The 72,089-nt window shown below is 33.7% G+C and overlaps 6 protein-coding genes and 1 pseudogene across 6 annotated transcripts in view; 3 read left to right on the top strand and 4 right to left on the bottom strand.

The window, feature by feature from the left end:
• Nucleotides 1–550: 550 nt before the first annotated feature.
• On the bottom strand, nt 551–1,570 carry LOC127541662 (olfactory receptor 14I1-like). Its single transcript, XM_051966880.1, has one exon. It carries the CDS (start codon nt 1,568–1,570, stop codon nt 551–553), a length of 1,020 nt encoding a protein of 339 aa, XP_051822840.1.
• Nucleotides 1,571–16,735: 15,165 nt separating this feature from the next.
• Nucleotides 16,736–17,701, bottom strand: LOC127541661 (olfactory receptor 14I1-like). Its single transcript, XM_051966879.1, has one exon. It carries the CDS (start codon nt 17,699–17,701, stop codon nt 16,736–16,738), a length of 966 nt encoding a protein of 321 aa, XP_051822839.1.
• Nucleotides 17,702–27,709: 10,008 nt separating this feature from the next.
• On the top strand, nt 27,710–29,394 carry LOC127540115 (olfactory receptor 14I1-like; annotated as a pseudogene).
• A 7,763-nt stretch (nt 29,395–37,157) lies between these two features.
• Nucleotides 37,158–38,165, top strand: LOC127541660 (olfactory receptor 14I1-like). The gene has a single exon (XM_051966878.1). It carries the CDS (start codon nt 37,176–37,178, stop codon nt 38,163–38,165), a length of 990 nt encoding a protein of 329 aa, XP_051822838.1. The 5' UTR covers nt 37,158–37,175.
• Nucleotides 38,166–44,422: 6,257 nt separating this feature from the next.
• On the top strand, nt 44,423–45,403 carry LOC127541659 (olfactory receptor 14I1-like). The gene has a single exon (XM_051966877.1). It carries the CDS (start codon nt 44,423–44,425, stop codon nt 45,401–45,403), a length of 981 nt encoding a protein of 326 aa, XP_051822837.1.
• An 11,231-nt stretch (nt 45,404–56,634) lies between these two features.
• Nucleotides 56,635–57,600, bottom strand: LOC127541658 (olfactory receptor 14I1-like). The gene has a single exon (XM_051966876.1). The coding sequence runs from the start codon at nt 57,598–57,600 to the stop codon at nt 56,635–56,637; it is 966 nt and encodes a 321-aa protein (XP_051822836.1).
• A 14,252-nt stretch (nt 57,601–71,852) lies between these two features.
• LOC127541657 (olfactory receptor 14I1-like) overlaps nt 71,853–72,089 on the bottom strand; it is a 973-nt gene continuing 736 nt past the window's right edge. The window contains exon 1 of the mRNA XM_051966875.1: nt 71,853–72,089. This exon is cut by the window's right edge and continues 736 nt beyond it. Coding sequence (XP_051822835.1) covers nt 71,853–72,089 — 237 coding nt within the window.

Below are 72,089 nucleotides of genomic sequence, written 5' to 3'. Positions count from 1 at the left end.
ATATTTGAATGATGAATAGATGAATAGGAGAAAGTTATGACCATCATAAAAATGGGTGGAAGAAAAATAATGACAGTGAGAAAGCAAGTAATATGCTAAAGGAAGGGGGCAGAAACCATTCTGATTTTGGTTAACTTTATCTACTATTGGCCAGAGCCAACCATTCCTCTGAGGACATTGTTGCCCAAAGACAATAGGCTGATGTCATGATAATTCCACTATAGACAACAACCACTTGCAGGTTGGGTTTTCAGGGGTCCTCAAACTACGGCTGTGGGCCAGATGCAGCAGCTAAGGACGATTCTCCCCCTCACCCAGGGCTATGAAGTTTCTTTATTTAAAGGCCCACAAAACAAAGTTTTTGTTTTTACTATAGTCTGGCCCTCCAACAGTCTGAGGGACAGTGAACTAGCCCCCAATTAAAAAGTTTGAGGACCCCTGGATCTTTTATGTTATATGAAAATGATATCTTCACACCATCCCATGTAACATTTCAGCTAAGAGGATGTTTTCCTTGGTGCTATTATTTTTGTTGCCATCTCTTCCTATTTTAAGCTACCTCATGTGTCACCTTACACATTTGACATGCCAGATACATATTCTTCAGTGTTTTTAAGTTTTCAAGGATGAACGTTTCTTTCTTGAGAAAAAACATCCTCTTGATCATCTTGCCCATGGCAGCTGTGACCTTTTGGTTCCTCAGGCTATAGATGAGAGGGTTCAACAGTGAAGGCAATGTTGTGTAGGCCATTGCAATTAAAAGGTTTTGGATAGGTGATGTGTCTGATGTGTTCCTGAAGACAGCAATCATTGAAGAAGAGAGAAATAACATGATGATCATCAACTGAGGGGAGCAGGTTGAAATGGCCTTGTAGCGCCCTTCCACAGAAGGAATCTTGAGCACACTGGAGAAGATGCGGGCATAGGATGCAATTAAAAAGACAAAGCAGAATAACAATAAGCATGAACTAGCTGCAATTAATATAAACTCGGTGTTAAACACATCAAAGGTTGAGACTTTCAAGACATGAGGAACATCACAGAAAAACTGGTGGATCACATTGGATCCTGAGAAGGGCAGGCGGAACATGTTCCCTGTGTGGACAGCTGAATAAAAAAGCCCACTGAGCCACGAGCCAGCTGCTGCCCAGAGACAACGTGGTGGAGTCATGATGATACCATAGTGGAGGGGCTGACAGATGGCCACGAAGCGGTCGTAGGACATGGCCACGAGCAAAGCAAACTCTGTGGCTGCAAAAAAGAGAAAGAAAAAGACTTGAGCAGCACATCCCAGGAGGGACAGGGACTGAACGCCACATAAGGAATTCACGATGAATTTAGGAAGTGTGACGGAGATGTTGCCAATATCCAGCAGGGATAAGTTACTCAGGAAAAAGTACATAGGACAGTGAAGGTGTGGGTCAGTGATAATTGCAGCACAGGTGAGAAGATTCCCCAGGAGGGCTGCCAGGTAAATCAGCAGGAACAGCACAGCATGTAAGACCTGCAGCTCCCGTGTGCTGGAAAACTCCATGAGGAGGAATTCTGTGATGATTGAGAAGTTGCCCATCCTGCTGCTGTGCTGTAATTTAACTGAAAATAAATGCAAATTTAAGTATCAGGGAGACCCAAAATGTTGAAAAGAAGAAAGAATTAAAATACTTATTCTGATAGAACTTGGAAACTAGTTTGTCCCATTAAACCTGAACAACAGCAAAATTACATTAAATTTTAAGGTCAACTGAAGGCAGAACTTACAGTAGCAACAATGAGACTAATACTAATAGTTCTAGAATGGAGTTTTAAATAATTAGCCCTGCAGAATTACCAGAAGAAGTTATACATGATAAACATTAGGAAAGTGAACTCCTACAAAGATAATAGAGAGAATATCATCCCCAAAGATAGAAATGGATTTTGTACTTGTGCACATATACACATGTATGTGTGAGCACATACATATATACATTTATACATATATAAATACATGCAATTGTGTACATACATTTATGTATATGGCTTTCTCTATATATACACATAGATACTCTTATATATACACAGTTATCTATGTATCTATATCTATTCATAAATTTTAATTTGAGAAAGAGAAATATAGAGACAGAGATAGAGATAGAGAAAGATAGAGACAAAAGTAAGAGAGAGAAAGAAAAGAGTGAGGAAGAAAGAGAATGAAGAAGAGAGGAAGACAGAGAGACAGAGAGAGAGAAAGAAAGGAAGTTGAGGGAATGATTATCATTTTAACTTCATATTCCATAAAGTTGTGATCACAAAATTTGTTTCAAAGCACTCAGACTTATTATATAATGAAGAGAATTTTATTGGCAATATTGTCTTATAGGATGGTAAAACAAGCCCCAAATTGATTCTGTTTTTTCTACAAAGTAACTAAGACCATTAGTTGTAAAGTCAGAACCTGAAACCAATATTATGATTCTAAATGCAGAGTCCTTCATAAAGGAAAAAAAAACATAAATACAAATAACTATGTCGATGTCATTTTTCAGTTGTGTCCAACTCTCCATGATCCCATTTAGGTTTTTGTAGGCAAAAATACTGAAGTGGTTTGTCATTTCCTTCTTTAACTCATTTAATAGATAAGAAAATAAGGCAAATGATTAAGTGATTTGCCCAGGATCACACAACTAGTAAGTACTTGAGGTCTAATTTAAACTCATGAAATTGAGTCTTCCTGATTTCAGACCCAGCACTCTTTATACTGCTCTCTAACTGCTCAATTACAATGTCCCCTAATTCAAATGGTCAACATATATTGTTTAAGAGTTATGTCATAGGCTTAAACTAAAGAGAACTTCATATTGTAGAAATGTCATCTCTTCCAAAATGTGCCTCCTATTTGTTTGTTTCGTTCCTTTGCTAATCTCATCTCTCTAGTCCAGCCTTTCATGTACTTGACAGGCATTTCAAGAGCTCTAATTCTGAGTTTACAGGTAAGCAACTTGTCACCCTATTATTGCTCAGATGTTCTTCTTCATTTTTGTTAAGATTGTCCACATTATGGGCTTGGTTTTCAGAAAAAAAAAAAACCAAAAAACAACAACAAAAAAACCACACAGATGTCCCATTTCTGCTCCCAAACTTGAATGGCCATCTTCACCAGGCTTTTGGTTCATCAGGTGAAAAATACCCACCTGAATAAATTCCTCTTTTATTCTCACTTCAAATATTTTCTGTAAATAAGATGGGTAAGGTTTCTCCTTTTTCTTCCGAGGGCATCTCTCCCCCTAGTTAGAGAAAACTTAGGCAGAAGCTAGCACATGTCTCTTGTCTGGTTCGATGATCAGAAGATAGATCTGGGAATACAAGAAATATGATTTTCACAGTTAATTTCATCCTTTCCTAAGAATTTCATTGTTATTCTTTCATTTTTCCCTCTTAGCACCAAACCAAGCATCTAGAAAATTAGCAGTCTTGACAATATAATCTGCACTGTCCTACCAAGAGCCAACATTTATGATTACTATAATCTCTGCATGATATTTCTTATTGTGTAAAAGGAATCTATTTCCCCAGATCAGCACTATGAAGATGAACTAATTTACTTTGAAAAGGAATCAGTAGTGGATTTGTGATTTTATTTCTATAGGCACTTGATGGAGAGAATCTATGTTTACCAATGCAGATGGACAAGATGTGAGAAGACAATGGAGAGGATAGAGATTGAGAGAAATAGACAATAGGACTAGATATATGGATATAGGAAAAAAACAGATAGAGAGATAGATGACAGAAATAAATGGATATGTATATAAATAGTTCCTATAGACAGCACCAGAGATATTGCTGGAAAGATATAGAAACATACATATGTATATGAATGTATTTATATAAACATAAATGTTTTTTACAAACATAAATACATGTGACATGTATAAATTAAGATACAGAAAGTAATGTTTATATATTCATATATATATGTTTATATGTATAGAAATAGAGACAGAGGTGATCAGTGTATTAAATATATTCGATAGATGGATAAATATATTAGCTAGAGAGAGAGAGATGGCTGGATAGACAGATGAGAGACAGATGATAATGATAGTTAGATACTTAGATACATAGATAAGTAGATAGATCAACCTGTATTACCATTCCAGTTAACAAACATACTTTCTAGACCTCATCAACTTTCCTAATGTTTTCCCTAAATCTTAACTCCCAAGTCAACATTAAAATCATTTCTCTAACCTTCCAAATATCTCTTCATTTACTCTCACAGTTCAACCATTTAAACAGCATTGCCAAATTTCAGTGCCCCTCAATTCAATGACCAGACATAATTTTACCTCCTGCCCTATAGATATAACTATATGCAGTCACCTATAGCAGACATACACTTGCCCGCGAGCGCGCACACACTCATACACACACACACACACACACACACTCATCGCTACATAAACAAAATACATGTTGTGCTCCAGGCATCTCTTTTCCTCACTATAACTAAAATTGAGACAAAACAAATAGCCCTAGAACATGATAAAGCAAAAGTATAGAGGGTTCCAGGTCATATTAGCACTCTACAGATTTTAATTTTCATTGAGAAATGAGTGACATTTATTTTTTGCTGTACATTTAATTGCCCATTTTCCAGTCAGAAAAAGTTAGGAAATCTAGTGTCTACATCAAGCCATTTAAAATTGGTTTTTACCTGAAGAAGTTACTGAAGGTCATATATTTTGAAAATACTTGGGGAATTCTTGAGACCTTCAGTGAAGTCCATCATCTCTATTTGAATGTCTCCTTCAAATATAATCATAAAAGCAGAAACTCAAAACTGGAAGAAAACTTACAGCTCAATTATCCAAGTGATTTATTTACAAAGAGACATTGAGTGATTGGGATTTACAAATTGGGGAACAGAGTCTGTTCCCCAATTTGTAAATCCCAAAGCCAGGGTTAAAAATTGTATTCTGCTTCCAAATTCAGCACTCCTTCTAGTGAATTTATTCAGAAGTACAACCTATCTTTTCTGCAATAAAAAATTATGTTAAAGATTAGGGGAGAGAGGAAATACAGAGGAAGTCAGAACTGACACATACCTCCTATGCCCTTCAATAATTTTTGAAGTGCTCCTTCATAAAGGTTAAGCCACAGATAAACAAAGTGCAGCAAGGGATTGTCTCTCTTGCCCAGCATTCCTTGTGATCAGCATTAAACTTTACAATTAATGAAAGGTAGAACTGGGATCTATCATCACAGGGAAAAAACACAGTTATGACTCACGGTTCCATAGCATTTTTGACATTCACAAGGTATGTTACATATATTATCTCTGATGAGCCTCAACATGACTCTATGAGCTACAAAGTTGCACATGTTACAGCTATGTTAAGGGGGCTCAGAGAGGCTGAGGCTTATGCATAGTCAAGTTACAGTAAATTAATAAATACTTATTAAGTGCCTACTCTATCCCAGACCATGTGGTTAACACTGGGATTACAAAGAAAAGAAAAAAACAGTCCTGACCTCCCAAAACTTACAGTCAATTGGGAGTGGAAAAAAGAATGTACAGATGATATAGACAGGAACAATTGGACATAATCTCAGAAGAAAGCCAAACTTGCAAAAATGCCAGTAGCAGAAGTCAGATTAAGGTTTTATTTAATTTCAACCTATCATACTACCCACATGGTGATGTCAAATTACCTCTCAGAATAAAAAGAATTACTGAGAAATCATTTCCATGATTTTGACTACACACATTAAGTATTTGAACAAACTGACTAGCCAAAAAGAAAAATAATCATAACCATCATAAAAACACAATATCAAGTTGTTTGTTATGATATGAATATTTTTTGCATATGATGTCATTGTCCATTGCATTCTCTACACACTAAACATTTCTAAACATAATCTGGAGACTATCTTTTTCCTCACCAATTGATTCCATTTTTCTTGGCAGACTCAAAAGTATGTCAAGGTACTCAAAATCTAAATCTCTGAACTTGCAGACATTGTGAACATTTTGGAGGATTCTTATAGAACTATGAAATATATTGCCCAGTGTCTTTGGAAAAAAAGTGTTATGAAATCACCAGATGTTTAAGGTAAACATCATCATGCCCTTGGTTTCTATGGATTCTCTGATCCATCCCTTGAGTATAATTAGATGTGACATAATCTTTTTTCATAAACAACAAAGTGAAAACTGTTCTCCCTTAATCTCATTAAATATCAGGCAACAATAATTTTTTTTTTAGCAATTCTTTTTGTGTTGACAAGGAAATGGAAAATGAGTGGGTGGCCATCATTGGGGAATGGCTGAATAAGTATATGAATGTGATGGAATTTTTTTTAATTTTAAAGCTTTATATTTTCAAAATATATGCATAGTTTTCAACATTCATCCTTATAAAACCTTGTGTTCCAATTTTTTTCCTCCATCCTTGTGCCTACTCCCTTTTCTAGATAGCAAATGTTAAACATGGGCAATTCTTCTATACATATTTCTACAATTATCATGATGTACAAGAAAAATCAGATTAAAAAGGGAAAAAATGAGAACAAAAACAAAATGCAAGCAAGTCACAACAAAAAAATGAAAATTATGGTATGATCCACACTCAGAGCCCGCCACAGTTTTCTGTCTGGTTACAGATGGCTCTCTCCATCATAAGGCCATTGGAACTGACTTGAATCACCTCACTGTTGAAAAGAGCCATGTCCATAGGAATTGATCATTGTATAATCTTATTGTTACTGTGTACAGTGATGTCCTGGTTCTGCTCATTTCATTTAGTATCAGTTTGTATAAGTCTCTCCAGGCCTTTCTGAAATCATCCTGCTGATCATTTCTTATATAACAATAATATTCTGTAACACATTCCCCTTCCATAATTTATTCAGTCATTTTCTAGCTGATGTGCATCCACTGTTTCCAGTTCTTTACCACTACAAAAAGGGCTGCTCCAATCATTTTTGCACATAGTCGTCCTTTTCCTTCTTTTATGATATCTTTAGGATACAGGCTCTGTAGAGACACTGCTAGATCAAAGGGTATGCAAAGTTCGCTAGTCTTTTGGGCACAGTTCCATATTGCTCTCTAGAATGGTTGGATCAGTTCACAGTGTATTAGTGTTCCAGTTTTCCCACATTCCCTCCTGTCATTTTAGCCAATCTGAGAGTTGTGTAGCTACACCTTAGAGTTGTGTTAATTTGCATTTCTCTGATCAATAGTGATTTAAAGTATTTTTCATATTATTAAAAATGCTTTTAATTTCTTCACCTGAAAATTCATATCCTTTGACCATTTATCAATTGGAGAATGGCTTGTCTAATAAAATTGAATCAATTCTCTATATACTTTAAAAATGAGGCCTTTATAAGAACCCTTGGATTTAAAATCCCCCCCCCCCCCCCAATTCACTGCTTCCCTTCTAAACTTGTCTGCATTGGTTTTATTTTGACAAAAACTTTTTCGCTTAATGTAATCAGCATTTTCATTTTGCACTCCATAATGTATTCTATTTTTTTGGCCACAAATTCCTTCCTTCTTCACAGATCTGAAAAGTGTACTATCTTTTGTTCTTCTAATTTGCTTATAGTATCACTCTTTATGTCTAAATAATGAACCTTATCTTAGTATAGATTGTTAGGTGTGGGAAAATACTTAGTTTCTGCCATACTATGTTAAAAATTTGCCAGCATTTTTTGTAAAATAGTGAGTTCTTATCCCAGAAGCTGGTGTCTTTGGGTTTACCAAAAACTATATTATTATAGTCATTAATTATTGTGTATTGTGAACCTAAGCTATTCCACTAATGGACTACTCTGTTTCTTAGCCAGTACCAAAGGAGTGGGAAGACCACTTTTTATAAGGGCACCAAAGGATAATAGTTGAGTGTTTTCTAATTCCATTAAGCTTATCTGAAGCACTCATCTTTATCAAGGTCAGTATCATAAGTAACCAACTTTATATTTTGTGTAGAACTTGAAGAATACTAATTGCTACTCTCTGGTTCTTAAATAGTATCAACTTATATAGGGGGAATCAATTCATTAGGGATTCCTTGAACAACTTTCATCCTTTATTGAGAAACATAAAACTGAAAAGCAAATAAAGTGTTAGTAAATGCACCAATAAAGATTATTTTCAATGGGAGATTGTTGGAGAGTGAAGATAGTGACAATTGAACTCAATTTTGAAATCAAAGTACATTTTAAACAGCTGGCACACAGAAAAGTAGCCATAAAGAAATCAAGGCAAGAAGTCAAAGGTTATTGTTGGAAGAGAATCCTTCTATTATAATTCAGGATTAGGTAATGAAATTTTGTTACCCATGTGAAAAATCAATCATCCTTTAATTTGTTTACTGACTTCAATCCTTTGTATCAAGTCCATAGTGAAATGATTTATTAAACAGCCATAGAATCTATTTAATATAGGGTCCCCTAGGACATATATAATTAATAATTTTTGAAATGAATGATTCGGCTAATTGTTTTCTGATCTTGGGCATGCAATCTCATTCATACGTTCCCTTATTTTTTAATTGTATCAAAGATGGACGTTCCCTTCTTGGATTATCCTTCTCAGAGCAACCTTGATTTCCATGTTCCTCAGACTATAAATAATAGGATTCATAAATGGAGGCAAAATTGCATAAGTCATTGAAGTCAAAAGATTCTGGAATGATGAAGTATCTAATAAAGAACCCAAGACTGTGATGATGCCAGCCAGAATGAATAAAAGAAAGATAATTAGTCTAGATGAACAGGTAGACAAAGCTTTGTAGTGTCTTTCCACAGAGGGCATTTTAAATACATTGGAGAAGATATAAGTATAGGATATAATTTAAAAAACACAGTAGAACAAAACTAAAGTAGAACTGGTGGCAAGGAGTACACATACTCAGTATCACAAACCTCACGTGATGAGACCTTCAAAACATGAGGGATGTCACAAAAATAAAACAAAACAAAAATCTGATGGATCATATTGGATCCTGAGAAAGGCAAATGAACATGTTTCCTGTCTGTAGAGCTGAATACATGAACGGACTAACTGATGAACCAGTTGCTGCCCAAAGACAGCGTAATGGTGTCATGGTGACCCCATAGTGCAAGGGGTGGCAAATGGCCACAAAATGGTCATAGGACATCGCCATTAGCAAAGCAACTTCTGTTGCAACAAATAAGATAAAGAAGAAAATCTGGCCACAACAGCCTAGGAGAGAAGGATTGATTGACTGTCAGGGAATTCACAATGAATTTGGGAAGAGTGACTGAGATGTAGCCAAGATCTAACAGGGAGAGATTGCTCAGAAAAAAAAAATACATTGGAGAGTTAAGTTGTGGGTCAGTGACAATGGCAGTGACAGTGAGGACATTCCCTTTCAGGGGTGCAATATACACCAACAAGAAAAGAATGGTGAGCAACACCTACAGCTCTCAAATGCTGGAAAACTCCATAAGGAAAAATTCCATGATAATGGTACAATGCTCATGGCTTCCCGGGTCCTGTAATTCATCTTGTAACATGGGTAGAGTGTCTTAAATTCTAGAAAGAGAACATAGAAGCACTTTTTTACATAGAAAAACCATGAACTTCAATCTAGTCTTACTCACCATATTAGAGAGGCAATTTAGATCATTTTAAAAGCCCACAATATGATCATTCTACTGGAACTACATTTAATCCATAAAGTGAAAATATATATATATCTCACTATACCAACTGAACCTTCTTGCTTTTACTCACTCAATAGGACCTCTACTCCTGATCTGCCATATGTACACATCTCTACAATCCCACTGCGATCCTTACACTAAGTCCCTTTTGAAAGATGACCAACATATACCAATGCAAAATATGTATATGTATGAATATATACAGAAAGAACATAGATGCCAGGCATACTATTTATTGAATACTTTGCATTAGTAGATACTGTGCATTTACTAAAGCTGCTTTTCAGTGAGACTTTAAGACTCATTTGGTCTATTCCATACATGTATATCTTTCCAATCTGTAGGTTATCAAAGCTTTGCCTTTGAAGTAAACTTCTGTTTCCAGTAGATATACAATCTTGCTACCTCAAATCTATGTTCCTCCACCTGACTTCATTAATTTAATTATGTTTTAACTTTGATGTATTCATTCCTCTACTTAACCCTAATCCCTACACACATGCACAAACACACTCAGATATACTGCTAAGTAGTCTTTTTCCTATCTAAGCTTAACAAATTGGGTTTAGTTTATTTTTTCTCTATTTTTAGAATATGTAAATTTTGGTGACAGGATACACAATTTGAAAGACTAAAGTCCAAAGCATTAAAAGGAATCGCCATATCTGATTGAGTTGTCATTTCTGCTGGAAATCATTATTTGCTCATAATCTACATTTGGTATATTACATGCATTCTCTTATATGTAATAATATGTAATAATGTAATAATAATGATTTTATCAAAATATAAATGTAGCAAGAGAGAAACTATTTCTTGCATCTTCAATGTTATCAACAAATAATAGTCTTTATAGTCTCAGGCTCTGCAAAGTTAAGTGATTTGGGAAGAGGCCCAACAAATAATTTCTGTCACAATCTGCATTTGAATCCAGTTCTTTCTTCCAACATTCCAACATAATGTGAGCGGAAATATACTGCTCAGTATCCTTTAAAGAAATACTTTCTGAAGTCCCCAAGGGATCCAAGTTACACTCTCATTCTTATTAACCACAGATTTTCCAGTCTTTCCCTCCATTATATTTAGTTGAGGTAGAGGTCCTTTTATTAATAAAACCTTTGAATTGTCCTTTATATATATGTATCCCATTAGGACTTCTGTATGTAAGATATCTTATTCTATTCCAGTTTATTCTTCACTCATCTATCATCTTATTCTTATCAAAGCACAAATCTCACCATGTTATTCCCTATTTAACAAACTTGACAAAAGGAGCCCTTATATGTACCTCTTTCATATGGCCAAAAAATTATGGTACTTTCCCTTCCCTGATTCCAAATTCCTAATTTCAGTCCACAAATACTTGCATTTATAGAAATATACACACTTACATATACTTTGTCCAAAATCCTACATACATTTCTTTTTTTTTTTTTTAATAGCTTTTTATTTACAAGTTATATGCACGGGTAATTTTTCAGCACTGACAATTGCAAAACCTTTTGTTCCAACTTTTCCTCTCCTTTCCCCCACCCCTTTCCCCAGATGGCAGGTTGACCAATATGTGTTAAATATGTTAAAATATAAATTAAATACAATATATATATAATATATATATATATATATATATATATATATATATATATACATATCCAAACAGTTATTTTGCTGTACAAAAAGAATTGGACTCTGAAATAGTGTACAATTAACCTATGAAGGAAATCAAAAATGTAGGCTGACAAAAATAGAGGGATTGGGAATTCTATGTAGTGGTTCATATATACGATTATTTCTTTAGTGTGTTTGTGTGTACATATGTAAATGAATACACACATACATACACACATACAGATATTAATGAAATGATATTAAACATTTGCTCCCCCGAAAAAATTTGCACATTTTTATTTGTACAAAATAAATGTAGTGTGTATACACAGTTATGTATATCTATATAAATACATAATATCATGATAAATATATAAATATAAAAGAGATGATTATGAGTGAAGCATCTTTTCTTCCCTTACATCCCGTTGATTTTTACCACCTCTTACTACTGACTTACATTAAATCAAACCATTGGACCAAAAAAAATTGAAGATGATTTTTATTCTTGAAAAGAAAGCCCAGAGAATTACAAGGGCAGAGCCAAGATGGTAGAATAGACAAAGTATTCAGCTGAGCTCTCCCAACATTTGCCTGCAATCAATTTAAAAATAATTTCTCTAATAAATTCTAGCATGGCAGAGTCAACAAGAGGTCAGAGTAACAAATCTTCCTTCCAAGTCAAAACATCTGTGTAGTTTGGGTAAAGATACCTGTGATATAGGGGTGGAGGTTGACCCCGAGACCACCTGGATAAAATATCAGGCTTTTTCCCTTTTTAAAATCCAGGATATCAAGAAATCTTTCCAGGTAACAAAATCTAGCTCACAGAACACAAATGACTACAGACATTCTGTACAGAGACATACACAGATAAAAATGATACAGAAAAAACTGTTCCAGCTTTGTCAAAAACCATAAACTTAAAAAATAAAAACTACTCAGTTATTAATATTGTGCAAACATAAAGGATTCTTTTAAACAATAGAAACAATTACTGTTAAAGGAATTTCATTTAACCAGCAGGGGGTCCAGGCCTGGTGCTGTTTCTGTATTATAAGTTAAGCACATAGACAGCATATTTGCTATCTGAAAAATTATTAAGAGGTTCTTGAACAGTATATAGTACAGTAATAATTGCATATAACTCATTCTGCTGTGCAGATTCAAGTAGGGTGTTAAAAACACATTTAGGTAGAATATATAAAGAGGTTAGTTGTTTATTAGTAGCATCTGTAAATATCATCTCCTCCTTAAACCTGATTCTCAGACTTTAATTTTTGAATTAGAATCTTTTTGATTCTAGAATTTTTGAATTAGAATCTCCTCTTAAAATTTTGAATAATTTTATCAATTCATATGTTCCCAAATTCAATTTTTTTATCCAATGAATAAATTTCCAACAATTTTTGTTAATTATTTAGAGTAACTAAATTATCCCTTATAATTGCTATTTTAAAATTGGCCTAGAATCAGTGATAGATTGCATTTAGAATGCTTTTTGTCCTATACTCCCCAACCTTCACCACCCCAAATTTTTAATATTCTTTCCCTACTTTTTTTGTAAACTATTATTAGTAACTGTGTTTCCTCTCCCCCTTTAAATTATAGATGTAGATGTAGACGGAGACGGAGACGGAGACGCAGAGAATGACATAGCAAAGAATAGAATCAGAATCTACCCCTCCAGGTACAACTGTAAACCCTAGCAATGACTGTGAACTATGTCCTAAAATGAGACCTAGCCTACCAGAAGGAAGAGGACCCAAGACTCCAGTAGGGGGAGAACATATTCCCACATTGTCAGTAATTCGGTTTGACTCCGAGGGATCAAATCAAGAGCAGGACTTCCTAGGGTAGCATGCATTAAATCTTGTACTGTCAAGAAGTCTGATTTAAAGTGTTGTTTATAGGCACCTCTTGAGAAGGAATAAGGAAAAGTGCAGCTCCCATTGTTTGACTGGACAATAGCTGGCCCTGGAAATGGATTCCCAATAGCAGATTACCTTCCCTATCATTCTGAGAGTGACATTCACAAGTCCAACGTCGGCCCTTCCTGAATTTTGGACTTCAAGTAAAAGGTTTATCTGCTGAATTGCAATGAAGTGCAAGCTTTTGGGTAGTACAATTTTCCCTCAGATGACCCAATTGTCCACAATCATAGCATCTACGAGAATTTGAAACATTCTGAGATTGAGATTTGTCCTGATTTAGTTCAGCAACCATTACTTCAGCTTGAAAAATAGTCCCAGCATTCTGATATATTTGAATCATTTCTAATAAAGACATTTTTGGTTTTCCCTCAACTAATGCTTTCTTACGATTGGCATTAGCGTTTTCATTTTCAAAGGCAAGTTGTTTCAATAAAATTTAAGCTGCCTCTTCATGCTGATTGAAAGCTGAATTGCCATCATCCTCAATGGGTCCTTGCATGACTTTTTTAAAGGATGACCCTCTGTCCCTTCCACCTGATTGATTTTGCCCTATTCCAATTCAATATGTATACTATATTGATATCAACTGGACAAAAATCAATCATATATTTTATATTTTCTTATATTTTATATCTGATATCTTAATCTTCATGTTAGTTTGGTAATAAACTACTTTCAACTCTTGCTTACCTTTTTTTCCCCTTTAACCAGTGAGCTCACCAAGAGATCACTCTTCTGCTGGTTCATTCAAATCCCTGCTCTAGGGTCCAACTTTTGAAGTCCAACTCCAGTGAAAACTGAGAGTATGAATCTGAATTTAATATCCATGAGGACAGGTGGAAAGATTTGCTTTGCAATTTTCATTTATTTATCTGAGGCCAGAGTTTATATGTTCTTTAAGCTAGTATTGCATTTACACCCACTATCTCCAGCAGATGCTATATAAATCCCAGGGTTAATGTATACACCATACTTTGACATTTCGGTTTGAACTTAACAAGATATCTATCATAACAGGGTCATAAATAGCAGTATTTGTCAAAACAGAGTTGTAAATAGCACAGTTGTGCTGCCTTGTTCCTGTCACATATATTCTCCATCAAGATTATCCTAAATTTATCTCGAGCCTGTCTTTCATTCATTGTTAAGGGAAATGGTAAGCCAATGTTTGAATTATTTGCCCTTATAGAACACAAATATCAAGTAACAGTTGAACTGGACTCTTCCTGTACATGGACTTATTCAATACTGGCCCTCTATAACTTAAAATGAATACAGCAAAGGTCTTGGAGTCAGAAACTTGAGTTCAGATAGTTATAAGCTGTGTGACCCTGAACAAATCATTTAACCTGTTTGCCTCAATTGTAAAATGGGGATAATAACAGCATCTACCACCCTTTCAAAGTTGGTGTGAGGGTCAAATGACATAATATTTGTACTTAACATGGTGCCTGGCATATAATATGTTTTATAAAAAATCCTAGCTTCAATGATGATGATGATGATAATTATGTTCAATGTGAAATTGGTTTTCAAAGCAGACAAAACTAATAAGAGGTTACATATTTCTTGAAAATAATTTTAATTAGAATTATCCAGTTCATTAGATAGTGGGAGCTGAGGGCAATAGAAGAGTCATGTTTATAAGTCAGAGAGACTTCACAGAAATGGGAACATGAAAAGGAGATAAGGATTAGAAAGAGAATATATTCTGATGATGAGAACAGCATTACAAAAGAAGACTGTCTAGAAAAGATAAGTCCTAATGATCCTAAGAATAGCCTCAACCCCCTCTCCTGAAGGGTCCCTTTTAATTTCATGTGTCTCCATCTTTAATTCTCATTTATATTGTAGCATATTTCTCTTGTGACCAACTTCAATTGTTATTTCATAATATCCAACAAAATAATGTCAAAAATTGCATTATCTGGTAGATATTTATGCAAAATTGAGAGTTAGCCCAAATTGATGATAGGTAGAACTATGGACATGGATGGAATCACTAAGGGAAAAAAAGGTAAAGGGAACATGGTGCTGAGGACAGATTTCAACACATCTGTTATACCCTCCTCTTTTTTGGATAGCATTCCCCTTTACATTTAGGAAGAAGGAAGGGATGCTAGTAAATGATACATATAAGGAGAATTTAAAGAGTTAGGAGGGTTGAAATAATAAATTGTGACTAAAATCAGGTGAGATTTTTTTCTTTTTTTGTGAACTTTGTTTCTCTTCTTTTTAATACAGTATTTGTGCTTCTTCTTCTTCTTTTTTTTTTTTTTTTGTTGTTGTTAATTGTGTAAGGAATTCAATGCTTAGCATAGTTCCTGACACAAAGTAGGTACCTAATTAGTATCTATTGATTAATAGATTGGTTGAATTTGGGTTCTCTCTGTTCATGTCCTTTGAGATGGATTCCATATTTCTTGTAATAATATTTTTTCATCTTTATGTCAATAGATATTTGGTCCAGCACCTCATGAATAACCTCTTTCTGTATGCTTGCACATGCATGTTTTTTTGTTGTTGTTTTTTTTTTGTTTTTTAGAAATTTGTTGAAAGATTTTTTTAATGGAATGATAACATACCTTATTGTTAGATAGGAATAAAGTATACTTCTCCTTACTCCTCTCGAGTACTACCAGTGTAATTAAATTACAAAAAGAAATAAATTAAAGCATACTAAGGTTCTAAAGTGTATATAATTAAATATGTACTTAACTCATGGCACAAGGTCCCCTAAGATTATGGATTCACCAAATCAATTTATTAAGAGAACTCAAAAGTTCAATATCTTTCCTTGGATCATGCTTACACACCAGAGTTTTTCTATAGAGCAATATCCAAAACAATACTTTGTATTAGTTCATATCCATAACTCACACTCAAACATTCCAGGAGTACCCCAAATACAGGATATAGAGAGTACTTTATTTTCATCATCGCAGAAAATTTATGTTTCAAAAGATTCAGATGGGCCAATGAAATGCAAAAGCAAATATTGTCCAAATGGCAAATGATATTATGCTGGGCTCATCACGAATCATGTGCTTCTCTCATTTGCTCTTAAAGGGAAAGACATTGGAAAACAATTCAACCTTCTTCTGTTTATATCAAACCTACATGAGTAGAACAATTCATGTTGCTACTAAGATTGGCAAAATCTAGATTTCTTGATCACTCTTTCCACTAGCACAGATTGTTTTTTACTGCTGAGTTTTAATGATTAGTGATCATCAGATTTCTCTCTTTCAAAACCCTTTAAAGTACACCCTGAAGAACTCAAACAGCCTTATCCCAAACTTATTGGTCTATAGAGAGAGGGCAAAGGTATATGCTAAGTCCTCACTCAGAGAATCTGGGTCACTAGCAATTAAATAGAAAAATCATCCATGCTTTATATTAATTATATTTTGGTGTATTTTTTTTTATTTGTAGGCAAAACACAATATTAATTTCCCTTTAAGCTAGTTGTTTTGTTATCTTGGGCATGCAATATCTCATGCATACATCTCTTACTTTTTAATTGTTTCAAAGATGGACATGTACTTCTTGGGGAAAAAGATAGTTTTAATTATCCTGGCCAGTGCAAGCTTGATTTTCATGTTCCTCAGACTATAAATAATAGGATTCATAAATGGAGGCAATATTGCATAAGTCATTGAAGTCAAAAGATTCCGGATTGGGGAAGTGTCTGATAAAGGACTCAAGAATGTGACCATGCCAGACAGAATGAATAACAGGAAGATAATAAGTTGAGGTGAACAAGTAGACAAAGCTTTGTATCGCCCTTCCTCAGAGGGCATTTTAAATACAGTGGAGAAGATATAAGTATAGGATATAACTAAAAAGCCAAAGCAGAATAAAACTAACGTGGAACTGGTGGCAAGGAGTATATATTCAGTATCACGAACCTCAGAAGATGAGACCTTCAAGACATGAGGGATGTCACAAAAAAACTGATGGATCATATTGGATCCTGAGAAAGGCAGGCGGAACATGTTCCCTGTGTGGAGAGCTGAATAGAGGAGCCCACTGAGCCATGAACTAATTGCCACCCAAAGGCAACGGAATGGTGTCATGATGACCCCATAGTGCAAGGGATGGCAAATGGCCACAAAGCGATCATAGGACATCGCCACAAGCAAAGCAATTTCTGTTGCAGCAAAGAAGATAGCAAAGAAAATCTGAGCAGCACAGCCCAGGAGAGATATGGATTGATTGCCTGTCAGGGAATTCACAATGAATTTGGGAAGAGTGACTGAGATGTAGCCAATATCCAACAGGGAAAGATTGCTTAGGAAAAAATACATTGGAGAGTGAAGGTGTGGGTCAGTGACAATGGCAGTGACAGTGAGGAGATTCCCCATCAGGGCTGCAATGTATATCAGCAAGAAAAGAACGGCGTGCAAGACCTGCAGCTCTCGGATGCTGGAATACTCCATAAGGAAGAATTCCATGATGATGGTACAATTGCTCATGTCTTCTGGGGTCCCGTAATTCATATTGTAACAATATTGGTAGAGGATATTAAATTCTAAAAGAAGAACAAAGAAACACTTTATTACATAGAAAAGTCATTCTTATTTACCATGTTAGTGAGGCAAACAGACTATTTAAAAAAGATGATAATTTGATTATTCTCCTTCCATCTCATTCAATCTATAAAGTAAAAATATATACCTCACTTCGCAAACTCTGCTATCTTGAATTGACTTTCTTAATAGAATCTATTCTTCTGACCTGCCTTATGCATGTGTGTGCATGTGCACACACACACACACACACACACACACACACCTCCCACTTCAATCCACAGATTTATTTGTTTTTGCAAGATACTAGCACATCCTGATACAAAACATATCTCAGTATACATAAATATAGATAGACTATAGATGATTAGATAGATGACAGACAATTTATTGATTATTTTGTATTGCCAAACACACCATGCTTAATACTTTAGCTTTAAATGAGATTTCAGGTATCTTGACACTATTCCTTGCAGTATGCCTTTCCATTCTCTAGGATGTGAAAGCTCTGGTGTGTTTCAGTTTCTTATAAAGGTGGGCCCTAGTGATTGGAAAGAAGCTCCTGAAGAATTGCTGAAGTCCTGGAAGAAGTGATTCAGAGGGAACTTTTAAATTGAATCACAGGTTTTTTTGGATTTTTGAGGTCTCTTAATTTAATGGTAGCATAGAAAGGTACAGAATTAACTTGGGTTGGTACAGGTAATGTGTTGCAAAGCCATTTTAGTCTCAGATGTTCAGAATTAAAAGTTCTTTTTCCTTTTGAACTACTCAAAGATACAGCCATAGTTATTTGCTTTAAATCCTTTAACTTTTCTCTTGAGAATAATTAGGGTAGGTGACACTGCCTCCAGGAAAAGAAATTAAAATCTTTGCATATCTTAAGGAGTTATATTCTTGTGAATTCGTATAAGTATGTGTTATTGTAGTAACAAAAAAATTCATCATTGATTAATATAGTTTTGATAGTATATTCCATTTTCTCTTGTGATCCACTAGTAATCTCCAAAGATTTGCTGTAAAGAGTTTTATTCATCACCCTGACCGTATTCATTTAATCAATCAATTTTAATGTATTAATTCCTCTAAGTAACATTAATTATTGCATCATTACTGGGATAGATTTTTTCCTATGTTACCTTAACAACTTGTAATATTTAGTTTATTTTCCCCTATTTTTAGAATATGTCAATTTTTTTGTCACAGGAGTCATATGTTCAAATCAAAGATTCAAAAGTATAATGCAGTAAAAAAAGGAAAGAATATTTGTTTGTCTCATCACTTACATTGGCAATCATTGTCTTATTCCTTCGATAGATAGATAATAGATCGATGAATAGATAGTTGATATGGTACATGTATTCTGTAATAATAATAATATTCAATGAGATCTGTGATTTTATTAAGGTAGAAAGACACTAGGAAAGAAAATCACTCCTGTAACTTAAGTGATATCAACTAATAATAATTTCCTCAAGTTCTGCCAAAAAAAAAAAATTGGAAAGAGACATAAAAATTAGTTTCTGTCAAAGTCTAAATTTGAATCAAAGTCTTTCTTCAAATAGAGTCATTTTTAAAGCTAATTTCATAATTCCTGTTAAATAAAAACAATAGTGATAATATTAATTATAATATAAAATACTATATATATATATACACACACAAAATACGTTTTGTTTTTCAATTTATTTTTTTCAAATTTTTATTTTTCATAATATTTTCTCCAAAGAAATTCACTCACTGTGTACTTAACCAAAGAGTAAGAACAGATCTTATCCCACTTTAATAAAAATTTGTATAGCTTATTCCAACTTTTACATCTGAAGTTATCTGAAATGGTTTGTTTATGTAGGATAGAACAAAAATAATAACTAATAATTACCTGGTATTTCCAAATGAATGTAAACTATTTGCATTTTGGTTTTTCTTCCCGGATTATTTTTACCTTCTAAATCCAATTCTCCCTGTGCAACAAGAGAACTGTTTGGCTCTGCAAACATATATTGTATCTAGGATATACTGTAACATAACATATTTAACATATATAGGACTGCTTGCCATCTAGGAGAGGGGGTGGAGGGAGGGAGGGGAAAAATCAGAACAGAAGCGAGTGCAAGGGATAATGTTGTAAAAAAATACACTGGCATGGGTTCTGTCAATAAAAAGTTATTATAAAATTAAAAAAAAAAGAAATGTTTTTCCAAAAATTGTATTGTCACCTCAATCTCTGTGAGATGATGCAAATATTACACTCATATTATGGATGAGAAATTAGAGTGCAGAGCAGTTAAATGATATCTTCAGCATCTACTATGCAGTAGTTCTCAAACTTTTGTTCTCAATATTCCATTATACCATTAAAATTTGTTAAGAATCTGTCCAAAAAGTTTTGTTTATGTGGATTATGTTTATGAACATTTATCATATTAAAAACAAAAAGTAATTTTGAAGTTGTGCCCTCTGAAAGACTTTCTAAGACCCCCAGGATTCTTTGTATTACACTTTGAGAACCACTAGAGGAAGGATTTAAGCTACAGTTTTCCTTAAATCAAGTCTGCTATTCCAAAAAGACTCTCTAAATGGTAATTTCTTAAGCAGACTTCAATCCCAAGACTTCTAAAACCCACCTAATTAATTAAACAGATTGGTCATTCCGAAAAGAAATATTAAACAAAACAATACCTGAGCAAAGAGTTGTGGCATTTCTCCTTTCTGTAGTTTATATTTATTGCTTTTCTTTACCAAATAACAAGTGTTTGGTAAAGATTACCTCCATCTTCACTGAATTGGTGTTCTCATTTGGAGCTTCCAAAAATAAAGGGAGCTGATATTTTCCCATTTGAGCTTACCCGATTTGCTGAAATTTTGATGAACATAATGTGAGTGGAAATATACTGCCCAATGTCTTTTGAGAAATACTTCCTGAATTGCCAGCAGAGTCAAGGTTATAATCTCATCCTTATTAGCCACAGCTATTTTAGCCTTTCCCTTGAGTGTAATTAGTTGAGGTAGAAGTCCTTCTAGTAATAACATGGAGGAAAGAGTTTATCTTTAATTTTGTAGAGTCCATTAAGACCTCTGTAGTCTATGAGGATCTTTCATTCAATATGGTCCAAAATTTAAGACCATTTAACTTGGTTTCTATTATGTTACTTAAGAGGAACAATTTTGATCACCTTGAGCAAAAAATATTGAGTAGATTAAAACATACAAGTCTGTCCATCTACTTATCATAGATTAATCTTTTTACATATATACATGCACAAATATATATCAATATGTAATATATTCCATAAATTTATTTTATGTACATAAAATGTATGGACTTTTAGGGGCAAGCCGAATCACTTCCATTTGGATTGTTTTAAGAAAATTCTGAAGATCACCTGACAGGATAAGATACCAGACATTGAGGTCATTTTTCAAATAAAACTGCCTAACACTCTAACTCTATTGTAGAGAATATAACTCTATTGGACTGAGCACATTGTTTGATTAACCAAATATATGATTTCTACAAAGAGTAATATATGGAGAACTCCTACAGGGCAAACACTCACAGAGTGGTCAGAAAATCAATATAACTACACTCTCAAGGTTTCTTTTAAGAAATTTTGAAGTTATTGTATGACATAGAAGACACTGGCCCAGTATTGCCCAGCTTGGTGCTGTGCTCTATGAGCAAAGCAGAATTGAATTAGCTCAGAAGAAACTCAAGATGTGCAAAGTTAGACAATTTCCTCCAAATGTTCATAAGATCTATTTTTATATGAGCTGGGGATGAGCATTTCAATCTCATATTGGACTGTTCAGCCAAAATCAGACAAACTATAATTTGAATCTAACATAGTAAGGTTATTTTGGTCCTCTTTGAGAATGAAGGAAAACAACCAACCATTCAACATCTTTAATGCATTAAACATCTCTTTTTTTAGTCAATATCAAGCCTAGATTTCTCTATCCTAATAGGTCTTGATCCGTGCTTGTAGATAGAGGAGATATTCCATGATATTATTGACTAATCTTTTGAGAACTTTTCCATCTTTTGCCTCATTGTACTATTTAGAAGCTAGTGTGGAACACTGAAGATACTTCTCCTTGAATTATGAGTTGGTTCATCATTTACAGGAAATTTATTTTTAGACCCAGTCTTTAGAACACAGAAAATTTGGGTTAATGTAGATAAAAAAAAAGTTACTATAATGAATAAAAACCAAAGCAAAACAAATAAGCAAAAAGGCTAACAATGATAATATAGTATTCATAGGATAACCAGAAATGTTATAAATCCTGTCAATCAAATTTTCCATTAAAGACTCAAAATCTCCCCTAAGAACTGCTTTGCTTGCATCCCATAGGTTTTGTTATGTTGTCTCTTTATTGTCATGAAATTATGGATTGTTTCTGTGATTTTTTTTTTTTGATCCACTCTTTTTTTTTTTAGAATTAGATTATTTAATTGCTAATTGGTTTTTACTCTACTTTTGAGTATAGTTTTTGAATATATTGAATATAATTTTTTATTGGATTGTGGTCTGAAAAGGAAGAATTTACTATTTATGCCTTTTTGCATTTGATTATGAGGTTTTTATGGCTGAATACATGGTCAATTTTTGTGTAGATCCTATGTACTGGCAAGAGAAAGGTGTATTCCTTTCTGTTCAGAGGTTTATCATGTCTAGGTTTTCTAGGATCTTCTTAACCTCTCTAGTTTTTTTTTTTGTTTATTTTATGGTTACATTTGTCTGACTGTGAGAGGGGAAGGTTGAGGTCTCCCACTAATGTATTTTTGGTTTCTATTTCTTCCTGTAAGTGGCTTAAAATCTTCTTTAGGAATTTTACTGCTCTACCATTTGGTGCATATACATTAATATTGTTACTACTTCATTTTTATGGTACCCTTCATAAAGATATACTTTGCTTCCTTATCTCTTTTAATTAGATCTATTTTTACTTTTGCTTTATCTGAGATCAGAATTGATAGCCCTGCTTTTTTTTTTTTTTTTTTTACTTAGTTGAAGCAATTCTTTTCCAACCTTTTACCTTTGCTTTGTACATATTTCTCTGTGTCAAATGTGTTTCTTGTAAAAAACAAAAAAACTTATTGTAGGATTCTATTTTTTAATTCACGCTGCTATCTACTTCTGTTTCTTGGGAGAATTCATCCCATTCTCATTCTGATTATGTTTATTCTCATTATGATTACTGAGTCTGTATTTCCCTCCATCCTATTTTCTCCCCTCTATATACTTTTGTTCTCTTTTTTCACTCTGTCCTAAGGAGCATTTTTAAACTCTCCCCACCCATTACCTTATCTTCCATCACCCCTCCTTCCCTTCTCTTACCATTTTTTCCTAGTGTTTCTGTTCTCTTTTTTCTGCCCCTTCCTTTTCTTTCCTCTTTATCCTTCTAGTTCTTTATAAAGTTAGATAAATTCCTATATTCCACAGAATGATGAAAGTATTTCTTCTTAAAGCCAAAACTGATAAGAACAAACTTCAGACAATGCTCATCCTCCTCTGTCTTTCCTTAAATTATAATAGGTATTTTGTGCCTCTTGATATGATGTAATTTATTAAATTATACCTCCCCATTTCTCTTCTCTCAGTACATACCTTTTCCCACCCCTTTTTGTCTTTTTATTTGATATTATCACATCAGAGTCCATTCACAACCACATACTCTGTCTATGTGATGGCTGCTTCTTCCTGCCCAATTAACAGATACAGGTCTCAAGAGTCACAGATATCATTTTGCCATCTAGGAAGATAAACAGTTTAACCTTTAAATAATACATATATATTTTCACTGCTTACCTTTCTATGCTTCTCTTGAGCCCTGTGTTTGTATATTAAGTTTTCTCTTTGGTTCTTTTTTTTTTTTTTTTAAATAGACATGACTAAACATTCCTTATTTCATTAAAGATCCATGTTTCCCCTGAAAGATGATAGTGAGTCTTGCTGTATGGTTAATTCTTTGGTTGTAAACCTAGGTCCTTTGTCTTCTGGAATATGGTATTCCAGATCCTCTTATCCTTTACTTTAGAAGTTTCCATATGCTATGTAATCCTCAGATTTGCTCCTTGATATATATTTTTTTTTCTGGCAGCTTGCAGGAATTTTTCCTTAACATTGTAGTTCTGGAATTTCACAACAACTTTCCTCAGGGTATTCCCTGTGGGATGCCTTTACAAAGGGGATCAATGGATTCTTTCAATGAGTATTTCCACCTCTGTTCCTAGAATATTGGGGCAGTTTTCTTTGATGATCTCTTGAAGAATGCTATTTAGGCTCCTTTTTTTAGTCAGTACCTTCAGTAGATCAATAATTTAAAAATTTTCTCTTCTAGATATATTTTCCAGGTTGGCTATTTCTGCAATGAGGTATTTCACTTTTTCTTCCATTTTTTCATTCTTTTAACTTTGACTGATTTTTGCCGTGTCATAGAGTCATTTCCTGCCATTTGCCCTGTTAAAGTTTTTCATGTATGACTTGCTTCAGTTAGCTTTTATATCTTTTTTTCCATTTGGTTAATTCAAATTTTGAAGGCCTTGTTTTCTTCAGTATATGCACACACACACACACACACACATATACACGTGTGTGTATATATATACATATATATACACACGTATATATATGTATATATGTATATGTATGTGTGTGTATATATATATATATACATATATATATATATATACACATGTATATATATGTATATGTGTGTGTGTGTGTGTATATATATATATGTTTTTTGCATTTGGCATACAGAGTTGTGCTCTCCACAGTAGATTTGGAATGCTTCATAGTTTAGTTTGATAAATGACTTCAGTGTCTGGTATCTTATCCTGTTACAGGATCTTCATAATCTTCTTGAAACAATCCCAATAGAAGTGATTCAGTTTTCTCCTGAAAGTCCATACATTTTTCTGTACACAAAGTAAATATGTATAATATCATTATAATATTTATAATAATTATTATAATACATAATATTAATTATATGTGTATTAAATATTGATATATTAATGCATATGCATATATAGATAGATGCACATTTGAAAAGTAGAGAGACAGATATGCATATTTTTGTAGACTCAATTTTTTTTGTCAGGATGATCAAAGTTATTCCTCTAAAATACATTAAAATGCTCTTTCATTTTGGATCAGATTGAAGGCTATGTGGAAGATCCTCATGGACTACAGAAGTCCTAATGGACCATATAAGATTAAAGGGTGAATTTCTTTCTCCATGTCACTAATAAAAGGACCTCTACCTCAACTAATTATACACAAGGGAAAGGCCATCCTAACAAGGATGAGATTATAACCTTGGCTCTGCTGGTGACTTCAGGAAGCATTTCTGCAAAAGACATTGTGCAGTATATTTCCACTCACGTTATATTCATCAAGTATTTTTTAGCAGATCCTATATCCTCACATGGGAAGGGATCAGCTCCTTTTGCCCTCTGAGGTTCCAAATGAGAATAAAACCAATTCAGTGAAAATGGAGATACCCTTTGGATACTGCCAAGCATTTATTATTTGATAAAGAAAAGCAATCTATGAATTTTGTCAAGAAGAAATGCTACAATTCTTCACTCAGGTATTGTTTTGTTTGATATTTCATTTCAGAATGGCCAATTTGTTTAATTAATCAAGTGGGTCTTAGAAGTCTAGGGATTGAACTCTGCCCAAGGAATTATCCTTTAGAAGGGATTATGTTACGGCAGACTTAATTTAAGGAAGACTGTAGCTTAAATCCTTCCTCTAGAGGTACTCAAAATGTTATCCAAAGAATTCTGTGGGTCTTAGGAAGCCTTTCAGAGGTTCTACAACTTCAAAATTATTTTTTATGTTTTTATGTTTAATATGGTAAATGTCCATAAACATAATCTACATAAACAAAACTTTTTGGACAGATTCTCAACAACTTTTGATAGTATAAAGGGATATTGACCACAAAAGTTTGAGAACCACTGCAGAGTAGCTGTGTAACTAAAGATATAATTTTACTGTTCTGCACCTTAATTTCTCATCTGTAACGAGTATAGTACTTGGAACATCTCACAGAGTTTAAGCGGAAAATATGATCTTTGTGGATATATTTTGCAAAAGAGTACCAGGTAATTATTGCTTATTATTATTGTTCTATCCCACATAAACAGATATCACCATATAATTGAGGTGACTTCAGATGTGTAGGTTGGGATAAACTGTACATGTTTTTATACAAGTGGGGATAAAAATCCATTTTCACCCTTTTGGTAAGTATGTAGTCAATGAATTTCTTTGGAGAAAATATTTTGAAAAGTGTACATTTTTATGATTGTATTTTGTGCAAATATAGTAAGTGTTTTTGTAGTATAAATATTATCACTACTACTGACATTTAACAGGAAACATGAAATTAATTACAGAAATGACTTTGTCTCTCCCCAAATTACTTTATTTTCCAGAGCTTTAGGCCATTAAGACCTGAAGTTGCAGGAGAGGAGAGACTTTCTTTCCTGATATGTTCTAACTTTGATAAAACACAGATTTCATTAAATATTATTATTAGAGAATATATATAATATATCAAGTGTCTCTCTCTCTCTCTCTCTCTATCTCTATCTCTCTATCCAAAGAAGCAGACAATGATTTCCATTATAAATGACAAGGGACAATCAAATATTATCTTTTTTTTTAATGCATTGCACTTTTGACTCTTTGATTTGAATATATATTTATATATGCCTTGTCACCAAAAATCACATGCTCCAAAAATAGGGGGGAATAAACTAAATAATCCAAGTTATTAAAGTAAGATAGGAAAAAGTCTATCCTACTATTCATGTGCTAATTAGTGATACTTTAAGGAATTAATACACTAAAATTGATTATTTCAATTATAAAATGAGGGTGATGAATGTAGATTTGAGATAGCAATACTGCAAATCAATCGGAAACAAAAGTCTTTATAGCAAATCTTTAGAGATTACTACTGGACCATAGAGGACAATGGAATATACTATTAAAACCATATTTAACCAGTGATGATTTTTTCTTGCTACAATAATAAATAACTGCAATAATTCACAAGAATGCAACTCCTTAAAGATTGCAAAGATTGTTGTTTGTTTTTCCTGGAGATATTGTCCCTTGTTCTAATTTTTCTCAAGAGAAAAGTTAAAGGATTTAAAGCAATTAATTATGGCAATACCCTTGAGTAATTCAAAAGGAAAGAGTGCTATATTTGCTTTCTGAAGATCTGAGATTACAAACTGGTTTTGCAACACTTTACCTGTACCAACCCAAGATGTTTCTGTACCTCTCTATGTTGCCTTTTAATTAAGCGAGTTGTGCCCATGACTTCTAATTTCCCATGCAACTCTGTGTATATAACTCTGGATTAAATTTAAAAGTTCTCTCTAAATCACTTCTGCCAGGACTTCAGCAATTTTTAAGTCATGTGTTAAGGAGTTTTTGCTCTTTCAGTAGAGATTTTGCTGATATCTCTTCTAAGAGGCTGAAACAGATACCAGAACTTTGACATATATAATGGAAATGCATATGTGCATGGAATAGTATCAAGGAGCCTGAAATTGGATTGAAAAATAAAGTTTCAGCCAGCACAATGTGTCTGGTGATAAAACGTAAACACTAAGTTGTCTGTCATTTCTCTATCATCTATTTTTATGTGGATCTATGTATACAAATCCAAGTTTTGTATCAGATTAGTATCTTGCAAAGAGAATAAATTTAGGTATTGTAGTGGTGTGTATATGGTGTGTGTGTGTGTGTGTGTGTGTGTGCACATGCATATGGCAGGTCAGGAATAGAGCTCCTATTGAGTAAGTCAATTCAAAAAGACCCAGTTTGCACAGTGAGGAATATATTTTCCCTTTATGGATTTAATGTGATTACAGGAGAATTGTCACATATGGGATTTTTTAAATGGTCTAATTGCCTCGCTAAGATGATGAGTAGAATAGATTGAAGTTCCTGGATTTTCTGTGTAATAAAGTGCTTCTATGCTCTCCTTCTAGAATTTGGCATACTCTATTGATATTGTTACAAGATGAATTACATGATTCTGGACGACAAGAGCAATTGTACCATCATCATGGAATTCTTCCTTATGGAGTTTTCAAGCATCCGAGAGCTGCAGGTCTTGCATGCTATCCTTTTCTTGCTCATATACATTGCAGCTGTAATGGGGAATCTCCTCACTATCATTGCCATTGTCACTGACCCACACCTTCATTCTCCAATGTATTTTTTCCTGAGCAACCTTTCCCTGTCAGATCTTGGCTGCATCTCAGTCACTCTTCCCAAATTCATTGTGAATTCCCTGACAGGCAATCAAGCCATTTCTCTTTTGGGCTGTTGTGCTCAGGTTTTCTTCCTTATCTTCTTTGCAGCAATAGAATTTGCTTTGCTTGTGGCGATGTCTTATGACCGCTTTGTGGCCATTTGCCACCCCTTGCACTATGAGGTTACCATGACACCATTACGCTGTCTTTGGGCGGTAGCTGGTTCATGGGTTAGTTCGTTCATCTATTCAGCTCTACACACGGGAAACATGTTCCGTTTGCCTTTCTCAGGATCCAATGTGATCCATCAGTTTTTTTGTGACATCCCTCATGTCTTGAAGGTCTCATCTTCTGAAGTTCGTGATACTGAGTATACACTCCTTGCCACCAGTTCTACAGTAGTTTTATTCTGTTTTTTTTTTTTTTAGTTATATCCTATACTTATATCTTCTCTGCTGTATTTAAAATGCCCTCTGTGGAAGGGCGCCTCAAAGCCTTGTCTACCTGTTCCCCTCAACTGATTATCCTTCTCTTATTCCTTCTTGCTGGCATGGTCACTGTTTTTGGACCTATAACAGACACTTCCCCAGTCCAGAATCTTTTGATTTCAATGATTTACACAATATTGCCTCCATTTATGAATCCTATTATTTATAGTCTGAGAAACATGAAAATCAAGATTGCATTGGGCAGGATAATCAAAACTACTATTTTTCCCAAGAAGGAAATGTGTATCTTTGAAGCAATTGTTAAGTAAGAGGATGTATAAATAGGTATTGAGTGCCCAAGATAACAAAATAACTAGCTTAAAAGTAACATTAATAGTTTAACATTTTGTCTACAAATAAATAACACTTCATGATATAATTAATGTAAACCAGGGATGATTTTTCTATTTAATAACTATTGACCCAGCTTCTCTGAATGATGGATTAGCACTCATTCTTTGCCTCTCTATTCAGACCAATCAGGTTTTGCTGAAGATGTGCCTCAAAGTACTTTGAAGGGTTAAAAGAATGGGGAAAATAGAAAATCTGCTGGGAACTAATCACTAAAACTCAGTAGTGAAGAACTGAATCTTTGCTGAGTGAAAGAGTGATCAGCAACTCTGGATTTTGCCAATCTTAATAGCATTGTGAATTGCTATATTGGTGTAGGTTTGAGATAAACCTGGAAGAATACTGAATTTTTCCCCAATATCTTTGCTTTTGAGAGAAAGAGGGTGAAAGAAATGAAAAGTGGTGAACCCAGCATAATATGATTTGTTATTTGGACAATATTTGCTTCTGTATTTTTTGGGCTTGCCAAGTCTTTTGCATTGTATGTATTTTCTGTGATGGTGGAATTAAAGGCCTCTAATTTCCTATATCTGGAGTTTCTCTTCAATGTTTGAGTAAGTGCTATCGACATGAACTAATGTGAAACCTTATTTTGGATATTCCCATAGAAATATTCTGGTGTATGAGCAAGATCCAAGAAAAGATACTGACCCTTTGAGTTCCCAAGTAAATGGATTTGTTCTCTGTAACCCCTAATCTTTGGGCACCTTGTGACATGGGTTAAGGACATATTTTATTATATACTTACATACATTGAGACTCACTTTAGAATCTTAGGATGTTTTGTTGTATTTTCCTTTTTAATTTAATCACACAGGTAATACATTAGAGGAAGGAGAAGAAGGATATATTTTAATCTCATCTAACAATAAGGTATAGTGTCATTCCATTCAAGAATCTTTCAACAAATTTCTAACAACAACAACAACAACAACAACAACAACAAAACACACACACACACACGCACGCACGCACACACACACAAGGGACTTTTCATGAGGCACTGGACTATTGAGAAGAAGTTGAAAGAAAAGAAAAAATCCCTGAAAAGTGAAATTCATCTTTTTAAAACAGGAACAGAGAGGAATAAATTCAATTAATCTATTAATAAATAAATGCTAATTAAGTGCCTACTCTATGTCAGGAACTATACTAATCACTGAATTTCTTATACAATCAACAACAAAAAAGAAATACAAATAGTGTACCAAAAAGAAGAGGAAGAACTAAGATGCACAAAAAAGAAAAAAATAATAATCTCACTTGGTTTCAGTCATAATTTATTATCTCAAATCTCCTAATTCTTTAAATTCTATTTATATGTACTATTTATTAGCTTCCTTTCCTTCTTCCTAAATGAAATGAATAGTACTAGCCAAAAAAGGGAAGGGTATAACATGTGCTGAAATCTGTCCTCAGCACTATTTTCTCATTCTTTCTTCTTTTTTGGTGATTTCATCCATGTCCATGTTTTATCTATCATCAATTTGAAGCTGATTCTCAGTTTTTCTTAAACATTAGATAATGCAGTTCTTGACATTATTTGGTCTGATATGAAATAACAATTGTAACTGGCCACTAGATAAATATGCTACAATGTAAATAGTCAGAGATGAAAACACAATGAATTAAAAGGACTCTCCAGGAGAGGGAGTTGAGATTATTCATATGAACATTAAGAGTTAGTTCTTCTGGACCACCTTCTTTGGCAATGTTGTCCATATCAGCAGATTATATTCTCTTCCTAACCTATCCTTCTAAAGCGTCTATTTCTTTAGCTATCACCACCATCTTTGAAGTCACTCTAATTTATAAACTTGACTCTTCTATTGCCCTGAACCCCCCCCCCCCACTATGTAATCAACTGGAAAATTCTTGCTAATATTATTTTCAAGAAACATGTATCATTTTATCACTTTTGTCTACTTTCAAAATCAATTTCACATTGAACATAATCATCATAGGATTGTCTATACCACCTACTATATGCCAGGTACTGGCTAAGTACAAATATTATCTCATTTGATCTGCCTAACAACCTTGGGCAGTGTAGATGCTCTTATGAGCATTTTATAGTTGAGACAAATATAGGTTAAATGATTTGCCCAGCGTCACACTAGTAAGTGGCTGAACTCAGGGTTCCCCTAACTCTAGGGACTTTGTTCTATGCATTGTAAATAATATCCACCACCCTTTCCTTGCAATAATGTTTGCCTTTCTCCAATATCTGCATTCTGCAATCTACCTACCACATGGCTACTAAATTTATACATCTAAAACACAGATAAGATGTTTTCATGCCCCTGTTAAAATCTTTAATATTTTCCTCTTGTTTTTAGAATAAAATGTGAAGTCATCTTTCTAGCATTAATAGGCCACCATAAATTAGCTCCTTCCTTCCATTGCATTTCCTTGGATTTTATATCAATTTCCATAATAAATATGACAACATAACTTAAATTGGTTTAGTCACATTTATTAAGTTCTTCCTTTCTGCCAAATATTGTAAAAAGTTCTGGAACTAGAAAGAAATACAAAGCAGAGAATTCAATGAGCTAATATTCTAATGAAGACAATATGAGAATAGAACTGGTTCATATAAGATATATGCTGGGTAAGAGACAAAACGACAGATTTCCTCAGAGAATATGTATTATCTGACAATTGACCAAGATGTAGGGGGAGAAAATTGGCAAAGGTTTATTGTAGAAGGTTTACTGAATTTTATTTATTTATTTTTAATTATAGCTTTTTATTGACAGAACATATGCATGGGTAATTTTTTACAACATTGTCCCTTGCACTCACTTTTGTTTCAACTTTTTTCCTTCCCTCACTCTCCCTTCTCCCCTAAATGGCAAGCAGTCTTATACATGTTAAATATGTTAAAATATATTCTAGATATAATATATGTGTGCAGGTCCGTATAGTTCTCTGCACAAGAAGAATTTGATTCAGAAGGTAAAAATAACCTTACATGAAAAACAAAAATGCAAGTAATCCACATTCATTTCCCAATGTTCCTTCTTTGGGTGTAGCCGATTCTGTCCATCATTGAGCAATTGGAACTGAATTAGATCTTCTTTTTGTCAAAGATATCCACTTCTATCAGAATACATCCTCATATAGTATTGTTGTTGAAGTGTATAATAATCTCCATGTTCTGCTCATTTCACTCAGCATCAATTCATGTAAGTTTCTCCAAGCCTCTCTGTATTCATCCTACTGGTCACTTCTTACAGAACAATAATATTCCATAACATTCATATACCACAATTTGCCCAGCCATTCTCCAATTGATGGGCATCCATTCATCAACATGAGCCTCATCATTGAGAGGTTGAGAACATAGTAGGAGCCCAACCCCTCCTTTCTGAGTACAGATTGGGTGTGTGCTCAACTGGTCTCCAAGAAGTGTCAGGGAAGCCAGAGAAGGCTGTCAGTGGGAAGGAGAGAAAAGATGTAAATTAGTTTGGGACAGCAGTTTTTCAAACAAGTATATGCATCCAGCCAAGTCAAGCCAACGAATATTAATTATGTATCTAATATAGATACTATATAAATGTTCATGATAAAAAGAAAAAAAGAAAGGAAGAAAGAGCAAGAGAGAAAACGGAAGAAAAGAAAAAAGAAAGATAAAAAGAAAGAAAGAAAGAAAGAAAGGTATGTAGGTACATGTAGGAACAGTACATCTACTGTAGCATGTAGGTACAGTTATTATCCTGATTTATGAATGTAGAAAGTAAGGTCAACAGAGATATAATAACCCAAAGTAAAAGCTTAAATAAGAGTCTAAAACCTAATTTAAATTTAATCTTCCTGATTGTAAGTTTAGCACTCTACTCCACCACCTAGCTTATTCTAGAACAGGGGAACCATTCTAAATATGCTGAAAGAGAACTTGTTAGATAAATTGGGATTAAAAAGCTAGGAAGGAATGTTCAATTTGTGCAGAAAACTAAGAGAAACTGCTGAAGGCCATTTTGATGATCAATAGACACAGGATATGTTCCCTACACTGGAGAGACTAAGTATCTAACTAAGGTCTTATTTTCAAGAATGATTAAATTATAGGCTAAAGAAGCAATGGTTATGAATTTTCTTGCCTAAGTAGAAACAGAATGAAATTTTCTAGAATGGATTGGTCTCAGGAGTGTGATTAACCGAGATAAAAGAATAGATGATCATATAATACATTACTAAATTGTCTAAATTCGCAATGCTTATAAGAATAAGTATAAGCTATTGTTCTTTTAAGATCTTATACTTAAAGATAACTAATTCTAACCAGCATAGGCAACAGTAAAATTTGTTTCCCAAATTTAGAATCATCTTAAAATTCCTAATCAAATGTTTTCTCCATTTAGAGTTCAGTATTGAAATAACCAATTCCCAAATTTGATCATTGTTCTTAAATTTAACAGTACTCTTAAAATTAACAAAACAGGCAAACAAATCACACAGAACACAGAACACACCTAGACTGCACAATTACAACATTCAGTAAGAAATTGACATCAAAACCAGGGCCAAATCGTGTCTTAAAAAGACACCCAGATTTATACTCTGGAATGCCCAGAGTTGTGTCAATTGGCACACAGAACCAAATGTGTCTTAGGAGATACTCAGGTAGTGCCAACTATGTGCAGTTCAACACTACTTCTCAGAATTTTAACACCTGTCAGGTGTCCTATTATTCTGAGAACCCAAGTGTTAACACAAGCAAATATCAGACCAGGTGTCTAGGAGACACAAAACCAGAGGGTATTATCCAGCGTCCCGAATAATAACCTTCTCAGAATTCAATGCTCATCATTCCATCAGCTGAGAATCCAAGTGCTAACACAGACAGACAAAAACAAATCAGATTGGACTTACTCTCTCCTGGCCGAAATGAAAGTATCCACTGTCAGTTGTGGCCCCAGGTGGTGAACTGCTCTCTTCCTGGAGCCTCTGAAGGAATCCAGAGGGCTAGCCTTTTCTAAGAAAGAGAAAACCCAGATTCCCCAACTGTTTCCAGGCCCAAAGTGGAGACTTGAAATGTCTCTAACCCCTAGTCCCATTCCCAGTTCCTGATATCTCACTGGAGCCTCCAAAATGTAGTGCTGGAGGAACTGAGCCAGACAGAGATTAGAGACCAATTTAATAGTTAAATGGAGAGATTTACTGGGACCAAATGGATCTTGGTCCCAGGGCTGGACCAGACTATCACCTCAAAGAATCCAGCCCTGAGTACTGGGATGGCAAGATTTTTATAGGATAACAAGAACAATCCTGGATGGGGATAACCTGATAGGGGGAGGCACCTAGGATGACACAATGGAGGGAGGTACTGGAGAGGTTACTGATATTCTAATGATGTCTAAAATGGATAAATCTTTATCCTTTCAAACATTAAGAAGGAACGATTATAACCTAAAGCTATAAAACCTTTATCTCATCAAACATTAAGGGGGAAAGGTCACAACCTGAGGCAGAGTAATTAAATAGGATAATGGAGAAACTGGGTCAGGACATTAAAAGGGAACTGTGGTATATCATACACACACACAAACATATATATATCTTTGCATGTGTGCGTATATATAAATACATGCAAGTACTAGCAAAATGAAATGAGCAATTTGGGAGCAATGAAGGGAATACACCATCCTTTTTTGGCTATATGAAAAGGGTATATTTGAGGGATCATTTAGTTAAATTTATTAAATAGGGAATAACATGATCCAATCTGTGCCTCAATCAGAACAAGATGATAGCTGAGTGAAGGACAGATTGGAATGAGAACAAGGAAGTTATAAGAACTGGAAGTTTATTTCAATGGGTTCTCTTTAAGTCAGAAACATGGTTACTGCTCTCATGCAGTAGTCATTCTATTAAGTTTGGAAAAGAATATGAAAAAAAAAAAGCCCATTCAAAATATATACACACGAATGCATATGCTGATATATGTGTGTATACATAAAAATGCATGTGTATTTATGTATATGCATACATGTATATGCCTTATATATAGATACACATATACATGTAATATGTATATTGGCATATAAAAATATGTATATATAGATTAGACAGATAGATAGATAGATGTGACTATCGACACACACAACATTTTTTTTCCCCATGAAAATTAGCCTCCTTTGAAGTACATTTAAAAGAAACTAATTTAAGTGGACTTGCATTTTGGACCAGATTGAATGGAAAATCCTCATTGACTACAGAAGTCCTAATGGACCATACAACATTAAAGGGAGAACTTTCTCCATGTTATTAGTAAAAGGACCTCTATCTCAACTAATTATACTCAAGGGAAAGACCAGAGAATCTGCGATTAAAAAGGATGAGAATACAACTTTGGATCCCCTGAGAACTTCAGAAAATATTTCTCTAAAGGATATTGGACATTATAGTTCCACTCACATAAGGTTGATCAGATATTTCAGTAACTCTAGTAGCCTCACATGGTACAGTTTCAGCTTCTTTTGCTCTCTGAAGCTTCAAATGAGAACAGAACCAATACGGTGAGGACAGATGGGATCTTTGTCCTTGATTTAGGGGTCAAAAAAGCAATTAAAACAAACTTTGGAAAGGAGAAATGCCATGACTCTTCACTCAAATGTTATTTTAGTTGATATTCCATATCTGAATTGCCAATTTGTTTAGTTAATTAAGCGGATGTTAGACATATGGATGGATTGTTCTCTGCATTTTGAATTACCTATTAGCCAGGTAGATTTGTGTGTGGTAGATTTGAATTTAGAAAAACTGCAACTTGAATTCTTCCTTTAGGATATAGCACCTATGGAACTGAGTATATTTAATTTACTTTCTCTGAGCTTCAATTTCTGATCCATAATATAGGTATAATATCCACAGGATCTCAGAGAGTTTGTTTGAACTGTGAACATGAACTTTGTAAAATATTTTGTAAAATAGTATCAGGTAAATATTAGTTATAATTGTCTATCATACATAAACAGACACTAACTCTAGCTCGGGTTAGATATGCAGATTGTGAAAAATTCACAAAATTTCATCCAAGTGGGATAAGACCCTTTTCCTTTCTCAGAGTTATGGATAAGTGAAATGAATTCCTTTGGATAAAGTGTTTTGAGAAGTCTTTCTATGAACAGGTTGTGTGCCAATAAAATAATGATTATAAGTTATTATTATAATTAATATATAATCACTATCATTGTTAGGTAACAGGAAGCTAGTTAGAGAAATGTCTTTGCAGAAAGAAATTTAAAAGCAGACTGTGACAGAAACTGCTGTGCCTTTCCTGAATCACTTAATTTTGCAGTGCCTAAAATCATTAAGACTATTATTTGTTGATAACACTGAAGTTGTGGGAAAGATTTTCTCTCCTAGTATTGTCCTACTTTGATAAAATCATAAACCTCATCATTAGTAGTAGAGAATGCATGTATGATATGAAATATATGTTATGAGCAAATAATGATTTCCAATATAAATAACAAGGGGAAGTTGGACATTCTCGTTCCAATGCCTTGGCTTTTTGCTTTTTGGTCACTGTGTTTATATAACCTATTATCAAAATTTACATACTCCAAAAATAGAGGGAAAAATAAACTAAATAATCCAAGTTTTTAAAGTAAAATAAGAAAAAGACTACTTAGCGGTATATCTGAGTGTGTTTTTGTGTGTAACGATTAGTGTTAAGTAGAGGAAATACATCAAAATTGAATAATTAAATTAATGAAGTCAAGTGGAGGAGCATAGACTTTATCTATTGGAAATCAAAGTCTTTAAAGCACATTCAGAGCATTGACAACCTAGAGAATGGAAATGTACTTGTGTGTGAAATAGTATCTAGATGCTGAAAGCCTTACTGAAAACTTAAGTTTTAGTCAATTCATAGTATCTAGCAATGCAACTTTTTCAATAAAGGGCCTATTTAGCATCTATAATCTATCTGTATGTATGCATGTATATATATATTTTGCATGGAGATATGTTGGTCATCTTGCAAAAGGGAATTAATCTAGGAAATGTAGTGAGGTGAATATGTATATACATAGGGCAGGTCAGTAGAGGTCCAATTAAATAAATCAACTCAAGAAGGCCCAGTTTGTTCAGTAAGGAATACATTTTCACTTGATGGATTGAATGTGATTGCAGGAGGATGGTCATATTAAGGGTTTTAAAAAATATCCTGATTACCTCTCTAACATGGTAAGTAAGAATCATGGCTTTTCTATGTAATAAAGTGCTTCTATTTCTCCTTCTAGAATTTGGTATCCCCTACTCATGTTATTACAAGATGAATTACAGGAGCCCAGAAGACATGAGAAATTATACCATCATCATGGAATTTTTCCTAATGGAGTTTTCCAGTATCCGAGAGCTGCAGGTCTTGCACGCCATTCTTTTCTTGCTCATATATATTGCAGCCTTGATGGGGAATCTCCTCACTATCACTGCCATTGTCACTGACCCACACCTTCATTCTCCAATGTATTTTTTCCTAAGCAATCTTTCCCTGTCAGATCTTGGCTGCATCTCAGTCACTCTTCCCAAATTCATTGTGAATTCCCTGACAGGCAATCAAGCCATTTCTCTCCTGGGCTGTGCTGCTCAGGTTTTCTTCTATATATTCTTTGCTGCGACAGAGCTTACTTTGCTTGTGGCGATGTCCTATGACCGCTTTGTGGCCATTTGCCACCCCTTACACTATGGGGTCATCATGACACCATTCCGCTGTCTTTGGGTGGCAATTGGTTCATGGGTTTGTTCGTTCATCTATTCAGCTCTACATACAGGAAACATGTTCCGTTTGCCTTTCTCAGGATCCAATATGATCCATCAGTTTTTTTGTGACATCCCTCATGTCTTGAAGGTCTCATCTTCTGAGGTTCGTGATACTGAATATATACTCCTTGCCACCAGTTCCACTGTAGTTTTATTCTGCTTTGTTTTTTTAGTTATATCCTATACTTATATCTTCTCTGCTGTATTTAAAATGCCCTCTGTGGAAGGGCGCCTCAAAGCCTTGTCTACCTGTTCACCTCAACTGATTATCTTTCTTTTATTTGTTCTGGCTGGCATGGTCACAGTCTTAGGTCCCTTATCAGACACTTCCCCAGTACAGAATCTTTTGATTTCAATGACTTACACAATATTGCCTCCATTTATGAATCCTATCATTTATAGTCTGAGGAACATGAAAATCAAGATTGCACTGGGTAGGATTATCAAAACTTTTTTTTTCCCCAAGAAGGAAATGTCCATCTTTGAAACAATTAAAAAGTAGGGGAATGTATAAATAAGACTTCATGTCCAAGATAACAAGATAATTAGTCTAAAATGAAATTAATTTCTTGTTTTGGCTACAAATTAAAAAAAAAAATAAATCACCAAAACATTCAGTTTGGACAATTGTTTTATTTCATCAAAGGAATTGCTTATTTAAAATATTTTCAATTATTTACATCTTGGGGGACCCTATAAATCTATGTGCATTCAATAAATTATTTTGTCATGGATCTGATATGAAGAATTGAAATCAATAAACAAGTTAAAGGAAGATTGAGTTTTCTCATGGGCAACAAAATTTCATTGCATAATCCTGAATTATAATAGAATTCTCTTCCAAGAATAACCTTTCTTCTCAGCTAGATATCTTTAAAGTTACTCTTTTTTGTGTGTGTGCCAGAAAAGACAATTACCAACCTTAGCTTTTTAAACTGTACTTCTATTTCAAAATTCAGTTCAATTGTCACCACCCACCTTCATGGAGCCTTCCTTGATCCCCCATTGAAAACATTCTTTATGAGTGCATTCACTAAACACTTTATTGCATTTCAGTTTTGAGTTTCTCAAGAAAGGATGGAAATTTTTCAAGGAACCTCTAATGAATCATTTCTCCTAGATAAGCTGATAACATTAGAGATCCAGAGGGAGCAACTAACAGAGGCAATGATTTCTTTAAGTCTTATATAAAATGCAAAGTTACTTTCTTACTGATGTTTTTTTAGTTATATCTATGTAAAGATGAGTCCTTCAGATAAACTTAATGGGATTAGAAAGCACTCAACTATTATCCTTTTGTAGCTTTATAAAAAGTGAGATAAAATTATTTTTAAAAATCGTTGGATTGGAACAAAGTTTTCCAAAAGTGAATACTGAAAACTACCTTTACAAGAATTTGGAAAAATAAAATAGTATCAAAAAAAAATCATTGCTTTCAGGAGACAACTTTGAGGAATGTCAGTGAATTCTAGCATTTTAAAAGATATCTAGTAATGAAAGATAAACTCCATTCTTGAGGGAGAATATGGTCTTAGATTCTGAAGATAAAAAACGAGGTACAAGAGAATTTCTCAATTTACCATTTCTTTTATTTTGCTAGTATCCTTTTCTACGAGAACAACTTGCCAAAGATGAAACATCATATATAACAAGAACAGACTGTCATTAAAATTCTGTTAGTGAGGAAGAAATCAACCTTTCCTGTTGGGAGATGAATTAAGGATAGAATCAGGCTTAGGAAACCCTGATGACTGAACTTCCCAAAAGGTACCATGCATCCAGAGGGAACAATAGGAGTATATGCTCAGAAAGTAAGGGTCAAAAGACTATGCTATGATTGAGATGTGGGTCGCCAAGACCAAATGTGTTATCAAACAGTCATGGTTGTTTTAGTATATTTTGTGTGTGCCCATTTTTCCCAATGATGTTGTGATTGTTGAAGAGTGAATCTCAGATTTATGCAAGGGAGATATATGCATCCAGCCAAGTCAAGTCAACCAGTATTAATTATGTATCTAATATAAAATAGATACTATATAAATGTTCATCATAAAAAGAAAAAAAGAAAGAAAAAGAAAGAGAGAGAGAGAGAAAGAGAAAGATAGAGAGAAAGAAAAGAAAAAAAGAAAAGAAAATAAGAAAGAAACAAAGATATGTAGGTACATGTAGGTACAATTATTATCCTGTTTTATGAGTGTAGAAACTAAGGTAGACAGAGATTAAATAACTAACCCAAAATAAAAGCTTAAGTAAGAGTCTAAAACTTGATTTAATTGATTGTAGGTCTAGCATTCTATTCTACCACCTACTTACTCTAGAACAGGGGTACCATTCTAAATATGTTGAAAGAGGATATGTTAGATAAATTGGGATTAAAAAGATAGGAAGGAATCATCAATTTGTGCAGAAAACTAAGAGAAACTGCTGAAGGCCATTTTGATTAGAATGATCAATAGACAGGAGATTTTTCCTACATCTAAGGTTCTAATTAAAGCCTTGTTTTCAAGAATGATAAAATTATAGGCTAAAAAAGCAATGCTTATGAATTTTCTTGCATAAGTAGAAACAGAATGAAATTTTGTAGAATGGATTGGACTCAGGAGTGGGATTAACCAAGATAAAAGAATAGATGATCAGATAACACATTACTAAATTGTCTAGATTCACAATGCTTATAAATCTATCTTAAGAGAAATTTTTGTTATTGTTTTATTTATCATTACTATTTATCATGACTCTAACCCAAATTCTGCCAGTGCTGAAGCGGGAATCTTCAAATAACTTTCCTTTAAATGATGAACCATTAAGAAAGTCAAGGTGACATATCTTAAGTTATCCTTAGTGGCTTCTGAAAGGTAAAATGAGGCAAAAGATATCAGAGCTCTCATGAGGTCAATCAATCATAAAACTTTTATGGAAAACCTCCTTTGTGTGGGATTGGAGGGGGCAATCTTGACTTACATTTGTTTTTCATTGAATGAGAAAAGGATCTCGGCATTATAGACATTGAGTAGACATTCAAATATAAATAAAAATATAGACATTCAAAGACCAGATTTCAACTACATAAGGGACTTAGAAGAGGACTAATTTTAACAATATACAAATGTTTTCAGAGCTAATTCGGTGTGCTTAGAAGATTTGGGGACTTCAAGTGACACTGTCTCTCACAGCTTCCACTCCTTATTGACAGATACTCCTCTCTGTTCAGGAACTAGGACTTAGAAATGGTTATGTGCAATGGAGTTGTCAAACAGTGTTTGGTCCTGCATCCAGGGCTAGCACTGAAGACCCCTATAGTTTCTTTCAGTTGTCAGGTCCATTACCATCTCTGTTCTGGGAACTCCCAAAGTTACTTTTGCTTCTGTCATCACCAGCAAGTCCTACCACTGATATTTTATCTACATGCTCTCTGGGTCAGCTTCCACCCCATACCATAAGTGTCTTTTTCCAAACTCCACTGATGTTTTAATATGGAAGACTGCCTCACTTTGACCTCTTGTCAGCTCTGCCAGTCTAGAATTTGATTGGAGGCATTATTTTAAATTTGTTTCCCAGGAAATGATAGGAAGGCTCAGCTGAGTGCTTTCTCTATTGCACTATCTTGGTTCTGCTCTTGTAAGTCTCTGGACTTCCTTTTCAGGAATAAAAATCTCCTTCAAATTCTTTTGTCCAAGGGTTTGATTTAACTTACTTCAGTATTTAGAGGTGGTAAAAGTCAATAGGCTGTAAGGGAAGAAAAGAATTAACTATGCTTTACTCATTGGTTATCTCCTTTGTATTTATGTATTTATTGTGTATATTATATATTTATATATGTATAAATATGTGTAAATAACAGTGTATACACACATAATATATTTATTTTATGTAGCCAAAAATGTTTGGATTTTTTTGGGGGGTGACAAATACGTCATGTCATTTCATTCATATCTGTATGTGTTACTAAAGAAATGATAGTAGGTAGAATTTTGGTCAAAGTATATGTATGTGTGTATATGTATTATATATGTGCATATATATACATATACATACACACATTTTTTATATATATATACATTTGTGTGTGTGTGTATGTATATAAATACATGCAAGTACTAGTAAAATGAAATGAGCAATTTGGGAGCAATGAAGGGAATGAATCTACCATCCTTTTTTGGCTATATGAAAAGGGTATATTTGAGGGATCATTAAGTTAAGTTTATTTAAATAAGGAATAACAGATCCAATCTGTGCCTCAGTCAGAACAAGACAATAGCTGAGTGAAGGACAAATTGGAACAAGAACAAGGAAGGTATAAGAATTGGAAGTTTATTTCACTGGGTTCTCTTTAAGTCAGAAACATGGTTACTGCTCTCATGCAGTAGTCATTCTATTAAGTTTGGGAAAGAATATGAAAAAAAAAAAAACCCATTCAAAAAGTATATACACACGAATGCATATGCTGATATATGTGTGTATACATAAAAATGCATGCGTATTTATGTATATGCATACATGTATATGCCTTATATATAGATACATATATACATGTAGTATGTATATTGGCATATAAAAACATGCATATATACATTATAGATAGACAGATAGATGTGACTATCGACACACACAACATTTTTTCCCATGAAAATCAGTCTTCTTTGAAGTACATTTAAAAGAAACCAATTTAAGTGGACTTGCATTTTGGACCAGATTGAATAGAAAATCCTCATTGACTACAAAAGTCCTAATGGACCATACAACCTTAAAGGAAGAACTTTCTCCATGTTATTAGTAAAAGGACCTCTATCTTAACTAATTATACTCAAGGGAAAGACCAGAGAATCTGTGGTTAAAAAGGATGAGAATATAACTTTGGATCCCCTGGGAATTTCAGAAAATATTTCTCTAAAGGATATTGGACATTATAGTTCCACTCACATAAGGTTGGTCAAATATTTCAGAAAATCTAGTAGCCTCACATGGTACAGTTTCAGCTCCTTTTGCTCTCTGAAGCTTCAAATGAGAACAGAACCAATACGGTAAGGACAGATGGGATCTTTGTCCTTGATTTAGGGGTAAAAAAAACAATTAAAACAAACTTTGGAAAGGAGAAATGCCATGACTCTTCACTCAAATGTTATTTTAGTTGATATTCCATATCTGAATTGCCAATTTGTTTAGTTAATTAAGTGGATGTTAGAAGTATGGCTGGATTATTCTCTGCATTTTGAATTACCTATTAGCTAGTCATTATGTTGTGGTAGATTTGAATTTAGAAAAACTGCAACTTGAATTCTTCCTTTAGGATATAGAACTTGTGTAATTGAGTATATTTAATTTACCCTTTCTGAGCTTCAATTTCTGATCCATAATAATATCTATAGGATCTCAGAGAGTTTGAACTATAAACATAATCTTTGTAAAATATTTTGCAAAATAGTGTCAGGTAAATATTAGCTATTATTGGCTATCATATATAAATAGACACTAACTCTAGCTCAGGTTAGATATATATATTATGAGAAATTTACAAAATTTCCTCAAAGTAGGATAAAATCTACTCTTTCCCTTTCTCAGGGTTATGGATAATTGAAATGAATTCCTTTGGATAAAGTGTTTTGAGAAGTCTTTAACAGGTTGTATGTCAATAAAATAATGACTATAAGTTATTATTATAATTAATATAATCATTATAGTTTTTAGGTAACAGGAAACTAGTTAGAGAAATGTCTTTGTAGAAAGAAATTCAAAAGCAGACTGTGACAGAAACTGCTGTGCCTTTCCTAAATCACTTAACTTTGCAGTGCCTAAAACCATTAAGACTATTATTTGTTGATAACACTGAAGTTGCAGGAAAGATTTTCTCTCCTAGTATTATCCTACTTTGATAAAATCATAGACCTCATCATTAGTATTAGAGAATGCATGTATGATATGAAATATATGTTATGAGCAAATAATGATTTCCAATATAAATAACAAGGGAAAGTTGGATAGTCTCATTCCAATGCCTTGGCTTTTTGCTTTTTGGTCACTGTGTTTATATAACCTATTATCAAAATTTACATACTCCAAAAATAGAGGGAGAAATAAACTAAATAATCCAAGTTTTTAAAGTAAAATAAGAAAAAGGCTACTTAATGGTATATCTGAGTGTGTTTTTGGGTATAGGGATTAGTGTTAAGAAAATGAATACATCAAAAATGAATAATTTAATTAAGTCAGGTGGAAGAACATAGATTTGAGGTAGCTAGACTTTATCTATTGGAAATCAAAGTCTTTAAAGCACATTCAGAGCATTGACAACCTAGAGAATGGAAATGTACTTGTGTGTGAAATAGTATCTAGATGCTGAAAGCCTTACTGAAAACTTAAGTTTTAGTCAATTCACAGTATCTAGCAATGCAACTTTTTCAATAAAGGGCCTATTTAGCATCTATAATCTATCTGTATGTATGCATGCATATACATATTTTGCATTGGGATATGTTGGTCATCTTGCAAAAGGGAATTAATCTAGGAAATGAGGTCCAATTAATTAAATCAACTCAAGAAAGCCCAGTTTGTTCAGTGAGGAATACATTTTCACTTGATGGATTGAATGTGATTGCAAGAGGATGGTCATATTAAGGTTTAAAACTATCTTTATTGCCTCTCTAACATGGTAAGTAAGAATCATGACTTTTCTATGTAATAAAGTGCTTCTATTCTCTCCTTCTAGAATTTCTTATCCCTTACTCATGTTATTACAAGATGAATTACAAGAGCCCAGAAGACATGAGCAATTGTACCATCATCATGGAATTCTTCCTTTTGGAGTTTTCCAACATCCGAGAGCTGCAGGTCTTGCATGCTATTCTTTTCTTGCTCATATACATTGCAGCCGTGATGGGGAATCTCCTCACTATCACTGCCATTGTCACTGACCCACACCTTCACTCTCCAATGTATTTTTTTCTGAGCAATCTTTCCCTGTCAGATCTTGGCTGCATCTCAGTCACTCTTCCCAAATTCATTGTGAATTCCCTGACAGGCAATCAAGCCATTTCTCTCCTGGGCTGTGCTGCTCAGGTTTTCTTCTTTCTCTTCTTTGCAGCAATAGAATTTGCTTTGCTTGTGGCGATGTCCTATGACCGCTTTGTGGCCATTTGCCACCCCTTGCACTATGGGGTCACCATGACACCATTCCGCTGTCTTTGGGCGGTAGCTGGTTCATGGATTAGTTCGTTCATCTATTCAGCTCTACACACAGGGAACATGTTCCGTCTGCCTTTCTCAGGATCCAATATGATCCATCAATTTTTTTGTGACATCCCTCATGTCTTGAAGGTCTCATCTTCTGAAGTTCGTGATACTGAGTATATACTCCTTGCCACCAGTTCCACTGTAGTTTTACTCTGCTTTGTTTTTTTAGTTACATCCTATACTTATATCTTCTCTGCCGTATTTAAAATGCCCTCTGTGGAAGGACGCCTCAAAGCCTTGTCTACCTGTTCCCCTCAACTGATTATCTTTCTCTTATTTGTTCTGTCTGGCATGGTCACAGTCTTAGGTCCCTTATCAGACACTTCCCCAGTGCAGAATCTTTTGATTTCAATGACTTACACAATATTGCCTCCATTTATGAATCCTATCATTTATAGTTTGAGGAACATGAAAATCAAGATAGCACTGGGTAGGATTATCAAAACTTTTTTTTTTTCCAAGCAGGAAATGTCCATCTTTGAAACAATAAAAAGTAAGAGAATGTATGAATAAGATTTCATGTCCAAGATAACAAGATAATTAGTCTGAAATGAAATTAATTTCTTGTTTTGTCTACAAATTAAAAAAAAATAAATCACCAAAACATTCAGCTTGGACAATTGTTTTATTTCATCAAAGGAATTGCTTATTTAAAATATTTTCAATTATTTACATCTTGGGGGACCCTATAAATCAATGTGCATTTAATAAATTATTTTGCCATGGATCTGATACAAAGAATTGAAATCAATAAACAAGTTAAAGGAAGATTGAGTTTTCTCATGGGCAACAAAATTTCATTGCATAATCCTGAATTATAATAGAAGAATTCTCTTCCAAGAATAACCTTTGATTTCTCAGCTAGATATCTTTAAAGTTACTCTTTTTTGTGTGTGTGCCAGAAAAGACAATTATCAACCTTAGCTTTTTAAACTGTGCTTCTATTTCAAAATTCAGTTCAATTGTCACCACCCACCTTCATGGAGCCTTCCATGATCCCCCATCGAAAACATTCTTTATGAGTGTATTTACTAAACACTTTATTGCATTTCAGTTTTGAGTTTCTGAAGAAAGGATGGACATTTTTCAAGGGACCCCTAATGAATGGATTTCTCCTAGATAAGCTGATAACATTAGAGATCCAGAGGGAGCAATTAACAGAGGCAATGATTTCTTTAAGTCTTATACAAAATGCAAAGTTACTTTCTTACTGTTTTCATTTAGGTAAAGATGAGTCCTTCAGATAAAGTTAATGGGATTAGAAAGCACTCAACTATTATCCTTTTGTGGCTTTATAAAAAGTGAGATAAAATTCGTGATACTGAGCATGTACTCCTTGCCACCATTTCCACTGTAGTTTTACTCTGCTTTGTTTTTTTAGTTACATCCTATACTTATATCTTCTCTGCCATATTTAAAATGCCCTCTATGGAAGGGCGCCTCAAAGCCTTGTCTACCTGTTCCCCTCAACTGATTATCTTTCTCATAAGATAATCATGTTTCCTTTTCCTCATAACTGGGGCAACCAGGTAAGGTATACACCTTTTCCTTAGGTAAAGGTGGATAAATTAAAGGGACCTTAACAGACTCTTGATTCTTATAGTCTCTTTCTTTTCTTCATACTGACATTCTACCTCAAACATCCTTGTTGTTGTAAATCTTCAGGATATCCCATACACACTTCAGCTTAAAAGTAAGATAACAACAGAGAGTGATTTGCAATCCTTTACTTCCTTGACCCTTAAAGTGTTCTGTGATACACAGTGCAGGACTGTGAGAACCCACTCTGTTTTTATTTGCAAATCCCTATTAACCCTATATGAGTTGTCTAGGTTTCAACATATAGTGATAGTAAAAAAAAAAATAATACACAATATACACAAATAGACTTGTATATATGTGCATGTATGTATGTATATGTAAAATTATTCTGTATATACATTTACTTATCATTTCTTTCTCTGGATACAGCTAGTATTTTTTGTCATATGTCCTTTATAGTCAATTTGTGCATGCTGTATTATTGTGTTTGCAAAGTATTTTACAAATGACATCTCATTGGATTCTCATACCCACCATGGAAGGTAGGTCTTAATATTATTATAGCTATTTTAAAGATGAGAAAAATGAGACCATTGGAAGTTAGGGGTATAGTTGAGGATCCTACAATTAATAATTGTTGAGACTGGATTTAAATTCAGTTCTTGCTAACTTCAAGTGCACTGTTTACTTGTTTCCTCAAGTGTAAAAAGAGCAGAAGAGGCAAACTGCAAACTGCAGCAAACAGGGTTGAGTGACTTCATGACCCCAGTTGGGGTTTTCTTGGCAAACATACTATGGTACTTTGCCATTTCCTTCTTTGGGTAATTTTGCAGATAAGGAAACTGAGGCAAAGAGGAAGAAGCGATTTGTCCAGTGTCACACAGCTAGGAAGTGTCATCAAGATGAGTCTTCCTGACTCCAAGCCCAGCACTCTATTTACTATGTCAACTATGTCATGGCTGAAAACAACTTAACAATAGCAGGATGTGGAAGAATTAAGGATATTAAGGATCCTTGACTTTGGGCAGAGGTTTATGTCACTATGCTCAAGAAAAACATACTCCTTAAGAAGTAAAGGAATATGAAAAACTGTGTAAGTAAAAAGGTACATAATTCATTTAAACCCTTTGTGTGTTATACAAATGTAATACACACAGTGAAATGAGTGTGTGTATATTTACATATTTAACACATAAACATATTTGTATATTTGTGTAACCCAAGTCTTACTTGGACTCAATTATTTTTATTGTAATAGATCAAATGGTTTGTGCCTACAGGAGTCAAAGGCAAGACTTGGGGAAAGCTCAGGAGGAAGGAGAGGTTCTACAACCACTTTGGAGATTTTGGGCTTTCAAATTTGAGAAAAAAAAAACAAACTGGATGATATCAATTCCACTTCAAGTTACTAAAGGGAAAATAGAAAAGAATCTTTATGTTCTCAAAAGTTTATAGCAGCCATCCTTGTGGTGGCAAAGAACTGAAAATTGCAGGAATGCCCATCAATTGGAGAATGGCTGAACCAATTGTGATATATGATTGTGAAATATACCACTACGCTCTGAGAAATGATGGGTTCAATCATTTTAGAAAACACATGCTCAAAAACAAATGAAGATAAAATGAGCAGAAGCAAGATTACATTATATAATAGTAACAACAATGTTGTTTTAAGAATGACTTTGAACAGTTGAGTCATTTTGTCTATTAAAAATACACAAATTTAAACAAATAATTTAAAAAATAGTCAAATTGACTATAAAGGATACACACACATGTGTGTCTATGTGGCTGTATATGTGTGCCATCTTTAAGCTGGGGTGGAGGAAAGAAAAAAAAAGAAATTTACTTGATAGTTTTTTGTATATTTGAAAGGAATAGCAAGTTGTGCATAGTAGATTTGGGGTTTCATACACAATCATCTTTTTATTGTACTCTGTTACTAAAATGGTTGTTTTATTCCATAAATTAAAAATAAAATTTAAAAAATTAAAAAAGAAAAAGATTTCCAAATAGAAAATTTAAGACCTGTTATTGTTAAACTATGAAAAAAAGATTTTAAGAATAGTTGCCTAATAGGAAGAAGAGAATATCATAAAAGAATTTTAGGAAAAAACTTTTGCATAATTGCTGGATGGGACTGAAAAATCAATGTCATGTTTTAGGAAGCTCAAGGCCTATGTGCATTTCTTTTACTTAGCAACAGGAAAAACTGATTAGAACACAGTGAACAGGGTACTGAGCCTGAAATCAGGAAAATGTGTTTTCAAATCCAATGGCAGACATGTTACTAGCTTTGTGGCCCTGGCCTCTTTGTGATACTTAAACTTTGTCTCCCTCAGGTCATCCTTCTGCAAAATGAGCATAGCAATAATATATTATTATTATTTTTACTTGCTATTTATATTAATCTTTTTGATGTCTTAGTTCCCATTAAATATTCTGAATATAGAATGATATATGAGATATCATGAAGTAATAAATAGAGAAATGGTGTCAGAACTAAGAAGAGCTACATTCAAGTCCAACTTCTAATTTTTGCTAATTGTGTGTCTGTGGGATAGTCCCTCATTCTTATAGTGTAAAGACAGGTAATATTTATGTGACTCTATGATTTGTAAAAAGCCTTTACATTTCATTTCATTTTCACAATAACTATGACACATCTTGCTATTATTTTTACTATTTTATAGATACGGAAAGTGAGGCAGATAACAAAGCCATTAAAATATTGAATTACTGAAGTGGCTTCATCATTAAATAATTTATCACCTGAAGATGAATCTGACAGGAATAAACCTCTCAGAATTTAGCTGGGGCTATGCCAGAGACAGCAAGTTTAATCTATTGATAGTATTCTGCTCAAAGTCCTTTTTTTGGGGGGGGTAGATCTTAGGAGAGTTTGTGCTTCACCAGCTCCAAGACTTTTTCTGTATATAATTAAAAGGCATTTTGAAAATACAGTGGAAAGCTTTGAGAGTCACAGTGACAATTAAAATGAAAGGGAGGGTTCAGGCAAGAATGTGCTGGGGGCCTCCCTGAAATACACACTGACCCATTGGCAAGAGGCAATTTCCTCCAATGATTTCAAATACACAAAATATTCATGTAAATGACAATACTAGACAACATTTATATAGTACTTTATATATGTTAATCTCAGCTGATTCTCACAGTAGCTCTGTGAAGTAGGTCTTATAATTATTCCCATTTACCACAGAGAAAATCAAGGCTGAAACAAATTTGATTCGTACCAAGTCCCACATTAAGGTGAAAGGATTTGAGATTTGTTCTTACCAGAGTCCAAGTCCAGTGATTTATCTACTGTATCCCTATAGACCTCAGATGGTTTAATTGACCTGTTTGGGAAGTTTAAATGAGAAAAATAAACTGAAATCAATAAAATTACAGTAGGACATCAATATTGTTAATATATGGTTTCCTGTATCAATGTGAGGATTAACTTGACCAGGATTAACAAGACAGCAGAGATCCTTATGGGAAATTATTTTTCTTTTTTAAATAGAGTTTGACATTCATGATCTAAAAAAAAAACAAAAACAGTTAACTAAATAATTAACTGGCCTGGGGAGCTGCCACATTATTTATCCTTTTATTTATAAAGCATTAAGCATCTACTGTGTATCAGTCATTGTGCTAAGGGTTGTACAACTATTATCTCATCTACTCTTTATAACAATCTCTATTTTACAGTTTAGAAAACTGAGGCAGACCAAGTCAGGATCACTTAGGTAGTAAATGTCCAAGCCCACATTTGAACTCAGCACTTTGAGCCTAGCACTCTATTCACTGAATTATTTAAGTAATTAGGAGGATTTGAATGAGGTTTACTTGTAGAAATTGCCTGTGTGAAATTAGAGAGCCTAAGATGCTGGTCAGCACCATGGAAAGTGGAGCCTGGAAAGTGTTGTTCCTTGAGGAAAATCACTGACTTAGCTGCCTGTCACAGATATAATTACACAAGATCTGACCAGTGGGGACAGCTACCTCAAGGAGTTCTCTGTAGCTAGAGCCACCATGTAGGGAGTTACTGAAGAGGTAACACCCCAGGCTGATGTTGGGCAACAAATGGAGATTCTTGGTGATCTTTTCTATGGCACTGGGCTTCCCTTAGGCTATCTTACCTCAATTTACTTTATATGGCCAACATACTGAGCCCAAATGGTTGCTGGCTGTCAGATAACAGTCTGTTGGTCAGTGATAAGAGGGTTTCTGAGACAAATGAGCAACAATAATGAGGTACTTAAGGTGGGCACAGACAAAATTGGATGCCCACCATTTAACGTAGAGACATTTCTGGCCTAAAAACACATCTGGAAGATTCTCCCAGCCCTACCCAGAGAATTATGGGCCCTGCACTTGTGCACAAAGGCAGAACCAGATCACTCTTCAATGGCCATAAATTGGTATATCAGTAACATGAAGTACCTGGTTTCTCTAATTATTCCCTACAAATTTATCTTCTTGCTCCTGGTTTTTTGCTGACATCATTTAATTTAATTGACTTGGAGATAGGTCTACGCCTGATAGCTCACAACATTCATCTGAATCCCTAACATTTTGAGGTCCCCTTGAAATCCCAAAATCTCTTTTCAAAGTTAAATTTTTTTCAATAAGTTCTCATGTGTTATGTCTGGGGCCTGAAGCTCTTCTTCAAAGTGGTTACTCTATTCCTAAAAACTTTCCATGATGACAAAGTCCTTCTTAAAATGAAAATTAACTTTGAATTATAGAGGTCTTCTAAAGAGGGCAGTTTGCAATAGGACTAATATCCTTATTATTATTAGTTTTTTCATTGCTATATCGCACCACTGACTCATATTCAACTTGTGGTCCAATAAAATCTCCTGATTTTTTTTCTTGATATGTATCTGTTTAACCATAATTTTTCTCTCATGTCCTTGAGAATGACTGTTTATAAAACTTAAAATGTGATCTTTTATATTTATCCCTCTTAAATTTCAAAATAATTTCTTTGGTCCAAAGATTTAGATTAGTGGAAGAAATACGTTATTTTTCCAAGGCTCAAAACTTAGAACTTAAAAGTTCATTCTCACTGTCACTCTTAGTGGGCATAGGCAGGAGGCCAGATTCCCTGTCCCTTAGGCTCTCATCAGATACAGGGACCTCAATCAGAGAATGAATTGCTTGGAAAACCTGCCTTGCCCCGGGGCTCTGCACCTGGGTCTTTAGCAATAAGTAGAACATTTGCTTGCTCGGAAATATGCTTCCAAATATACTTCTTATCTCCTGGGATTTGGCTAATTTCACAAGTTGTGAGAAGACCATAACATCCATTGACCCCTCCTGAGAATGAGACTGGAGTTGCAGGGAGGAGGGAGCTCCCAGGATTGTACTCTTGTCAACAAGCAGGCTTCTCTGGTGATTATGGATTGCCAGAAATTGCATCAGATCAGGGCCTGGGCAAGGTAACAAGGTCAGAAAGTGTGATCATCTGTGACAGGGCCTGGCCCCTCAGGCTCCCAAACCAGGTGGCTTTTAAAACTTTCTATCCCCCATCTATTCTATCTCAGTGCTTTCCCTGTAGTAAAAATAGTTATTGAGTGAACAGTGGCTAATATTAATAATAAAAAGTTAACATTTACATATTTATTTACATATATGCAACTTATTTCATTTTTAAGACAACCCTGTGAAGTAGATAGCATTATTACTGTATTGTGAAGATGAAGAAAATGAGGATGAAAAACATTAAATGAACAGTACTAATATTCATAATAAAAGTTAACATTTATATATTTATTTACATATATGACAACTCACTTCATTCTTAAACCAATTCTGTGAAGTAGATAGCATTATTATTACTGTTTTGAAGATGAAGAAAATGAGAATGAAAATCATTGAAAATGAGGATGAAAAGCATTAAATGCCTTGCCCAGGGCTTCCTAGCTAATATCTCAGCCAGTCCACAATTTCCTAATTCCTACCAGAGCTCTACCCACTATGCTCCCAATTTGCCTAATTAAATAGGAATTTAATTTAATATAATATTTTAATATAAATCACTTCTTTCACAAAAAACCACAGTCTCAGAGCAGAACATACCAGCAGATAGATTCATGGGATGAATTAAGTAAATCAAGGAAGAGTTGAGTTATTCCACAACTACTTCTTTGGAAAGTGTGTCTCTTCAAATTATCTTCCTGCCCACAATGTGTGTGTAAGCATGAATATATTGATATATAGTTAATGGGAAATACATGTTAGAGGTGGTTCCAGAGCAAGAGCACTTGAAAGAAGAGTCACTTATTTCCATTAAATGATTCAAGTAATTTTGGCCCCTGAAAGTACAAGAATAAACCATATATGATGCCTTCCTCATACTGTTTGCCATGTATATGAGTTGAGTAGATAATTTTACTCATGTAAATGACTTCTTATTTATAAATAACTTTCTCATATATACATATATGTACACATATCCATATACATATATATTTGCTTCCTGTCTCCTCGTTTAGAATGTAATCTCTTTGGAGACAGGGACAATGGAGAGCCTCTTTTTTTTAATCCCTAGCGCTTAGCACTGTTCCTGGCACATAGTAGGGCTTAATAAATGCCTATTGCCTAAAATAAAAAGTGCAAGAAGGATAATAACTAACCTTTTACTTTGACTTCATATTTGTAGAACATTTCCCTTCCCCCAGTACCAGGAGACAGAAGTTTAATTATTATTAGTCTCATTTTACAGAGTTGAAAGCTGATTCTTTGACTCAAAATGACTTTTGCATTCATGACCACATAAATAACAGAAATGCAATTTGAACTCATGATTTCAGGCTCTAAACCCTTATATCACATTGCCTCTGAAAATATGGCCTGTGTCAGAGAAAAAAGAGCTACTATCTGATTAAGAAGGGAAATATTATGAAAGTCTGGTAGAAGATCATAATTTGAATTTGGCTTTGGAAAATAGATATTTTTAAAAACTTGGCCTTGAAGTATAAGTGGTAAAAACTATAAAGGAAAGCCATTACAAGAATCAATAATAGTGGGAGCAAAGATTGGGAAAAGATCACATAATTGGGTTTGTACTAACTAAGATTCAATGAGATACAAATTTAACTTGCAGTAGAACTGAATGAGCATTTTTGATAACAGAGAAAACAGTTTAATCTTTACAACAGAGAAACCAATATTTAATATTTAATGGAGAATAACTAGCCATATTTTGGCTAGAGTAGGATTACTATGATTATTCTTTAAAAAAAAAATTTACAAGGTCCATGTAAGACACATAGGAAAGAAGAAGTCTTTGTGAGCAATGTGATCCAGAGAAGGTTAAAGTCACCCTGGAGAAAGATTGTTAAAATTGGTTGTTAGGAATTATCCTATGAACCATAGTTCAGAGCTATGGGAGAGCAGGGAGAGGCAAAATATTACAAGAGCAGTCATGAGGTTGGATTTAAGCAGGGAAAGCAGCCCATCAAGGAGGACATAGTCAACCTGACTGCATCATTGCTGAGTAGGAAATCATCCTCTAAGTTAGCAAATTATGATTAAAGAAAGAACAGATTTATTTTGTGGTAGCCCTGAAATCTCTTCCTCAGTCAATTCCTGAGAAATCATGACTTCAGGCCTCTTCCTCTCGCTAGACCTCTGACTATCTCTGCAGACCAGAGATCAGTGCGATCTTTAATTGAGGATTGTAATTAGAGTCTATTTTTAGTGTTTGTCTTTTTTTCTGCTCTCTATTTATTTTGACTGTTATCCAATTTTATTTATATGGATGTGCTCTATAGTGGAATGAGGCTTTCCTTTTTGTTTACAGAAATGAGCAAGAAACAAAATAGGGGTCTACCAGTTGGGGCTTAGGATGGAATATTTTGTGCCATATGAAATGAAGAGTATGACAGATTTAGTGACATATACTGAGAAGTATGAACTTCTGAAGTGGGACATTTAAAAAAATCACAAAACTATTTACATCACAACCATAATAACATTGAGAAAGCAAGTTTTAAAGGCTTTGTAACTCTGATCAAGATAGCAATCAGTAGTAACTTCAGAAGACTGAGGATGGAGAAAAGATCAGAAATAGGTGAGGGGCTAGAGAGCAAGAAAGTGGGATAAGAATTCAGGACAGGCCCATCATTTGCACTTTTGTTTGGCTATCCACATTTGTTACAAGAAAGGCTTCTATTTGCATATTGGGGGAGAGGGGTAAGATAAGTTGTCAGATATAAATAAGATTTTTTAAAGCATAAATAAAATATTTTAATTGTACTGAAGTAAATGAAAAGGGACATAAAATGCTATTTCAATATAAATATTTAAAACTATATGATTATGTATCTAATATATGAGATTATATACATATACACATTTCTATATATAGATAAGGTATTATATATATGCATGTCTATAACTACTTCTACCTGTGCATATATATGTATCTATATATGTGTAAAAATACATATATATGAATATATATATCCATATAGATAGAACTATATATAGACATAGGTTTAGGAGCATTGGTATATATGAGGCATTTGGTAGCATTGTGGATAGATTTCTGGGCCTAGAGTTAGGATCACTAGAGCTCAAGTTACACTTACTAGATGGATAATCCTAGCTAAATCATTTTATTTCTATTTCCTCAGTTTCTTCAACTGTAAAATGTAAATAATGATAGCATCTACCTTCTAGGATTAGTATAAATTTGAAATAAGATAATATTTGTTAAAATTACTTAGCACAGTACTTAGCATATGGTAGAAGCTATATAAACACATCTATGTATGTATATACACAGAGATCTAAACAGCTATGCTATATATAGATATAGATATAGATATGGGTGCATGTAAATTTATATGTATATAATTGTGTATATATAAATCATATATATATAATCATATAAACACATTTGTATTTGAATAAATAGGTGTTTTGATGTTGGATTTCACATTCATGTAAACATAAACATATATATGTGTGTGTGTATGTATAGATAGAGGTATAGAGAGATATGTGTAGCTAAAATTTCTCCTTCCTAATCAGATGCTCTAACTCTTCCCTTGCAAAGTCAAAATAATGTTCAATGGTCACATTATTAGTATAGGAATTGAATAAACAATATGGATTTCATCTTGTGATAATTTTGGAGTTAACCCAGTTCTGGAGTAGAACCCAGTTCTACTCAATTATGGTTCTAATCAAATTTCTATCTTGTGACAAAACTTTTTTAAATTATGGGAATCCTGAGAAAACTTTATTGCTTTGTTAGAACCTAGCCCCATGGTTGAGAAGGTGGACCACTTCTCTCTGACCCTTAGAAATCTTAACTATAGAACTGTATTATATTGACCAGAAAGCCTATCAGATCTGAAGACTGAGACAAGGAGTTCTCTCACAATTATGTATCTTAAGCAACCTCTAGATCTTAATTGAAAACTGGCCCCTTATTGATCAATCAATTCCTTTGATTGAATATAGTTTCATGGGGGGAATGAGACATATCCTTTTCTGATTCTAAGGAACTGCATCTGTTTGTTCTCTAACCCCACTAGCTTGGAAGTTTGTAAACTTTTCTACAATTAGAGATCAAATGACTTAATTTGTATCATGGCTGTACCTTATTAATTGTTTTCTTTTAATTAATTGGTCTAATTTGATTAATTGTTCTTAATATACAAAAAATCTGTTTCACTCTATATTCAGTACCTTTAGACTGACTAGATAGTTGAGTGACCTGTTTATCAAACTTATTTTGTAAATAAACTCACCACTTCTCATGTTCTTCTCCCTCTTGCTCTTGAAGGCAAAGGCATTGGAAAACATTTGTCCATGTTTATCTCAAACCTACACCACATTTCACATTACTGCTAATTTTCACTGCTGAATTTTAGTCATCAGTGCCCAGAAGATTTCCTATTTACTCTCCTTCAGCCCTTCAACATACACTGTGAGTCACTGAAACATCTTCATCCAAACCTGATTGGTCAGATAGAGAGGCTAAAGGTAAATGCTAAGATATCACCAAAAGAATCTGGCTCAGTAGATATTAAATGGAAAAACTGTCCAGTATATATATTGGTGTTTTAGTTTTTATTTGTAGACAACACATTAAAACAACACATTAAACTACTGATGTCATTTTTAGGGTAGTTGTATCATTACTTGGGCATGCAAGACCTGAGTCATACATTCTCTTACTTTTTAATTGTTTCAAAGACAGACATTTCCTTCTTGGGAAAAAAGGTAGTTTTGATTATCCTGGCCAGTGCAACCTTGATTTGCATATTTCTCAGACTATAAATAATAGGATTCATAAATGGAGGCAAAATTGTGTAAGTCATTGAAATCAAAAGATTCTGCACCGAGGAAGTGTCTGAAGCATGACCAAAAACACTGAACATGCCAGCAAGAAGGAATAAGAGAAAGATAATCAGTTGAGGTGAACATGTAGACAAAGCTTTGTGACGCCCCTCCACAGAGGGCATTTTAAATACAGTGGAGAAGATATAAGTATAGGATATGATTAAAAAAACAAAGCAGAATAAAATTAAAATGGAACTGGTGGCAAGGAGTATATACTCAGTATTACGAACCTCAGGAGATGAGACCTTCAAGACATGAGGGATGTCACAAAAAAACTGATGGATCACATTGGATCCTGAGAAAGGCAGACGGAACATGTTCCCTGTGTGTGCAGCTGAATAGATGAGCCCACTGAGCCATGAACCAATTGCCGCCCAAAGACAGCGGAATGGTGTCATGGTGACTCCATAGTGTAAAGGGTGGGAAATGGCCACAAAGCGGTCATAGGACATCGCCACAAGCAAAAAAATTTCTGTTGCAACAAAGAAGATAAGGAAGAAAACCTGAGCAGCACAACCCAGGAGAGAAATGGCTCGATTGCCTGTCAGAGAATTCACAATGAATTTGGGAAGAGTGACTGAGATGCAACCAAGATCCAACAGGGAAAGGTTGCTCAGAAAAAAATACATTGGAGAGTGAAGGTGTGGGTCGGTGACAATGGCACTGACAGTGAGGAGATTCCCCAGCAGGGCTGCAACGTATATGACCAAAAAAAGAATAGCGTGCAAGACCTGCAGCTCTCGGATGCTGGAATACTCCATAAGGAAGAATTCCATGATGATGGTACAATTGCTCATGTCTTCTGGGGTCCCGTAATTCATCCTGTAACAATATGGGTAGAGGTTACCAAATTTTAGAAAGAGAGAACAGAAGCACTTTATTACATAGAAAAGTCATGAATTTCAATCTATTTTACTCATCAGGTTAGAGAGGCAATCAGACCATTTTAAAAAGCTCATGATGTGACCATTCTCCTGCAATCCCATTCAGTTCATAAAGTGAAAATATACATCTCACTTTGCAAATTAGGCCTTCTTGAATTGACTTAATAGGACCTCTGCTCCTGACCTGCCATATGCATACACACACACCCTACAATCCCAAGACTGATTCTTTTTTGCAAGATACTAGCATAACCTGATATAAAACATCTATTTGCATACATAGATACAGGTAGATCATAGATGACTGGCTAGATGGATGACAGACAATTTGATTACTTTGTATTGTCAGACACACTGTGCTGACTACAACTTTAGTTTTCGTTGATCTGATTTCAGGCACCTTGACACTATTCCATGCACATCTGCATTTCCATTCTTTAGGGTGTCAAAGCTCTGTTGTCTATTTCAGCCTCTTAGAAAGATGGGACCTTCCCATTATGTCTATTGAATGGGCAGAAGTTCCTTAAAGCTCCATAACTGAAGAACTGGAGTCCTGGAAGACATCATTTGGAGGGAACTTTCAAATTGAATCACAAGATTATTGACTCAGAGTTGCATGGGATTTTAGAGGTCATAGGTCCAACTCCTTTAATTAAAAGGCAGCTTAAAGAGATATCACATTATCTTGGGTTGGTACAGATAATGTGTTGCAAAACCACTTTGTAATGCCAGATCTTCAGAAAGCAAATGTAGCAAGCTTTCCCTTTGAGCTGCTCAAAAATATAGCCCTAATTAGTAAAAAGATTTAAATCTTTTAACTTTTCTCTTGAGAATTATTAGGATGGGGACTAGGAAAAGCATGCAAAAAAAAAAACCTTTGCAAACTTTAAGGAGCTTATTTATATATTTATTATAGTACATTGTATTACCATATATATATGTATATTTATGTATATATATGTATTTATTTATTATAGTACATTGTATTACCACATATATATATATAATTATATAAATATATAATAATGTATTATATATATATATATATATATAATTATATATATAATATATATATAATATAAATCCACTATCCTCTGTGGTCTACTAGTAATCTCTAACGATTTGCTGTAAAGACTTTTGTTTCTAATAGATTTACAATATTGCTATCACATTCATTCATCATCCTGACATTAATTTAATCAATTTGATCATATTAACTTTTTTAAGTAACATAAATGACCACATTACTGCTATAATACACTTTTTCCTATCTTACCTTAACAGCTTGGCTTATTTTATTTATTTCCCCCTAATTTTGGAGCATATGATTTTTACTGACAGGAGATATATATGTTCCAATCAGAGAGTCAAAAGTCCAATGCATTAAAAAAGAGAGAACTTTTGACTGTCCCTTATCACTGAGGATGGAAATCATTGTCTTATTGTTCAGATAGATAGATGGATGGATGGATAGAAACTTGATATGCTATATGTATTTCTTTATAATAATATTTAATGATATTTGTGATTTTGTCAAATTTGGAAAATACTAGGAAAGAAAATCTCTTCTTCAACTTCAGTAGTATCAACTAATAATAGTCTTAATTTTCTCAAGTTTTGCAAAGTAAAGTGATTTTAGGAGTGGCACAACAAACAGTTTCCCTCATAGTCTGGGTTTGAATCCAATCATTCAGACAGGGTTATTTCTCTAGCTAATTTTATGCTTCCTGAATGATAGTGATAATAATGATTATAATGATAATATAATAGCAGTTATTTTATTTGCATAAAATGCATTCATAAAAAGTTAGACTTTTCAAAACACTTTATCCAAAGGAACTCATTCACAGTGTACTTACCCATAAGGTAAGAGTAGATCTTATCCCATTTAATTCATACTGTTTAACCCACTCTGTACACCTGAAGTTACCTGAACTATAGGTGGTGTCTGTTTATATGGAATACAACAAAAATAATAACAAATAATTAATTAATTATTACTTGTAGTTATTAATAATATTCTTTCGCAAAATATTTCTACAAATATCATATTCTTAGCTTAAACTCTGTGAGATGTTTCAAGTATCATATCCATGTTATGCATGAGAAATTAAAGTGCAGAGCAGTTAAATGATATCCTGTTATTAATCCTTTAATTATTAATTAATAATTTATATATATGTATACACACACACACACACACACACACACAGGAACACATACAAGTAATAGTATAATGAAATAGTACAATAGTAGAATGAAATTAGGAATTTAGGAGCTCTGGAAGGGAAAATCCTATACATTTTTGGCCTTCTAAAAGGGATATATGTGAGGGATTATTTCATAAAGCTTATTAAATAGTACATAATAGTCAGATCTGTGCTTTGGCAAGACCACAATAATAACTGAATGAAGGATAGACTGGAATGAAGAGAGACAAAGAAGGGAAAAGAACAGGAAGTTTATTTCAATAGGATCTTTTAAAATCAGAAAGATGGATACAGCTGCTATGCAGTGGTTCTCAAACTTTTTTTTTTTTGTGGTTGTTCTCAATATCCCTTTATAATATTAAAATTTGTTGAAAATATGTCCAAAGAGTTTTATGTGGATTATGTTTATGGATAGTTGCCATATTAAAAATAAAAACTTATTGTAGATAAGTTGTAGATCCTCTGAAAGGCTACCAATCAATATCTGTTTCAGCTTCTTGAGAAATGTGGGACCTACGTAATATGTCTATTGAATGGGCAGAAGTTCCTTAAAGCTCCATACTGAAGAACTGCTGGAGTCCTGGAGGGAACTTTCAAACTGAATTACGGGATTCATTGGACCATACTTTGAGAACCAATAGAAGAAGGATTTAAATTGCATTTTCCTTAAATTAAGTCTGTCATTCCATAATGAGTCTGTAAAGAATAATTCCATAGGCAGATTTCAAGCCCAAGACTTCTAAGACCCATTTTATTAATTAAACCAATTGGCCATTCAGAAATAAAATAGCAAAGAAAAATAAATACCTGAGTGAAGAGTTGTGGCATTTCTCTTTGCCAAAGTTTGTATTGATTATTTTTCTTTACCAAATAAAAGGTGATAGACAGTATCCAAAGATTACCTCTGTCTTCACTGTATTGGTTCAATTTTCATTTGGATCTTCAGAGGCAAAGGGTTCTGATACTGTCCAATGTGAGGCTATTAGATTTGCTGAAATATGTGATGAACCTTATGAGAATGAAAATATACTGCCCAATGTCCTTTGAAGAAATGGTTCCTGAAGTTACTGCAGAGCTACATCTATAATCTCATCCTTATTAACCACAGATTCTCTGGCCTTTCCCTTGAGTGTAATTAATTGAGGTAAAGGTCTTTTTATTAGCAACATGAAGAAAGGACTTCACCCTTTCATATTATTTGGTCCATTAGGACTTCTGTAGTCCATGAGGATCTTCCATTCAATATAGTCCAAAATGCAAGTTCATTTTATTTGGTTTCTTTTAAGTGTATTTCTAAAGGATACTGGTTTTCATTGGGAAAAAATGTGTATATCAAGACAGTCATATTTATTTTCCTTCCTTCCTTCCATCCTTCCTTCCTTCCATCCATCCATCCATCTATCTATATTTCTACCTCTAATCTATATAACCTATATACAGATATGTATATATAAATATATACATATATATATAGCATATTTGTGCATATATATTTGCACATGCATTGGGTGTGTATATATTTTAAATGTGTTTTTTTATATTCTTTTTCAAATTTAATAGAATGTCTGCTGCATGAGAGCAGTATCCATTTTTCTGACTTTAAAAGATCCTATTGAAATAAACTTCCTGTTCTTATCTCTTCTTTGTCTCTCTTCATTCCAGTCTATCCTTCATTCAGTTATCATCGTGGCCTTGCCAAAGCACAGATCTGACTGTTATGTACTATTTAATAAGCTTTACAAAATAATCCCTCACATATACCCCTTTTATAAGGCCAAAAATGTATAAGATTTTCCCTGCCCAGCTCCTAAATTCCTGATTTCATTCTACTATTGTACTATTTCATTATACTATTACTTGTATGTGTTTCTATATATATATTCATACATATACATATTCATATATATTCATACCTATACTTGGATCAGAATCCTACCTACTATCATTTCTTGTTGTGTTTGTGTGTTTGTATGTATATGCAAACACACATCATACACATACACAGATATGAATGAAATGTTATTGGGCATTTATCCCCGCCAAAAAAATTCTACACATTTTTATCTATGCAAAATAAATATGTATGTATACATAGAGAATTATTTATGCATATTTATGCATATATAAATGCATAATATACACAATAAATACATAAATATAAAGGAGATGACATGAGTGAAACATAGTTAATCCTTTTCTTTCCTAACAGCCTGTTGACTATTACCACCTTATCCTACTGACCTAAGTCAAATTAAACTCTTGGACAAAATAATTTGAAAGAGATTTTTATTCCTGAAAAGGAAGCCCAGAAACTTACAAGAGCAGAACCAAGATGGTGGAACAAGGAATTCAGCTGAGTTATTCCAACATTTTCCAGAAAACAAATTTAAATTTCTCCAATTAAATTAGAGAGGCAGAGCCAACAATAGGTCAGAGTGAGACAGTCTTTCAGGCCAAAACATCTGTGGAGTTTGGAAAAAGACACTTGTCACCTAGGGGTGGATGCTGGCCCAGTGGCCACATGGATAAAATATCAGTGGTAGGACTTGGTAGTGATGACAGAAGGAAAAGAAAGTTTGGGAACTTCCAGAACAGAGATGGTAAGGGGACCTGACAACTGAAAGAAACTACAGGGATCTTCAGTGCTAGCCCTGGATGCAGGACAAAAACTGTTTTGACAACTCCATTGCATATAACCACTTCTGAGTCAAAGTTCAAGGATAAGGAGGAGCAGTTTCTGTCCATAGGAAATGGAAGCCCTAAGGAGCAGTATCAGTTCAAGTCCAAGAGATCAGATTCCTGGATAAAGACCAGAGTGTAGCCCAGGAGAGCAGTGACCACACCTCTTCTGAGACCATAGGATGTTGGAAGCCTCAAAATCTTCTAAATGCCCAGAATTAGCTCTGAAATCATTTGTATATTTCTAAAATTACTTCTTCTCTAAAACCCTTACCTCAGTAAAATCTGGTCTTTGAATCATCCTACTCCATGTCTACAATTCCTGGAGATCCCTTCATCAATCAATGTCAAAAAAATATGGATACATAGATTTCTCCATCCCAAACAACATAAAGGAAATATTCCATAAAAAAGTTTTATGATTGACTGACTTTCTGAGAGCTCTGACATTTTTTTGCTTCACTTTACCTTTCAGAAGATACTCTGAAACACTAAAGATATTTCTCCTTCAATTTCTTAATGGTTCATCATTTAAAGGAAATTTATTTGGGGATCCATATTTCCACACTGAGAGAATTTTGGTTAGATACTTGATAAATAATAATGATAAATAAAAAATATTAAACATTTTCCTTAAGATATTCTTATAAACATAACAAACCTAGACACATTACAAATGTGTTACCTGATCTATTCTTATTCTTGGTTAATTCTAGTCTTGAGGCCAATCCATTCTACAATGAGGTGCTTTTCTTTTAGACAAAAAAAATTGCATTTGCATTGCTTCTCTGGGCTATAATTTACCCATTCTTGCAAAGAAAGCTTTAATCAGACCCTTTGTCTTCCTGAGACAGGGAACATCTCCCATTTCTATTAATCATTCTGATAAAAATTGGCCTTCAGCAATTTCTCTTAATTTCTGCTCAACTTGAATATTCCTTCCTATCCTTTTGATCCTGATTTATTTAGCAAGTTCTCTTTCATTATATCTGAAGTGGTAATCTAGGTGGTAGAATCGAATGCTAGACCTAGAAGCAGGAAGATCTGAATTTAAATCAGGTTTCAGACTCTTACTTGTTGTGACACCTTGGATTAGCTGTTTGGCTTCTGTCTATCTTAATTTTTTAATCCACAAATAAGGATAATTATTATAACTACATTCTAGGATTATTATGTATACTAATTGAGGTAGAGGCCCTTTTATTAATAACATGGAGAAAGGAGTTCACACTTTAATTTTATATGGTCCATTACAACTTCTGTAATTCATGAAGATCTTCCATGTAGCCTTCAATCTGATCCAAAATGAAAGGTCATTTAAGTTGCTTTACCCTAAATGTACTTTATAGGAACAACATTGATTGTCCTGAGGAAAAAAAAAATATTGAGTCTACAGAAATATGCATAACTGTCTAGTTTTCAAATATACATGCATTTATATATGCATATGCATAAATATATATATGTATATATCAAAATATAACGTAAACATATTTAATTTATGTATAGAAAAATGCATGGACTTTCAGGGGAAAAGTGAATCACTTCCATTGGGATTGCTTTAAGAAGATTCTGAAGATCCTGTGGCAGGCTAAGCTATCAGACATGGAGGTCATTTCTCAAATTAAATTGCTAAGCTTTTCAACTCTACTGCAGAAAGAACAACTCTGTTGTACTGGGTACAATGTTCTATGACCAAATGTGCGCTTTCTAAAAAGACTATTTTATGGAGAACTCTACAGGGCAAGCTTTCATAAGATGGTCAGAAAAAAGCCAAATAAGGACACTCTTAATGTATCTATTAAGAACTTTAGAATCGATTGTATGTTATGGGAAACATTGGCCCAGGACCATCCAAATTGATGACCTCATCATAAGTGCTGTGCTCTTATGAGCAAAGCAGAATTGAATTAGCTCAGAAACAACTGGAGTTATGCAAAGTTGGATAATCTATTCCAAATGTTCATAGGGTTTATTTGTGGCTGACCCCGGGAAGAGCATTTCAAGTGCATATAGGTCTGATCCACCACAGACACATTGTAATTTGTGATGTTTTGGTCCTCTTTGAGAATGAAGGATATTAACCATTCAACATCTTTAACGTATCTTTAACCCTTTGATTTGTCATTGTCAAGCCTAGATAGCTCTATCTCAACAGTTCTTGATCCATGGATAGAGGAGATATTAATGACTGACCTTTTGAGAACTTTTCTATCTTTTCTTCATTGTACTATTCAGAAGTCACTCAGTAACACTGAAAATGCTACACCTTGACTTTCTACATGGTTCTTCATTTAATGGAAATTTATTTTGAGACCCAGTCTTCAGCACTGACAAAATTTGGGTTAATGTAGATAAAATGATATGGTTACTACATTGAATAAAAAGCAAAGCAAAACAAAAAAAAATCAAGCTTACAAAGATAATAATATAGTATTCATATGGTAATTAGAAATATTATTGATACTTCCTATTAAATTCTCCATTAAAGATTCAAAATCTCCAACAAAATGTGGAATGAAAATGTGGAATGTACAATGTAAAAAAAAAAAAAAAGATGGTGTCTACAGTCATGGCAGCTGGAAATTGAAATATGAGAAAATAATAGGTTGTTGATTGTGGTGTTCTCTTCTTTTGTATAATATGATGGCTCTCTGGGAGCAGGTTTCTTGGGGAGGTTTTCTGGAGGCAGTCAGTTTCAGTTCAACATTATAATCACTTCAAATGCAGCCAGGTGATAAAATCCAAACGTTTATTTTCTCCTTCCAAGTCTCGCCTCTTTCCTTGGGTCCAGTTAGCTTTTTTAGAGGCCTCTCTCCCTCCTTGGTTCCAAGAGCTCTTGCAGCTTGTCTTTTAGCTCTTCCAGCTTCTGCCTCTAGCTCACTCCAACTCGTGGCTTCTCAATCTCCAACTGATGCTCCCCTCTCAATCTTTTCAACTGAACTGACTGACTGAAGCTCTAAGAGCTTCTTATATATGATCTCTTAAAGGTATGAACCCAAAGGTTGACTCCTCCTCTGAGAGAGTGGGATTGTAGAGTTTCTGACTTGTGAATCTCCCGAACTTGTGAATTCCAATGTGTAAGCTAATGTGTGAACTCTCAAAGGTATAAGCATTGTTTCTATCAATTCTAGTGACTTAACACCTTGTAAGGATTCACTTAATGTGTGAACCAATAAGCATTGTTTCTATCAACTCCACTGAGTTATCAGTAGGATTCTAACAGTTGATGATGGTGATTTTTGTCTTTTTTTAATGTCAGTAGCTTATTAAAGAAAAAGCATCAGAAAAAATTTAACTGTTTGCTTAGATGGCATCTTAACAATCTCAGAATTGAATTGGGAAGAGGAATATTTCACAAAACATAAGTAGTAGATCTATATTTGGTATGTAATGCTGGAGAAACTGAGCAAGATAGAGATTAGAGAGTATTTAATAATTCATTAAATGGAGAGATATATTAGGATCAAATTTGAACCGTGGTTTGGTCCCATGAGAATATCGTCTCCAAGAATCCAGCAGTGAATGTCAGATATAAGATTCTTTTATAGGGTTACAAGACTGATGACATAATGGGGGAGGTACCTGGATGGGGATGACTTAATGGTGGAAGGATTCTAGGATGAGGATGACATAATGGAGGCAGGCACCTAGGATGACATAATGAAGGGAGGTACTAGAGAGGCTTCTGATATTCTAATGATGTCTAAAATGGATAAAGACCTTTATCCCATCAAACATTAAAAAGGAATGATTATAGCCTAAGGTCTAAGATATAAGACCTTTATCCTAACATAAAGAGGGAATGGTTATAACCTGAGGCAGAGTAACTGAATAGGACAATTAGGGAAATTGGGTCAGGACATTAAAAGGGAACTGTGGCACAACAGTTAAAGTTTATAGGAAGCATAAAGATCTTCTGAATCAATCCCCAAATTTTGGGGATGATATAACTCAGAATATTTCCTCAAAGGTCTATAAATATTTAGTAGCTAAATTGGTATTAAGAACAATTCAGTGCTGCACTACAGAACTATTGGGCCAAATGTGAATATTTGAATCCAATGCCAAATGTTTCACATTCCATCCAAAAATATTAATGTATAAGTGTACATCAAATACAACAAATTAAGCAAATATTTATTAATAATTTACTACATGAAAGACACTACTCTTCATTCTGGGATAAGAAAATTCAAAATGAAAAGCAGTCCATTCCTTCAATAAAACTGCCCTTTACGTGAAAGATTCAACTTATTTACAGGAAAGAAGATAGATAATAATTTGAGAAGTAAACAAAGGAAAAGTAGAAATATTTTAAATTATAAAATAAAAATTGAGAAAGAAAAACTCATGACATATTTAATAATAACTGATTGTCATTTATAATTCAGCAAAAATTCTCAGGGTCATATTAAGTAATATGTTTGCATAAGAACAACCAATATTTTCAGTGTTTATTTGACTCATAAAGTCAAATAGTGGATTAATTTATTGTATATAGATAATCAGAATACTCAACAATATATAATATACACATTAGAGGCATATAAAATTGTTAAACATGATAAGAAAAACAGAGTGTGGGAATCACAGGAATTTCTATTCAGTTCACTAAATTAATTGATGTTCTATAATGTGCATAGGATCAAATTAGAGAATTTATCTGTTTTTAAATAGCTCATGTTTGATCAAGAAAAACCCAGCATGAGTATGAGGTGCTATAATGGAAAAGACCCTGATAAAAGGCACAAAAATTTTTTTCAAGGTGTAGGAAGAGATGATTTTAAAGTTCAATGTTCATGGAAATCTTTGAAGAATTCACACTTTAAATGCCTGTTGAAAAATGAAGTTTTATAAATAGATGAATTTAATGGAATAACATTGAGAAAGTTTTGAAAAATGTGAGCAAATAATGTGAGAAAAACATAGAATAGTTTTAAATTAATGTCTTTCACATTGATTCTGATGTCACATTTTGGTATCAAATAGCAATATAGAGGAGTCTAGGGTTGGTGAGATTAATGATATGCTTAATATATGAAGGGAACCTAGGTTGTTATGTGAACTGAAAAGCTCTGGTTCATGGTTCTTTTTAGTTCTCATTTGTGTAGTGCTCATATGTGTAGCTCAACCATTGTTATATGGCTGGGCAATGTGTCTTCATCTTAAGTACTCATGGATGTGTCAGTTATTTGCACACTTTGGTTTATTCTTAACTTCTGTACTTCTGACATTTTTATAGGATAATTACTCATATTCATCCTGTTTTCTGGCCTTCTTTCCATCTTTTTATATTTTCTCTTAAAATCTAAGTTAGCTTACACATCATTTATATTTTCATATTGTTTTCTTACAATAAATTTCATTTTTTTTTTCTCCTTACTTGAGCAACTTGCATCCTATGCTAACTTCTCCTAAATCACTTTAGTCTATGGAATAATTTAAATATAATTTATTCAGTAACCTTTGGAAATCTGATTTCTCAAAATCAGGCTTATGTTTTAGATTTCTATTGATTTTATGTTCTTTATTGTATCAAAACCTTTTTTTCCCTTAGTTTTCTCATAGTTTCTACCACACTGACTAGTTCTTCATAGTTTGTGACAATTAAATCCAGAATGGAATTGACCTTTGTTGGATCTTTAACATTTTGATGAATGAAACTGACATTAATTCAAATAAGTAGTTTATTATGCTCTGATTTTGACAGAAAAGAAAAAAACCCTAAATGATTTGTTCGGGAAGTAAATCACAAGCCTGACTTGTAGGCTCGTTCAGTAGTATGGAAGATTTTAGTATCTAGACTTTTTGGATCAAATAAATATAATAGGGAAATACAAAAAATAATGCTATGTAAGTTTATGCTTGAAGTTCCTTAGAAGAAAAACGTCAGGATTATAATTTTAAATATCTAAGACACGTTAGAGGTCATTGAACCTAAGCTTTTCATTTTATCAATAAGTAATCTAAGGCTCAGAAAGGTAAATCGAACTTACCTGAATCCCTGGCAAGTAATTATTGGCAGACTGAGGATTGGAACTCATCTCCTATCTCTAAATTGGAACATTTTCCTCAGCACAATACTGTCTATCTCTAAATGCACAATTCAGTTTAAACAAAAAGTCATTCGTCATATCCTTACAATGTACAAGAGATTAAAAAGTGCTGGAATAAATTCAAAACAAATATGAAGAAAAGGGACATTTGCTCAAGAATTCTACAATGTATTGAAGATATAAATCATGTAGAGAAGTAAAAATAAAATGCATGTGCGCGCACACACACACACACACACACACAAAATATTAAGCAAATAAAATACAAGGCTCCAGGATTATTTCTTTCTGAACCCCATTGATAATGAACATGATGGTGATAGTGATGATGATGAGGATCACTAGTATTGATATTATGCCTTAAAGCTATTTTCCATCCTAATTTGATGACAAATACTTGTTGTAATTGCTTCTGCCATCTTCATATTACCTGTGGGGAAACTAAAGGCAAGAAGGGTAAATGATGAGTCTAAAATCACATACCTAGTAAATATCTGATAGGATTTGAGAAAAAAATTGATATCATAGACTTAATGAAGGAATGTTCTTTTCACACCTTAATATTTAATGTAAAATTTATTATCCCAAAGGCAAATAGACACCCGTAGGAATATTTTGCACAATTATAATTATTTAAGGAACAAAATTAGAACAAAGCTTTCCTGGTTCCTAGTATTTTACATTACATGACTTTTTTTTTTAAACCATTGGTTAATTTTCATACCAAAATGGGGAGAGGAGAAAAAATAAACAAAAAACCATCAACAAATATATATAAGAGATAGAATGTTAAGTAATGATAATAAATGAAAAATACAAAATAAAAATTTCCCTAAAATATACTTATTTCCCTAAAAAAATACAATTGAGTAATTTCTTATCATTCATTCTTTTTCTTGGTTAACCACACTCTTGATATTAATCCCTCCTAGAAGAATTTTTTTCATTTTAAAACAAAAATTTCAAGAGCATTGCTTCTCCAGACTACAACTGCCCATTCCTACAAAAAAGAACTCAATTAGACACTTAATCTCTGTGGAGCAGGATACATCTTCCATTTCTATTAATCATTCTAATCAAAATGGCCTTCAGTGGTTTCTATTGACTTTCTCCACAGTTTGTATATTCCTTTCCATTCTTTTGATCCCAAAATATCTAACAAATCCTCACTCAGCTTATCTTGAGTGACACCCTTGTTCTAAAGGTGGTGGAGTAGAGTGTTAGATCTAGAAACAATATCTGAGTCAAGTTTCAGATTCTTACTAGGTGTACAGCCTTGGATTAGTTACTTAACCTTTCTCACTCAGTTTTTTCATCCACAGATAAGAATAATGGTTGCACCTACATCCTAGGATTATTGTGTGTACAAAATGAAATAATTTTGGTAAAGAACTGGGCAAATCATAAAGTGTTAAGTAGATGCTATCTTCATCAGCATCAGTACCTTCCTCCTCCTCATCTTTTTCATTATTATCTGCAACTTATATCGTTCATGGGATGATACCTATTCAAACATTAATGCATATGTCTCATCTGATGTCATAGAAAACAGTATCTTTCTTGACCAGCTAACAATTCAAGATGGTCCTAACAGCTCCTTAGTACAGGAAGAAATGAAGCAATTCAAATAAGGTTCCTCCCTTGTTTTCTCTTTCCATCCTCCTAATCTTAATCTATGTCCTCTGTTCACTTCTGTATTAGTTCTTCTATATTCCTTCTTCTGTGTCAATTTTATTTTTTAAAATCACTGAACCCTATACAACTCAGCCCCAACCTTTTCTTCAAAATGTCTTTTTAATAATGACAGTTTTAAGAATACAAAAAAAATTTCTATATATCATACATAATAGTTTGATCTAAATCAGTGCCTTATAATTAGTCTTATGATTTCCTTATATTTCTTCTTAGTTTTTTTATACCAAATTTTCCATTTAATTCTCTTATATTTGCTACAAATATCTGAGTCTTTGAATTCATCAAACATCTATATTTTTTCATTCACAATTTCATTCAATTCTTTTTGGACAATTTACTCTTGGATATAACTCATTCTTTTGTTCTTTGAAATATAATGTTGCAAGACCTATGGTCTTTAAGTATAGATTTTGTGAAATCCAGATTGTTTTACTTCAGTATTTAAATTCTTTGTCTTGTTCCTTTCAATATTTTCTATTTAACCTGGGAATTTTGAAATTTATTTATGATATTGTTATAAATTTTCTTTCTAGGATCTCTATAAATATAATTGTACATATTTCCTTTTCCTTTATTTTTGGAACATTTTTTGTTTGCAGCTTTATTGATGATATTGCTGAGTCAAAAGGCATTTGAAATTTGGAAGCCCTTTGAGCAAAGTTCCAAAGTATTCTCCAAAATGGTAGGGCTACTTTATAACATCACCAATGCAGTAGTGTCCCAATTTTACCCCTCCCACATATCATTTTCCATTCCTGTCATATTAGCAATCTGATAGATAAGAGTTAGTATCTCAGAGGTATCTTTTTCTTATCGAAAGTGACTATCACTTGGGAGATGACTTATATTATTATAGATTTGACTCATCTCTCTCACTCTAGATAGATTTTAATTTAATCAAAATTCTTCATTTTACTTTATGTAATCCCTTGGATTAAAAACAATTTCTATATTTTTATAATTAAAACTTCAAATTGTGCAAGTTCAAACATACATGATCACTTCAAAAGAGCTATTAATTGTACCAATTGACTTAACTGTATGCTATTAGAAAGGGAATCCACCAGGAGAGAAAAGGCATTTATACTTCTAGATGCAATAGTAAATGCAGGAAACATAAAGGGAAAAGTATATATCTAATATATATACATGTATATATGTATATACACAGATGCACACATTTATTTATACATATACATATACATATACACTAATATACATAGATTCACAGTCATATATGTATATAATAGTTCCCTGGGAAATTAAACTCCCTGTTCCTCAATTTGCTCAACTATAGTCAAGTAAGCGACAATGAAGAAAAGTTAGGGAAAAAAACAAAAGCAATTCAAGAAATTGAATTTCTTATGAAAAGAAAGCTAATTAATTGGACAAAGAAATACAAAGTATTAAGGAAGAAAATAAGTCCTTGAAAACCAGAATTCAGCAAGTAAAATCAAAAGATATTACTTAGAAATAATAAATCTTACAATTTGACATGCCAAATATTTATTCTTCAGCATTTTTAAGTTTTCAAGGATGAATATTTCTTGAGATAAAATATTTTCTTGATCATTTTGCCCATGGCAGCTGTGACCTTCTTGTTCCTCAGACTATAAATAAGAGGGTTCAACAGTGAAGGCAGTGTTGTGTAGGCCATTGCAGTTAAAAGGTTTTGGATAGGTGATGTGTCTGATGTATCCCTGAAAACTGCCATCATTGAAGAAGAGAGAAATAACATGATGATCATCAACTGAGGGGA

This window comes from Antechinus flavipes, chromosome 6 (assembly GCF_016432865.1).
Source record: "Antechinus flavipes isolate AdamAnt ecotype Samford, QLD, Australia chromosome 6, AdamAnt_v2, whole genome shotgun sequence".
In the NCBI taxonomy this organism is placed as follows: domain Eukaryota; kingdom Metazoa; phylum Chordata; class Mammalia; order Dasyuromorphia; family Dasyuridae; genus Antechinus; species Antechinus flavipes.
Note: the sequence above shows the minus strand (reverse complement) of the source record. Positions and strands in the feature narration are given on the sequence as shown.

Bases quoted from the DNA above. Each gene is read 5' to 3' on its own strand.
- LOC127541658 (XM_051966876.1), bottom strand. From the start codon at position 57,600: ATGAGCAATTGTACCATCATCATGGAATTCTTCCTTATGGAGTATTCC.
- LOC127541659 (XM_051966877.1), top strand. From the start codon at position 44,423: ATGAGCAATTGTACCATCATCATGGAATTCTTCCTTTTGGAGTTTTCC.
- LOC127541660 (XM_051966878.1), top strand. From the start codon at position 37,176: ATGAATTACAGGAGCCCAGAAGACATGAGAAATTATACCATCATCATG.
- LOC127541661 (XM_051966879.1), bottom strand. From the start codon at position 17,701: ATGAGCAATTGTACCATCATCATGGAATTCTTCCTTATGGAGTATTCC.
- LOC127541662 (XM_051966880.1), bottom strand. From the start codon at position 1,570: ATGGGCAACTTCTCAATCATCACAGAATTCCTCCTCATGGAGTTTTCC.